The sequence below is a fragment of the Protopterus annectens genome, chromosome 11.part0 (genome assembly GCF_019279795.1).
Source record: "Protopterus annectens isolate FY-2018-M chromosome 11.part0, PAN1.0, whole genome shotgun sequence".
In the NCBI taxonomy this organism is placed as follows: domain Eukaryota; kingdom Metazoa; phylum Chordata; order Ceratodontiformes; family Protopteridae; genus Protopterus; species Protopterus annectens.
In genome coordinates this window covers 1,265,044,052-1,265,116,140 of record NC_056745.1, presented here as the reverse complement: position 1 = coordinate 1,265,116,140, position 72,089 = coordinate 1,265,044,052, and positions in this window count along the sequence as shown.

Sequence of the window (72,089 nt, the reverse complement as noted above, 5' to 3'; positions counted from 1 at the left end):
TTTACTAAAGTAAGTAACTGTAGGTAATGTTTTGCATTTGTAACCTGATCCTGACAAGAGTGTTTTAGACGTGAAGAGAGTGTCTGATAGAGTGATGTTTATGAAGCTTGAAATTGATGGTGTAATGATGAATGTTGTTAGTGCATATGCTCCACAAGTTGGGTATGTGATGGATGAGAAAGAGAAATTTTGGAGTGAGTTGGATGAAGTTGTGGTGAGTGTACCCAAGGGTGAGAGACTAGTGATTGGAGCGGACTTTAATGGGCATGTTGGTGAAGTGAACAGAGGGGATGAGGAAGTGATGGGTAGGTATGGTGTTAAGGAGAGGAATGCAGAAGGTCAGATGATTGTGGATTTTGTGAAAAGGATGGACATGGCTGTGGTGAATACGTATTTTAAGAAGAGGGAGGAGCATAGGGTGACATGCAAGAGTGGAGGAAGATGCACACAGGTGGATTATATCCTATGTAGGAGGGCCAGTCTGAAGGAGATTGGAGACTGTAAAGTGGTGGCAGGGGAAAGTGTAGTTAAGCAGTATAAAATGGTGGTCTGTAGGATGATGTTGGTGATCAAGAAGAGGAGGAGGAGTGTGAAAGCAGTGCCAAGGATTAAATGGTGGAAGTTAAAAAAGGGTGATTGTGAAGTGGAGTTTAGGGAAGAGTTAAGACAGGCAATGGGAGGCAGTGGAGAGTTACCGAATAGCTGGGTAACTACAGCAGAACTAGTAAGGAAGACTGCTAGAAAGGTGCTTGGTGTGACATCTGGACAGAAGAAGGAGGACAAGGAGACCTGGTGGTGGAATGAAGAAGTACAGGAGAGTATACAGAGGAAGAGGCTGACGAAGAAGAAGTGGGATTGTCAAAGAGATGAGGAAAGTAGACATGAGTATAAGGAGATGAGGCACATGGCAAAGAGAGAGGTGGCGAAAGTAAAGGATAAGGCGTATGGAGAGTTGTATGAGAGATTGGACACTAAAGAGGGAGAAAAGGACCTGCACCGATTGGCTAGACAGAGGGACAGAGCTGGGAAAGATGTGCAGCAGGTAAGAGTGATAAAGGATAATGAGGGAAACATACTCACAAGTGAGGAGAGTGTGTTGAGCAGATGGAAAGAGTACTTTGAGGGGTTGATGAATAAAGAGAATGAGAGGGGAGAAGGTTGGATGATGTGCGGATAGTGAATCATGAAGTGCAGTGAATTAGCAAGGAGGAAGTAAGGATAACTATGAAGAGGATGAAGAATGGAAAGGCTGTTGGTCCAGAAGACATACTTGTGGAAGCATGGAGGTATTTAGGTGAAATGGCAGTGAAGCTTTTAACTAGATTGTTTAATGAAATCTTGGAAAGTGAGAGGATGCCTGAGGAATGGAGAAAAAGTGTTTTGGTACCAATTTTTAAGAATAAGGGTGATGTGCAGAGCTGTAGTAACTACAGAGGGATTAAACTGATCAGTCACAGCATGAAGTTATGAGAAAGAGTAGTGGAAGCTAGGTTAAGAAGGGAGGTGATAATTAGTGAGCAAAAGTATGGTTTCATGCCAGGAAAGAGCACTACAGATGCAATGTTTGCTCTGAGAGTGTTGATGGAGAAGTACAGAGAAGGTCAGAAGGAGTTGCATTGTGTCTTTGTGGATTTAGAGAAAGCATATGACAGAGTGCCTAGAGAGGAGTTGTGGTATTGTATGAGGAAGTCAGGAGTGTCAGAGAAGTATGTAAGAGACAGGTACAGGATATGTACGAGGGTAGTGTGACAGCGGTGAACTCTGCGGTGGGAGTGATGGATGCGTTTAAGGTGGAGGTGAGATTACATCAAGGATCAGCTCTGAGCCCTTTCTTATTTGCAATGGTATGGACAGGTTGACAGACGAGATCAGACAGGAGTCCCCGTGGACTATGATGTTTGCAGATGTCATTGTGATCTGTAGTGAGAGTAGGGAACAAGTGGAGGAGACCCTGAAGAGGTGGAGATATGCTCTAGAGAGAAGAGGAATGAAGGTCATCAGGACTAAGACAAATATATGTGTATGAATGAGAGGGAGGATAGAGGAATGTTGAGGGTGCAGGTAGTAGAGGTGGTGAAGGTGGATGAATTTAAGCACTTGGGATCAACAGTTCAGAGTAATGGTGAGTGTGGAAAAGAGGTGAAGAAGAGAGTACAGGCAGGATGGAGTGGGTGGAGAAGAGTGTCAGGAGTGATTTGTGACAGATGAGTACCAGTGAGAGTGAAAGGGAAGGTCTACAAGAGGGTAGTGAGACCAACTATGTTATATGGGTTGGAGACAGTGGCATGTAGGTGGTTGGTGTGACAGAGCAAGATGCAGAGGGCAGGAAGAAATGGAAACAGTTGATCTACTGTGGCGACCCCTAACGGGAGCAGCTGAAAGAACAAGAAGACTTTACACACACTTCAGTATAAATCATATACATTTTCACAAATGACATAGAATTATTTACAAAATTCCAGATAGCTGGACTGGCAGTATTTTCCTTTGTCACATTTCTTCCCCCTGAAAATTCAAGCTAGTTTTTCAAGTGACCCTTGAGAAACGTCCCATTTTTAACTGCATACCTCAGATGTCTGATAGTAATAAAAATAATCATTGAAGCAAAAATATATTTCAGTTTTGTGTCACACAGTAGGTTCATAGATTCATAGGAGGTTACTAGGCTAATGGCCCTAGGCCCTTAACATGCCTAGCCATATAATACCCTTGTTCTCTAGTTGACCATGGTTAGATGGTTGTTGTTAGCAGAGCAAAACAGTGATTACCATGAATACTACTGTTCTTGAGGGACATAAGTGCCACCCCTGTGGTGAATATGTGGTCTCCCATCCAATTGTCAAGGTTGCACGTAAATAGGGTGATTGATGATCTCTGCTTCACGTGAAGTGGGAGATTATTCCAGGGAAGTGGCAATCTATGGGAGACATATCTGTCTCTCCAACATTTGTTTATATCACAGGCTAGGTTGAGATCCCTGGAGCAAGTGACTCTTGCCCCATTTTATTTGCAGACATGCAACATTTCCATTTGGGCAGGGTCAGAGATTGCTCTGTAGGCCAGGCACAGGTCACCTCTCAGCAGTCTGTAGGATACAGAGTACAGAGAAAGGGCCTTCTGTCTTTCCATGTAGGTCATGTTTTGGAGGCACTCAATTTTCTTGGTTAGAAACCTCTGTAGCCTATCCAGTTCTAGCAGGTGTTTGGTGAGATACATGCAAAAGAGAGCACTGTACTCAATTAGTGGTCTGATGAAGGTTGAGTATAGAGGAGTTATAACATCCTTAGTCTTGGATGCAATGCTCATATTTATGAGATGCACAATGTAGAAGTCTTTCCTTACCACTGTGGAGATATGTTGATCAAAGTTTAAACTGCTGTCAACCTGCGTTCCCAAGTCTCTCACTACTGTGTTTGAGCTTATAATGTAATTTCAGAGGCCACTTCTTTGCCAAAGGGGATAATGGTGCATTTTTTTGCATTTAGTTTTAGACTGTGACTCTGGCACCAATGATTAGTCTGCATTAGCCCTTTTGAAATGTATTAACATAGTTGGGGGACTCAATGATTGCACCTAGTTTGCACTCATCTGTGAACTTGGTAAGTCACTGGCCATCTACTATCTCCTGGACATCCAAGAAGTAGATTAAAAATAGTAGAGAGTTCAGCAAGGATCCCTGTGGTATACCACTGGTAACTGGTCTGCTGATGGAGGTGGAATCCCCATCTTTGACAGTAAGTGTTCTGTCAGTGAGCCAGTTTGCTACCCATCTAGTGATGTACAGGTTAATCCCCAGCTGGAAGAGTTTCTCAATGATACCTGAGTGGGGAATTGTGTTGAGGGCCTTGGCTAAGTCAAGATAGGTGGTATGTACTGCTTTGTCCTTATCCAGGGCTTTGGTGACATTCTCAAAGAAGTCCACTAGCTTTAATAAGGAAGATCTGCTCTTAACAAAGACAAACTGGGTCAGGTCAAGAGTTTGGAGGTTTCCTATGTCCTTGTTGATAAGGTCCATGATGATTCTTTCCATGACCTTACATACAAGTCTGGTGGGGTCTATAGTTCCCAGGATTATGAACCTATGAACCTATGATTAGTTGATGCACCCCTTTGTGTAAGGGGATTACTGTTGCTGTTCTCCACTCTGCTGGAACAAAGTTATTGCTCAGTCTATGGTTGAAAAGAGTACAAGTGGGTCTGCTATGTCTTGTTTTAGATTGCTTAGTAAGCAGCCTGGGATGTTATCTGGTCCCATGGAATCTGTGTATTTGACCTTGGAGAGGACGGATATGACCTGGTCTTTGGAGATACTAGGTAGTGGACTGGTAACAGGGATGCTTTGGGGTATGTCTGGTTGGGACAGGGGGTGAAATTTGCACCAAATCTGTCCACCAGCAGGTTAGCAATATATTTGGGTTTAGTGTGAGTAGTACAGTCCACAATCAGTTTGGTACATAGCTGAGCATTCCCTTTAAGATTTCATACATATCTAAAAAAAGCCTTATGATTGTCTTGAGCTAGGGATGCAAATTTAGTCATGTAATTGGCTTTAGAGGACTTTACAAGATATCTGATTTGCTTGTTCAAGCTGTGGAGGGTATTCTTCCTCTGGTGAGTAAGTTTCCTCTTGATCTTGGATAACGATTTCTTCTTTTTGTTATATAACCTATTTATACTTGTGGTCCACCAGGGTGGCCTGTTTCTTCAGGAGGACCTGGTTTTGATCCTGACAGGTACAGCTGAGTCTATACAGTTTTTTTAAATGTCTGTACAGGGCATTTGTGTACTCCTCTGCATAGGAGTCATTGTTGGTTGTGCTAGCAGGGCAGTTGAAACTTTTTATACCCTCGCTTAGTAGGCTAACGTTTGCTTTGGATAAATTTTTCAGTTTGTTTTCTCCTGTGAGGTGTCTAGTCTAATCTTTACTTCAAATGAGACAGATTTATGATCTGACATCACCAGAGAGGGCAACACACAGGGGGTAGTGAAGTGACTGCCCATGTTGGTGAGTACCAGGTCCAGGACATTCAAGCCCCTTGCAAGGGTGCAGACTAGATGTTTCAGAGCATTTGAATTAACAAAGTCCAAAAACCTTAGGGCAATCATGTTTCTGCTCATGTATGTTGTCCAATCTATGGAAGGATAGTTGAAATCTCCCATGACCAAAGTATTTGGCTGTATAGGAAGTGATTCTAGCAAGTTCAGGTAGTCTGTGTGTTTCTCTTGCTTCATGGTGGGGGACGTGCAGCTAGTGATGATGTGGTAGGGTGTTTTACCTATATTTAATTGTACCTGTAGTAGCTCTAGAGAGACATACTGTTTAACCAGCCTCGAGGTGTATTTGGATTTAATGAAGATGGCTACACCACCACCTTTGGGTCTTTCTTGCTCATTTTGGGATCTGGATGTGTGGAAGATGGGTTGCAAACTGGCTAAGTGACAGAACCCACAGGGTCAGAGTTGCTGGAGCCATGTCAGACTCAAAGCCTGTCACAAGTGGTGTCCCACAGGGCTCAGTCCTGGGTCCACTCTTGTTCGGCATCTACTTTTCTGAAGTACAAGCAAACACAGGAGGGTTATGGCTGACAAAGTTTGCAGATGACTGCAAACTGGGCACCATAGTCGAAAACACATCTGACAAAGATATCCTTCAGAAGGGCCTCACAGAAACGGATAACTGGTGCCAGAGCCATGGCCTAAAGTTAAACGCCAAGAAATGCATAGTCATACCCTTCGGGAAAAACAAGGTTACCCCTAGCTACCATATAGGTGGCAATCCACTGAGCACAGAAGAAGACATCAGGGATCTGGGGACCCAGGTTGACAGTAACCTTTCGTTTGACACTCATGTTGCTAAAGTAGTTAGGAAAACCTTCTATATTGCCCACCTGATCATGAAGGGATTCACATCTAGATCAAGGGAGGTCATCGTCCCCCTGTACTCATCACTCATTAGACCTATGATTGAGTACAATGCCCCGTTTGGAATGTATCTGACCCGACACCTGCTGCAGCTTGAAAGGCCCCAAAAGTTCCTCATCAAAAGGATAAAGGGTCTCAAAAATATGTCTTATGCTGCCCGACTAAAAAAACTCCATCTCTACTCAGTCTCATACCGCTTGCTCAGAGGTGACCTGTGCCTGACATATGAGGCCATGTCAAACCCAGATTTGATGAATATGCTTCACCTCAAAAAATCTAGATCCCTCAGAACCACAAGGGCGGGAGACTTAAACCTTGACACGGTTATTAATAGAACGTGCTGGAGGGACAGATTCATCACCCAGAGACTCCCTATGCTGTGGAACAAAATACCGGTACATGTGAGGCAGAGCACCTCGCTGGCCTTGTTCAAGAGGAATCTTGACCAATGGATGGGAGATCGCAGATATACCCCAGGGATTACTTCAGTGTCACTGCTTGACAGAGGCACAGAAAAATAATAGGCATAGTTTTATTCAAACTAAAGCCACATAACTATGGGCTAGGCTTATAAATGCCCTTGGGCAGATAGCCTAGTATGAACCTATGAACCTATGAAGACATTGTAGCCTTGTATGACCGGGATACTGTCTGCAGCCTTGAACCAAGTCTTAGTGGCTGCACAGATGTCAGCATCTTCCAAGGGAGGAGTGCTTCCAGGGAGTGCAGTTTTCTGTTGCAGCACAACCTTGAGTTTGTTTCAAATGGATTTCTTTATGTCGAGAATTTTTTGTTTTGACATTGCCTACAAAAGGCAGTATGGGGAGGCAAGTGTCTTTGCCAGTATCTGAAAACGTAGGGGAGACAGGTGAAGACCATCTCTGGCAAAGCAGCATGGTCTATCGACCATGTTTTCCCAGGTTGGCAGATACTGGATCCCCTTGGATTAACACCAGTAGCTAAGCCAATTGTTGAAGTCAATAATGTTGTGTCTGTACTGTGGCATCATCCTGGGTGAAGGTAAAATGCTACTTAGTGCTAGCATCATACCTGCCTGGGACTCATAATCTGAGAGTTTAGTCATGTCTGTCTTCATATAGTCCAGAGAAGTACGTCTCAAGTCATTCACTCCAACATGTACTATGACAGAGTCATAACGGTAATTGTGACTTGATTGCATGCATAATTTGATGGATCCTGGCATCTGACAGCCAGTAATTGTGACTTTCTCCTTGTCCACCCTGGTGAGGGGGACATCTGTGTGTTTCACTATGGAATTGCATATGACCAAGATGTTAGGTTTTGAGGTGTTTTGCCTTAGGGGCTTATTTGTTGACACACTTGTATATGTGTTGCTATGTGAAGTGGGGTCTGTTCTTGCTCCAGTATGTGTGTGTGATCTGTTTGCACCTGGGAGGTCTCTGGTCCTTTAGTAGGCTCTTAGTGAGTACCTCCACTTAGGTGGGTTTATGTGACTTGATCTTGTTTTGTGTGATAGGAGAACTGTGTGTGTGCTGATAACCTGCTTGATGTCTTGTTTATTGTTACATGATAGGACTGATTCCAGCTTCATAGTATAGTTACATCTCTCACATACTGTATTTGTTTGTTTTAGCAGCAAGTGATGGTCAGTGTACATGAGGCAATTACTACATTACCCTAAGATGCCCATGTCAATCAGGCTAGCTGACATTGTAGCAGGTTAAACTGTAAGCACTAGTTGGGGAGTGGGCAAGTTGGATTAGCTTTTGCTCTAGGACTAATTTGACTAAGCAAGAGGGCTTATTCTTTTGAGGATTGGGGTGAAGGAGTGTGGTGATGCTGTTCAGTGCTCAGCTGAGCTGCCCACAGTGCAGCAGTGCACAGCTGAGTTGCACTCAGTACAGCAGGGAATCTTGGGAGGGTTCAACTGACAAACTTCTATGGAAAAAATAGTTTCTGGGAGTTTGCCACTATACAAGGCACCGCTAACCCCAGTTGTGCATTGTGCAGCTACATGCAAACATAAAGTTCATATACAGACAAAATTAAAACTAGTCTGCCAATAGAAAATCACACAATGATCCTTCCTCAAGCAATCCCCAGCTCAGACAGGGCTATATCCACACTCTTTTGCCACAAGGGTGCAGGGGAGCCCTTCTTAATGTAAAATGGCTGGATTTGGGTTCAAGTGTATAAAACACAGGCTAGATTCAGCAATTGTAGATCTAGTCTATGCTATCTAAGCAATATTACAGTGCAATACAAGTGCAGGTAATAAAGCAAGCACAGACAAATAAAAAGCAGTCAAAAAGGCACCAACTGGTGCAGTAAAACAGTTAAATACAGTTGAAAAAGTGCAGATAAAGCTCAAAATTAACTTAATTTCTTGTTCTTAGCTTTGGATGATTTGGTTTCAAACCTATACCTCTGGCAAAGGACGTCAAATACAGAGCAGCTCTGGTTAATTGAGCCTGAACCCACGCAAATGCAAGGCTTACATACAGGCGAAATTAAACCATTTTAAACTAGTCTGCCAATAGAAAATCACATAGTGATCCTTTCTTCAGCAATCCCCAGCTCAGACAAGGCTATATCCACACTCTTCTGCTGTAAGGGTGCAGGGGAGCCCTTCTTAATGTAAATTGGCTGGATATGAGTTCAAGTGTATCAAAACCAGGCTAGATTCAGCAAGTCTGGATCTAGTCTATGTTATCTAAGCAATATTACAGAATAAAGGAAGTGCAGATAATGAAGTAGGTACAGACAGAAAAAAAACAGTTAAAAAAAAGCTCCAATAAATGCAGTAAAACAGTTAAATGCAGTAGATTAGCACATGTCTGCCACAAGGGTGCAGCAAAACACCTTCTTAATGTTGAGTATCTGGTTTGGAGCCCAAGTGTAGCATGACCACACAAACTACCTACAACAGCCCTACAAATGACAGATACAAGGTAATACAGTATAATTAACTACTTAAAGCAGCAACAGACAGTACATTTTTTTGAAACTGAAGTACAGTTGCAGTATATAAGAGGAGTGCAAAAAAAAAGGTTAGTGTCCTTTTGAGTGTTTCCCAGCTCAGACAGACCAGGCAAACACCTACCACCACCAGATGAGCAATCCCAGTCCTTCCAGTACAAAAACACAGTAAAGGGGTGTCTGGAGTGAAAGGATACCATAAACAAACTTAGAAGATATGAAATGCTACCACAGACAAACTTAAAGATACAGATACAGCAGTGTACTTTAAACAGCTTATAAAAGTGTGATTATTCAATAAAGGTACTTTGCTTTATATAAATAAGCCAAGAACTACTCAATTGTATGGAATTTATAAAGGCACTAAAAACAAGATAAGCTGATTAAAAACCGTTGAGCCAATAAAACTACATGCAGAAATCTGAAATGTTTCACCAATCGAAACAGACCAGACTACCTCTGAGTGCACTAGATGGAAAATCCACTGACCTCCTTGATGTAAAAACAACTGCTTGCTAAAGTGTAAAAATACACTACTTTATCCAAAAGCTTTGCAGATAATAAATTCAGATAAAATAAATCAGTAAAACAGACACTGAGAGGCAAAATACACTTTTTCAATATAAGCAAAAGGAAAAGCAAATAAATAATCCAATGCATCAACAGCAGTATAGAAAGGGAGGCGCTTATTAAGCTGAATTTACAGTAGGGGTGGGCAGATTAAAAATCACCAGATTTAAAAAGCAAATCAACAAAGGTGGAAGTGAGTGGGAAACATAAGCAGGGAATCCCCAGCAGTGATTTAGTTTCTGCAAGCTTGAAATCTTTTCAGCAAAAGACAAAGGGCCAGAAATTAATTGTGTCTTTAAGTATCACTCAAGAAAATGAACTAATGAAAAAACATGTGAAATGTGCAGCCTAAATAACTTAAGTCTATCTCCAACACAGGACAAAAACACCAGGCCAAGCAGATTTCTTAATACAGAAAAGAAAATGGAGGAGGTAAAACAGAAAGCAGCTCTATCACAGCCAAAAAATATAGGTTTACTTTCCTCAGCCATCAGGGAATCCCCAGCAGTGCTTTAGTTTCTGCAAGCTTGAGACATTTTCAGCAAAATACAAAGAGCCAGAAATTCACAGTGTCTTTAAATATCATTCAAGAGACGATTAATGTGTAAAAACATGTGAAATGTGTAGCCTAAATAATTTAAGTTTATCTCCAGCACAGAACAAAAACACCAGGCCAAGCAGATTTCTTAAAACAGAAAACAAAATGGAGGAGGTAAAACAGAAACTGGCTCTATCATGGAGAAAAAGATATAGGTTTACTTTCCTCAGCCAGCAGGGAATCCCCAACAGAGCTTTAGTTTCTGCAAGATTGAAATCTTTTCAGCAAAACCCCACAGTAATCATAGTAATTCAAGTTATTTCACACAAATGCTCACTAGTTCTTTAAAGCCACACTGTTTAAACTGAGCAAACAAGAAGCTAAGTAATTTTCATTCACAGACAGCCCCCACCCTCACCCAGCAGTCATAGTCATTTTACAGTGTGCACTTTAACAGACTCTGATAAAATATAATACATTTTATCCTCTTAGTGCACAAAACAGGGATAAAAACCAAAAATAATGAGTGACAAAGACCCATAATCACAGATATATTTCTTTAGGAAGTTAATGGAATAACATTTTTGCACTAGCATGAATTTTTCTAATGGATATGAAGTCTGAAACTCAAACATCTGTTATTATTTAGTGAATACAGTTGTCAATGATTTGCCATAGTCCACAAATTTTATGAGGAGCAGACATAAGATATATGCAAAATCAATGGCATTCTGCAAAAGCAAGCTCAGATAAGATAAACATTAGCCACAAGTATTCCAGATTATTTCACACACATGCACATTAGTCCTGCTAAACCAGATGGTTAACAGAGCAGATATCAAGTGGGTAAGTTACTTTCATCTAAAAATTGCCCTCGCCCTACTCAGCACAGTTACAGCCAGTTTGTCATGTAAGCATCATCTGATTGTGATAAAAAAATTCTCTCTCAATAAAGGTCCACAATCAAAGATACAGTTTAAATATTGTTCTTATATATTTTAAAAGTTGTTATATTTACAGTTTTGCATTGACATGTTTTCTGAAAGATATGAAATCTGAAAATTGAAATGACTGTCATTATTTGTGAGTGCAGTCCTCAATAATTTGCCAGAAAACCAGAAATTTTCTGAGGCACAGACCAAATATATGAGGCAAAGTTAGGGACATTCTGTGAAACTAATGACGGTTTCATCTATGTTTCATAAAAACATTTGCCAGGGAGTAAATGATCCAACTTATTTCACACAAATGTACACTAATCTTTAAAGACAAACTTTAAACTGGGCAAATGACAAAAGGATAACATATATGTGTCCTTTCTGCTCTTTGCAGTCCTGATGAATTGTGGAATGGCAACAGACACAAAACTGTTGTGCTTTAGATATGGTCACAATGGGTAGTTTATATAATTTTGTATATCTTATTTATTATAAAGAAAGGACAATTTCCTTTCTTAAAAATAAATAAATTTCTCATATGCCCCTAACTGAACAAGTGCCACTGGCCTCTGCTGCCCATGTACAAATTGCAGGCACCACAAGCACACAGAGATAAATAATTGAAGTGTCTGTCATATGCTGGTTTTCAAATTAAAACTAAAAATACATATTTTTTTTAGCAATTGTTATGTTTAGCACATAAGATAACTAAAATGAGTTAGCAGTGACCACAACAAAACTTTTTCAAATAAAATGAATTTGTTGGCTGGCTATGGGTGCCCCAAAAGCTGTGAATCCCATATGGCCACCTTAATCACTGTATTACAATTTGCCATTACCCCAAGGCTTTTAGTTGGTATAACAGTTCATTTGAACCCTTGTTCAGTGGGCATACTGATGCAGTTTCTCTTTTCACTCTATCTGGTTACTTTCATGTATTGTGTGGATGGGAAGAATGTTCTGTACCTTGTGGGAAGTGAAGTGTTGATTCACCTGCTGTGCTCTCCTTGTCTGTCTATACACACACACACACACACACACACACACACGAACATAAACATGCATGTGAGTGTGTGCGTCTGTGTGAGTGTGTGGGTGTGTATATGTGAGTGCATGTATGTACGTGTGGTATTTACGTGGGAAATGGTCTATGTCATTTGGTAGAACAGTATTTGGTTGTATCTAAAACATCTAAACCATATTGCTGAAAATTAACTTCAAAGAAAACTCATTTTGGCATATTATAAGTAGTAGAAAATTACAGTTAGTAGAAACAATTATACAGTGAAAAGTACTTTAAAGAGGTTTTTTTTTTTTTGTAGAGAGGCAAGCCCCCTGACATCCCCACACCTCCCTTATTTAAATGCACAAACTTTACAGCAGCACAACCAGACAGAAATGGGAAAACTCCATGCACTGTGAATATTTACCAGTGCACAAACAGAAAACATGCTATCTACCTTAAGGTATAATCAGAAGAAATATGATCAACTAACGTGACTCAGTGAAATTTTCAGTCAGAACTAGGATGTGTTAAAGAGACAGCTGCCTGGGCAAAAGCTGTTAACAGGCATGTTCTGCAGGTGCTGATGGTGTATGAGTAAAGTATAGGCTTTGATTTATGAAGCTGCAAGGATATTATGGCTTCATAAATCAATGCTGGTACTATATTTGTGCTAATGACTAAAGTGCTAAGGATATAAGCATGGTGTAGTAACCGTAGCAAGATGAGATATCTACAATTGTATTAAAATCAATAGCAAATCCTACTTTAATAACAAAAAAATAAATAAAGATTAAAAAAAAAAATGGATATGTTGAATATGTGAGGCTCAGGTTTGTGTGATAATTAAAAGATATTTAAATAATTAAAACATCACTACTCATAAAAAATGTTATTCCGTAATCATTAATCCAACAGTACAATATTGATGTATTCATATTACATATTAGCACCATCATTTAATTCCTTTATTCCTTCATTTGCTGTTATTTTCAAACAGTTGTAGAGTTATATCTTTGGAGGCATGTTATCTATTATGGTTAAATGAGTATTTTTATGGCTGGTAGTAGCATACATTTGTCGATTAGTACTAGGGTAACAAACCCTTGACAGCAGTTTTAAGCCTAGTCAGTTATCTCATGTGAGAATCAAACTTTGCACCTTGTTCTTGTAAGGTAAACTATTTAACCATTATGCTAAACCTCACCTTTCTTTTTCTGCCTCTCAGACTTATCTTATTTCTGCCACTCAAATGTTACAGAAGTAGAGTCTAATCTCCGCGGTACCAATGACCTGGACTCATATAGTTTATATAGTACTGTGTGGGTTTGTCTAGAGAATGGGTTTAATCAGCAGGAAGTCAGAGTCATAGTTTCTTACTAGGGTATTGACCCTGGGGGATCTTTAGAAGCCTTAGCCCTTGTCATTTAAGTATAGCCCAGAGCGGGCAGAACATTTACATGTTACCACTTTCCATAAGAGACAAGGGTAGTAATCTAAGGATAAATTTGTGATTTTCCATCCATTCATTCAGATTACATTTGAATAAAGTTAAGATAAGTACTTTGCTTTATGTGGAGAGGAAGAAGATTACAAGAAGTAGAATTCTCTGTGGTACATTTCTATCCCACCGACATGTTCCATTTATGATGCAGAAGAGATTAAGATCTCTTGAGAGGATGCCTATGCCACCATTGGGCTTGCAGATGTGCATTATGTCTAAGAGGACAGTATCTACTGAGGCTCTGCATGGGATGCAGAGGTCAACCCTCAGCGATCTTTATGATGTCAAGAATAGGGACAAGGCTTTGAAATGATCAGTGTACTTACAATTTATACTCTTGATTTTCTGGTGAGAAAACACTGTGAGTATTAAAGTTGTGTTAAGTGTTTGGAAAGGAGCACATCAAAAGGGGCGTTATATTGAATAATCAGTCTAACAAGTGCTGAATACAGTGTAGTGATCACATCTCTGCACCTGCTGTCTTTTAATAAGAAGCTGCACAATGAAAAAGGACTTTTTACAATAGGTGATGCATGAAGATCAAAGGACAGTTTGCTGGCTGCATAGGTTCCCAGGTTTCTAACTACTAGATCATTTTTCAGGGGTGTGTTATCAATATGAAAGTTGCAGGGGAAGTTGTGCTTGCTGAAGGATACTATTACACATTTTTGGAATTTACATTTAGGCCATGGTTTTGATACTGGCTATTTATATGGGAAAGGCCCTATTGGAAGATCTTGTTGTCCTCTAGAGAGTTAATAATGTTACCTAGTTTACAGTCATCAGCAGAGTTGGTAAGCCATAAGCCCTTAACATTGGTTTTGACCTCCAGGGAGTAAATGACAAAGAAGAGTGGCCTAAGGACAAAGCTCTGGGGTACACTGCTGTTGACAGATCTTTTGGAGGAGATAGTCATCCATCCTAATATCCTTGGTTCTATTTGAGAGTAAGTTTGCTATATATTAAGTTACACAGGGATTGGCATTTAGCTGGGGAGGTTTTTTGTTATTTGATACAGTAATGAATGCCTTAACAAGATCTAAATATACCAAGTGTACTGATTTTCTCTCATCTGTTGCTTCAGTAGCCTTCGTGAAGAAGTCAACCAGGCTGAGTAGGCAGGAACTGCCCTTGACAAATCCAAATTAACTTGGGTCATGGGTACCCTACATCCTTGTTTATTAAGTCAGTAATGATTCCTTCCATAACCTTACAGATAAGATTTGTCAGACTTATGGGCCTATAATTACCAGGGTCAGTTGATGTCCCACTGTTGTGCAGAAGAATGACTGTTTCTGTCCTCCATTTATTTTATTTTATTTATTTTGCATTTGTTTACCGGGTTGGTCCAACTGGGACAGTGCCCATTTTCAGGGGAGGCCCGGGGAGAAAAGCTCCACTCTAAGCTTATGTACAAATTATCACAATAAGTAATAGAAATTATAAACAAAACTGACAAAAAATGAGTGTTAACACATTTACAGGATAAAAATGTAAAAACAAAAATATATACATAGTATCAGACAGAACAAGACTTTAAACACTTGAATATATGCAAATATATGGTTGAATTTATATATGTGGAGAAATGTAACCTTAGTTAGGAAATTAAGTAGGGAGAATCACTTAGACAAAGTGGTGCATAGTTAGTAATACTTCTGTGGTGAGAGTTGCAGCTAGGAATATAACTACTTATAGAGAAGTAGTGTTGTTAGAAGGGATATGTTAACAGAGTTAGTACGTACAGCTAAATTGTATAAGTAGTGCTATGTTAATAATTAACCTGGAGTGTTACCTGTGCAAAGCCAGGATTCCAATAAGTGTCTTTTGAGAGATATTTTGAAATTATTAAGATTGCTTATGGATCTATGTGGAAGGGTATTACAATTTTTAGCAACAAAGTTAGAGTAAAGAGAGTTGCCTGATGTACTGGATACTTTGGTTACTTGGAGTAAGTCTTTGTTAGATGATTACGAATGTTAGAATAGGGTTGTAGAAGATTTTTAAGGGAAGGTATGTTGTCAGGATTGTCCATTATTTTGTGAGCCATTATTGACTGGTTATAGTTCATAATATGAGGTAGTTCCAACCAAGAAAGATTTTTTAGGGATTAACAGTGATGGGTTGAATGTGTGGAATCTCTTGCAAATTTGTCAGTCTTATTATAACATGATTCTAATTTACTTAGTTATGACTTTTTGAGATTGGTAAATATTGGGGATGCATATAAGAGTGAGGAGAGAAGGTGGGTTCTAGCTATAGATATTCTTGCAGCGTCTGTTAAGAATTTTTTGTTTCTATACATTGTTCCCATTTTCTTGTGAACCTTTTTGATTGTGTTAGAAATGTGTATGTCAAATTTTAGTCTGTTGTCGATTATGACGCCTAATAGTTTAATTTGGGAATCTGGGAAAATCCTAGTATTATTAACGGCAGTGATATAAAAGTTAACTGAGAGGTTAGTAGGTTTAGATGGATGAAAGATCATAAGTTTAGTTTTATTAGGGTTGAGAATGAGTTGTGAGTTTGCTAGCCATGTTTCAATATCAGAGAAGGCTTTTTGTGTGAATCTAAGTAGTTGAGTTATTCTGGATGCTGCACATATGAGGGTTGAATCATCTGCGTATTGTATGATAGATGCTTGAGAGGAGGCAGTATTAAGATCATTTATGAATATGCTGAAGAGGAGGGGCCCTAGGATTGAACCCTGAGGGACTCCAAGTGTAACAGGAAGGAGTGGGGGATAAATCTTGCTTCCATTTCACAGGTTGTTGGCAGCTAAATAGATAACTTTGAAACCAGTTAACAGCATCAGGGTTGATATTAAGATTTTTCAGAGTGGACAGTAACTTAGGATGGGAAACTGTATCAAATGCTTTAGACATGTACAAAAAGACTGAAGACACTATTTTGCCATTGTCTCTGTATTTTTTATAATATTAGTGAAACTTAGAAGCGCTGTAGTAGTGCTATGTGGTCACAATCCATGCTGTGATAATGAGAAGAGATTATTGTTTAGGTGTTTAAGAAGTTGAAAGTGAATACATCTTTTCAGAATTTTAGAAAGTGGTGAAAGTATAGCAATAGGTCAGTAGTTTAGTTAGTTCTGTTGAATTGCCTCCTTTGTGTAATGGTGTAATATATGCAATTTTCCAAATAGCTGGGACATACTGTTCTGTTACAGAGTGGTTTATAAGTATTGGCACAGGGAACGCAATAACATCTGCTGTTAATTTTAGATATTCTACACGCAAGTCATCTGCTGCCAGTGAAGTGGGTTTCAACTTCTTTAATAGTTTTGCAATAGTTTGTTTTGGGACTGTCTGAAATGAGAATGCAGCTACAACTATTGCTTGGATTGTTGGGTGTTGGCATTGTGGGAGACTTGCTATTCTTAGTCAGTGCTAAAACAGTTTCAGTGAAGAACATATCTCTCAACCTCTTGGAGCAAAAAATCCTGACAAAGCATGACAGAATGGGGGTACAAAAGCCCAAAAATAGGGATAGATTTTAAATATTGCTCTTATAAACTTAGAAAGTTGCTAGAATAACAGGATTTGTCTTGGCATACATTTTTCTGAAGGGTATGAAGTCTGAAACACAAATGTATATCATTATTTAGTGATTTAAATCCTCAGATCATCCCAGTGATTTTCCAGAAAATCGTAAATTTTATGAGGAATAAATCAAAAATATGAGGCAAAAGCATGGACATTCTGTGAAAATGCATACTGCTGAGAGGTATGGTGAAGAATATGTTAAATTATTCATCAATATTGTTTGTGCTATCAGGTAAGTTGGGGGGGAGTTGTGGTTTGGCCAGGATGAAGTATGTTATTGATTGTGTTCCAGAATTTTTGTGGATTCATTCTGTATTTCCATTGTAAATTAGAATAGTAGTGTTGTTTGTCTAGTTTAATTTGGTGTTTGGCATTATTTCTAAGTTGGTGGTCAATTAAATGGTTTTGGATGGATTTATTTTTAGCCCAAGTTTGCCATGCTGTGTCCCTTTGTTTTAGAAGGGTATGAGTCTCATGGGTTAACCATGGTGTGTAGCTGGCTTTGACACGCACTGTTCTTGGAGGTGCAAGTCTGTTTTTAGTAATAAGGAAGGTGTCATTGAAGTGCTGCACAGCAGCATGTAAGGGCAGTTGCTTAAGAGGAGTCCAGTCTGTTTAGGATAGTAAGGAAGGTATCATTGAAGTGCTGCACAGCAGCAGCATCTGAGGGCAGTTACTTAAGAGAAGTCCAGTCTGTTTAGAATAGTAAGGAAGGGGTCATTGAAGTGTTGCACAGCAGCATCTAAAGGCAGTTGCTTAAGAGGAGTCCAGTCTGTTTAGAATAGTAAAGAAGGTGTCATTGAAGTGCTGCACAGCAGCATCTAAGGGCAGTTACTTAACTCATTAACCCCGAGTGCCTTCTCATGGTGCCTGTACCTTTAAGCCCAAGCGCGTCATGAGAAGATACAGTTTTCAAGCCATTACCCCCGAGTGCTTCCACAAGCGAGAGAAAGTGTACTGCTAATTTTTAGTGCAACTTAATGTAAAACACTCTGAAATCGTAACTAAATATGTAATTTATCATATCTAGTTACGATTCAGTGTGTTTTATCATTAAGGTCACATTGAAGTTTTTGCAGAAAAAGCGTTTGAAAAAGTTCTTGCTAAGCAAGTGGTGGCAGCCAATCGGATTCTTGCATTCCGAGCCACCACTTGCATAACACCTCCACCCCATACCTAAGCTTCTTTTGTTCTCCCCTAATAAATAGTGGGTCCAGCAGCAGGTATTTCCTTCTTTCTGCGAAGAACTGGAGATTTTACCTGCTACTGAATCCTCTATTTTACAGTAAAGGATTTCACAGACCGCCATATAGGCACTACGAGGAGTTCCCGTTCAGCCACTACAGTTTCGAGTTCCCGGTCAGCTCAGCACAACAACTACCTTCTCTTCCTGACGTTCCTTACCTAATTGGTGAGGTACTGTACTTGTTTTTTCCTGTAATACCACTGGTTTATTTTTTAGTGTAAAGCTGCAGACATTCCTCACATTCCTGTAGATATTTGCACTAGGCTGTTATTCTCTTGTATGCATTAAGCATAAAAGTAAATGGAACAGTATGGTACAGACCCCAATAAATGTGATGTGTTTGATTATATATAAAATTATATATAAAATATGCGGTAGCGTTGTCGCCTCACAGTCAGACACTGATAGTTTGATTAGTCATTCATGTGGATATTTGCACTAGGCTGTTATGAAGTTAAGTTCTCTTCTCTGCGAAGTAAATGGAACAGTATGGTGGTTAATGCATACAAGAGAATAACAGCCTAGTGCAAATCTACTGCCAATCATTAGCGGACCGGAGTTCCGCTGTGACATACCTCTCAACCATACCAAATTCTTCGGTATTTACCAGTTTTGAGGGTAAAATAATGGGGTGCCACGAATTCTGAGTGGTCCCATTTAATTCCCGATTTTTTTCAAAACTTTTTTTTTTTTTTTTTTTTTATCTATAACTTTAAATTTATGGCTGATGCATGCATGTGACATCAGCTTTGGCCTTATGCAGAAGGCAGTCGGAAATTTGATTGTAATTGAAGGGAAAGGGAATACAGCAGCAGCAAGCAGCAGTGAGTGGAGCGAATGTGTGCATACAAGTTAAGTTCTGCAAATCTGCAGAGTTCGTCCAGCAGTCACCCTTGTTTGCAGGCAGGATGATGAAAATTTCATTTCTCCATCTCCGAGTCTCGCAGCTCAGCCACTGGGTAAGCAAAGGGATAAAAAAATGCAGTTGTACTTAAGCGAGCAGAGTGCTGTCATGTCTTCACCGTCTAATCTGAAAACATTTTATTGTATCCGCCTATTCACTTATTTTATAAGGTTGTAAAAGTCTTAGAAGTAGGCAGCAGCGGTTGTAACTAGGGTGGTGTGAAGGGGGCAGCAGTTGCCCTAAGTGGTGTTAGGGGGTGCAATCTGGAGTTGTTGATCTGATCGATCAGTTGTGCAGTACTTTATTCACTTCTGTACTGGAATTTCTGGATGCCGGTACCCGGGACTGAAATTAATATTGATGATACTGCTTTTGTAGTCTGGAGTCAGGACTGAAGCTGGTATATGTTGCAAGCTGCTTTCTACACTGCAGGTGATTTTTTACATTTTTTAAAATTATAACGATGATTTTTTTTTGCTCCTCGGCTTAGTGTTGAGGTGTGTGAAAAGGACCTGACTTGCTCTTGAGTCGTAAGGTGAGGGCTGTGAGGAGTGCCAGAAAAAAGCCTTGGTTTGGAGTGTTAGCATTCTAGAGAGTTTCAGAAGAAAGGGATCTTTTTTTGTGTGCATGTGTGTGTGTGTCTGTGCATGCGAGTGCTTTTGTGCTCTTCAACGTAAGAGTTCAGGAGGAGTGTGGAGTGCTAGACCATGGACTGGGATGAACCGTGCAGTTAAACACACAGCCATTTAGTTTTAGCAGTGGGACTGTGAAGCTGTTCTAACCCATCCTCTTTATTTGTTTACAGCCATAAAAAGCTAATCCTGGATTGTGGAAATGAATCCTATTTTTTTTCAGAGCAGATGCCTTTCAGCACTGACAGCAGATCACTTCAAATGAGCAAATCAGGGACTTGCCAAGATGTAAGCCCAGCCTGGGGCCTTTATTAATGTCTCAGAATTACTGCTATGGGGTATATACAGAATGCATCCATAGACTATGAAAAGTTTCAGATACAAATTAAGCTTGAGGTGTGGAAAAATCCAGATAGGGACAGCTAAGCCATAATATCCTGACTGATGCAGAAGGGAAGGTGGAATAAAATTACATTTTAGGGCCCTCAATAAAGTACACTGTGACATAAAACAGTGTAATCCAACAAATGTGGAAGGTAAGGTTATGTTACAGAGACAGACAAAAATGAATAGATAGTATTCTTGCATTTTTGACATTAGGCATACATATGTAGCTAAAGAGAAAATGAGAAATGCCCAATTTTTTAAAACTAACAAACTGCAAGCCTTTGCACTGCAGCCTTCTATATCAAGTTACAGCAAACCAAGCAAGAGGTGACAGGGCCAGGGGAAAAAAAGATCGAGGAAAGGCTTATTCAACCTGCTCCTCCCCCCTTCAGCTTTCTCCTTGCTCGGCTGAAGAATTAAATATCTCACCTGGTTAATTGAGTGGAATAATCAGTAACCACAATGCAAATATGCTTCAAAGTACAAGGGAATTGCAAATGTCTTCTGTAAATTATAAATAAAATGGTTCTGGTTCTAACTCCATCATTTAATAAAATAAATCAACAGGCAATCTTCTTAACTAAGTTGGAATAGTAAAAGCAAACATCGCCTTGACAGGACAGGTAAGAAGTAGGGGGGGGGGGGATCAAGCAACAACAAGGCTATTCTTCTTGTACCACTGGGGAACAAAATGCTGGTGAAGATCTTATTGTTGAGAGTACAGACTATCCTCCCCACAAAAATCCAGTGGGCTTCGTGCAAGACAGACAATGCGGACTATCTACATACAGTAGTGGGTGGGCAGGTAAATTACTGATCCAGTAGTAGCAGTCCTTTTAGATGTCTGAATGGCTTTTGATAGTCTAGAATGGCCATACCTATAGATGGTCCTTAAAACTTTTGGTGTAGCTCACCCATACTATTAAAGTCCAGTACCATAATGCATAACAGTGCGGCTCAGTTAATGTTAGGCAGTCACATTCATACCTCTCAACCTCTTAGTGCAAGGAATCTGGACAAAGCCTCATAAAATGGGGGAACAAAGGCCCAAAAAATAGGAACATATTTTAAATATTGCTCCTATAAACTTAGAACATTGTTAGAGTAACAGGGTTTGTTTTAACATACAGTCTAAAGGGTATGAAGTCTGAAAGAATGAAACTCAAATGTATGTATGACTTCCTTCCTCTACTTTAAGCTGATTTATGATTTTTTATTTGCATATGTGTATGATGTGGCTTTCATAGTCTAAAAGGTGCTGCTTGCATTGTATAAGGAAATACAGTTTTAGATACTTGAGAGTAGTGTGTGTGTCTTTTTTTTTGTAAATAGTATGGCATAAAATCACAGTTGTTGATTAACTACGGTCTGAAAAATTATTTATGAACATCAATAGTTGTTACAGCAGCATTGTAGATGCCTCATTTTAACATTTACAAGTCTGGTCATTATATGAACTGTTTGTATGCTACTTCACTTCTCCGAATTGTGTGGCCTTGGCTTGGAGGCAGTTTATTTTTGTAAAAGAAGATTATATTTTAGTATTGCACAAGTTCAAAGTTTAAAACAAGTGCAAATATCAATATAAATAAAACACTATTGTTCTTCTGTTTATTTTATGTTTCATATTTTGTCTGTTCTTCAGTTTGCATTTAAAAGTTGGTATCCCACAATTCCATTGGAGTGGATGGGATTACAATAATTATGTATGCAAATGTTATGTTAATCGGCATACAGATTTGTACCTATTTTTCATGGGCCTTTGTCTAGATTTTTGATGTTTTCAGGTTGAGAGGTATGGCTGTGGCGACCCCTTACCAGGAAAAGGCCGAAAGACAAACAACAGATAACAGTTAGGTCTCTACATTTCACTTGGAATTCTTTGTACAGAACTTCCTGATTCTGAAATCTTACAAACTGTTGATGATTTTTTTCTCCTTCATGTAATTAAGGAAGTTCATCATCATCTTTGAATTTAGTCATAAGGGGATGCCACTTTATGAAGCACCTACATTATATTCCCTTTGGTTACAAACAGAGCACTTAACTGCACAGATCTGGGCCTCCTCATTCAGGGCAGCCAACAGCTTATTCTATTTTGTGCTCTGTTACAAAACAGTAACATCTAAATAACAAACATTTTTATGGGTAGTAATAACGGTGGTTAGGAACAGTAGAACCACAAAATGGGAATTCGTCTTCTGCATGGAGACATGCGTGAATCGGCGAACAGTAACCCCAAAAAGACACAACAACTAAACTGTAAGTGCATGCTTATTAGATTCCCTTTGCAATGAGGATATTTTTTATTTCCTGAATGTGCCATACTAATTACACCATCGTAAGGTGCAGTCACAGCAAAGCATAATGAAACAAGATGATGACACATGCACAACATATGAGTGCAAGCTATTTTTGTAAGTGGAATAAGGGGAAAAAAAAAGGTTTGCATCCGTTTGTGTATATTCACCTGCTGCACTTTTAAACAACTGTCAAAGTGAGGTCTTTGTGCTGAGCTCCGATTTTTTCAGTATTGTATTCCTGCCTGGGTTTGTTATTCGTATTTCTTCTTGCTCTCACAGTATAATTTGTTGTCTGTGTGCCATTGTTTATGTTTTGGTTTGGAGTGAATTACATAGCTGCAGCTGAAACTGTTCAGCCTAACTTGCGGTTTATATCACCTATATATGCATTTATCCTGGGTTACTATTGCAAGAGTAACACTAGCTGTAACATTACATTTATGAGCTGTAAAAATAAGTATTTAACCTTATTTACACTGAAAGCTATATCATTGTTTCCTGTCCAAAATGACTTTTTGATGCAGAAATGTGTAAGCATTTTTTTAGATCTTATTGGTGGTATTTTGCATTTATGGTGCATAAATTTTGAATTGCTAAAGTTAAGAAAAAATGTTCAGGTTAAAAACAGACTTATAACTGCAGCAGTTAGTAATATTCTATGCCAGTTATTATTATTCTTTGCCAATCTGATAATCTACAGCATGAAAGTCTTCTAAAATTGTCTAAACATTTTTGAACTTTACTAAAGTTGCAAGGCTGATTTATATAAGCTAAGTAATGGGCTGCAGGTGCTGGATTGTGAGACTAGAGTAGGAGGGTTGGGAGGATGTGTGGACTGTGATTATGGACCATTTCCTTTACTTAGGAAAAATGTGGATGACTGGATTAATTACTGCTACATGGCATAATGGTATTTGGTGGGCAGTAAACACATGCATTTAGAGTGTTCTTTTTCCATTCAGCAAACTTTATATTGGAACTTCAGCTGTTGTCTGGAACAGTATGGCTTAGCACCAAGTACTGTCAGCCTAATCTAAAATCTAACAACACTTTATGTTAGAATCAGATAGATACAGTTTGTAGCAGGTATGGCTTATCAGTCTGCAGTCTGCACCATTTGCTTGCTCTGAAAATTATACAGCTGACGTGGCAGATTGGGCATCATCGGTATCATGTTTAGTAAAGATTATTGGTTGGGGTGTTGAATAGCAGCGTCGGGTAGAGATTGTTTTTTTATTCATGAATCATGGTAGATACTGAGAAGCATGTATAGTTCAGTTATCCTGAAAATGTCCTCATGTTCTCATGTTGCACCTTGTTTTAGAATAACAGCTATGAGCTGGAGCATATTGGATTGGTATTATGTACTGTATTACGTCAGTGTTGTAGTTTAGAGTGGGAGAAGGCAGAAGCATTTATTTTTCTATCACCCTAGATTCTCCATTAGGAGGATGCTCAGTCGAATACTTTTTCTAAGACAAGGATAGTTCATGAAATTAGTATTGTTTCAGTGTTTGATGGTAACCAAAACTGCAAATAGCACCTGCGATATTCTCAGAACTGAATTCATACAGGGTTCCAAGTATTGGTAGCATATGACTGCAAATTATTTTTACTAGACCTGTTGCTCCTACCACTACTGGATCTGTGTAGGTATAATAACAAATTGTTGTCATTTCTGCCTGCAAATCCTGGTATATGACACTACAATGATCAACACTACTTTTGTCTTTTTTCCTGGACTAATATATTTGGTATTCTCCCATCTATTTTTTTAACTGTTGGTGATGAGTGATCCCATGTGATACAAACACCATCATTCTCTACAATGCTCTGGGGTTCATATTTCTACTGTTTCTCAACTACTACATTATTGTAGTGTTTGCACAATCCCCAATACAACAGTCTTGTCACACTATTATTTCTTTTAGTATACAGTCCCATGGCAATTAGTGTATCACCCCTAACAACAAGAAGTGAGACTGTTTCCAGGGCTTTGACCATGGCACAATATTTATACCATTTTTCTTCTTCATATCTGATCCTTCCCATATGCTTTCATTTTTTGGCACATTCAGTTGCCGTCTGATTTTTGTTTACTTCTGTTTTGATTTCCTTTCCCACTTGACACCAATATGTTTCTGCTAATCTAAGCAGAGAAGACATTCTCTGACTCCTTCCCCTTGTGTGTTAAAGAAGATATCCCCTTTGTTAGGATGTCCGTAATGGCACAAGCAATACCTTATCTTATATATGCATGGGATTTGACATTTTAGGCTTGAGCAGTCATTCACCATGTCCTTTAATTCTTTTATATGTACAACCTACATGGAAAGAAATGTCATGTGGCAATATGCTGATCATCCAAGGCCAGTTTTGGGCACATGTGTTCAGACAGGTAGGAGTGCATTGGTCAAGATCAGGGAAGAGAGATATTCCAGCAGATATTTTGTAATATTTGACAAACACCAGGCAAGATTTTAGCCAGATCGAAATTTTAACAGTTTACAGATACCATTTGAAGCATCTCTGATAGTTATTAATGCTAGAAGCATAGTATATTTTTTCTAATTGGAAAACTAGCTACATTCACACAAGATTCATGGTGTTACTGTTTGTAACAATGACTGCAAGCAAGTTCTGCCAGGGTATAAATGTGTGTGTGTGTGTGTGTGTGTGTGTGTGTGTGTGTGTGTGTGTGTGTGTGTGTGTGTGTGTCTCTGTTGCGTGGACATTATATGATTGACTTCAATACTTGGCTTAGTTTCTGGTATATTTCCAGGGGGATTCAATATTGGTCAGCATGGGAGTACAAGGCTATCAGACCATATTACTTGGCAAATGATGGTCTGCACCTGTGTTCGTGTATTTATTTAATTTTTATTCCACAGGATTTTCTGATGTAGACAAACAATGGTTATATGACTCATTCCTCATTGCTTGGTATGTTGCTAACAAATAGATGGGAGGATGGGCTCAATAATAACTTTTATACTGTTTTTGCTGTGTAAGTGAATTGCAGAAGACAAGCTATCTAGTTTGACATTTCTGCGTGTCTTATTATTATTAATATGATTGTAGTACGTAGTTGCCCGAGTGAGATAAATGTCTTTACAGACTGACTACTGACAGCATGGAGCTACCATATTTTTATGCATTTCTCCTGGCTTTGTCAGTCGTGTGGAATGTAGGTGGGAGGAAGGGTACAGCAATATGCAAGTGTTGTACTATTTGACTGACTATGGCCTTATAACAGATTGCGACTGTTACATAACACCTGCAGAAGGTAATGTAATGAATGCCAGCAATTATCACTTGTGTCTGGGCATGCATAACTTTGCAAGTCATTAGCACAGTGCAGCATGCATAACTTTGCAAGTCATTAGCACAGTGCAGTTACAATATAGCACTGAGTCATTGTCACTTTTCAGGTAAAACTGTCAGCAGCTGTCACTGTTATTCACATAAGCAGAAGTTGTTATCACATTGATGAATGCACGAGTAACATTTGGCTCTTTCTCCACTTGCAGTGACTGCAATACACCCCCACCCCCTCCACACTACTTTCATATGTCATGTATACAATTTCAAGAAATGTCAGCAGTCTAGGAGGAAAAATGTAGACATTACATCTTCAATTGCTGTTTTTCTTGAGAAAGTGGCTGGAATAAAAGGATTTGTGGTGTACTTTATGAATAATTTGAGTATATATTATTATTGCATCCTCTCATTTGACAGAAAATCATAAATTGTTTTTAACTATAAGGCAATGACAATATCCAAACCCATGTGTTGTATTTATTTGACACTATTCTGCACTGCTGTGGTAAATTATTTCCTTTGCTTTTGAACTATGAAGTCATTCTGTTGAGTTATTTATTATAGTCTTGCTCTATTATTTATCATTAAATATATACCTCCCTTTGTGAGTGAGATCTGTTTGGTGAGCTAAGCAGGGTGTAAAGTAGCTGGGGATATACATACATATATATATATATATATATATATATATATATATATATATATATATACACACACACACTCATTTATATGTGTATGTATATATATATATATATATATATATATACATATATATATATATATATATAGCGATAGGTGCATTGCTTTTCACGTGCCTCTGTGCAGGTATATTACATCAGAATGTTGTATTGCATTGCGTTTTTCAGGTGTGATTTCAAGTGTAAAGCAACACAGCCACCACCAAAGATGCCATCTGTTGAGGAGAAAGCAAGCAGCATTTACCTGTTCGGTGAGGAAACTGACTGTGATGGTTGTAGCAGTGGTTCAGACAAAGGTATGCACCTTGATGTACCACATAATGCCAACCAGAGTGAGGATGATGATTATGACTCAGATGATGACATTCCACTCGCACGTCTGCATGAAAAGGCCATTGCCTGTGATACGGATGATGCTCCTGTGCCCGCCATTCCTGAAAGGCCACTACCAGTTGCCAAAGCAGACCTGACCAGTAATTATGACAGTGACCAAGACAGTGAGGATGAGGTGCCACTTGCACACCTAAGGAAGGTGCCCACACACAATGGCCACCAAGGGCATTCAGAGTATGATGCAGACGATGACATGCCTTTATCTGTGTTCACGAAATCACCTGGTCTGACTGACACAACTATGCAGTCCTCCACAGTGCATGGCACTGCAAGTGCTGATAAGGGTGTGGATGTGCCTTTGACTGTGCATGATGTGGGAAGTAGACCACAGTATGGTGATTGTGATGGAGTTAATCCTCTAGATATGAGTCCAAGTAGCTCCTTGTCAGAGACTGATATGGGTGTGCCTCAGCAGGGAACATGTGTCAACAGTTCACTACCAACTGCAAGCAGTACAGTTGCTACTGGCATTGAGAGAGCATCATCTCTCAACCCTTCAGCCCTTCCCTTTTCCAACTGTTCCTTGCGACCCAGTCAGGTACGCCGAGCATGCCCACCACGTAAGATCACGTGGGAAAAACATCTTCAAACTTTACACATTGAGGAATTTGTGGGGCCAGTAGGACCAATAGATCACTTGGGCTCAGATAGCACAGAGATGGACTTCCTGAATTTGATGTTCCCAGAGGAGCTATACTCCCCTATTGCTAATGAAACAAATCGCTATGCTGCACAGAGGCAGACCGCAGCAGGCAAGGTTGATACGCAGTGGAGTCCTGTTTGTCCAGGAGACATACGCACATTTCTAGGTGTCAGAATATACATGTCTATTGTACATGTTCCTGAATTGAGGCAGTACTGGGAAACGCACCATGTATACGGTCGCTTCCCAATAGCAGAGTACATGACCAGAGATAGGTTTGAAAGAATTCAGCAGTACTTCCACTGCAACGATAACAGCCTGAGCCTACCACAGGGTGCTGTGGGTCATGACAAGCTACATCACGTACGGCCAATACTGGATGCAGTACTTCATGCATGCAGGACACGTTACAATGTGCATCGTGAGGTGGCTGTAGACGAAGCCATGGTTGGCTTCCATGGACGCTTGACATTTAGACAGTTTATGCCTGGTAAGCCTGAGAGGTATGGCATTAAGGTGTGGGTGTTGGCAGACTTGACCAATGGGTATGTATGTGAATTCCAGGTATACACTGGAAAAACGGAGCAGAATACAGAGGTCGGGCTGGCACACAGAGTTGTAGTTGACTTAACTAGGGGACTGATTGGCAAGAAGCATCACATTTACTTTGATAACTTCTTTACCTCTGTTCCACTAGCACAGCAATTGCTGAAAGATGATCTATACTGTTGTGGAACCATGCGCACCAATAGGTCAGGATGGCCTCTTACATTCAACAGACAGGCCATTGGAAAAGCAACTCGAGGCTACTACAAGCAATTGCAGAGTGGACCACTGCTAGCTACTGAATGGAAGGATAGCAAACCAGTATTCCTCCTGTCAACTAACTGTAACCCAACCTTGCCAGTCTCCAGCACATACAGGAGAAAGCGTGATGGAAGAAAGACATCAGTGCCATGTCCACCAGTTGTAAACATGTACAACAGTTACATGAATGGGGTGGACCGAGCAGATCAGCTCAGGACACAGTATCCCAGTGCCAGAAAGGCCCGCAAATGGTGGCTGTACTTGTTCTGGTTCTTATGGGATGTAGCCATTGTCAATGCTTTCATTATATTCCGTGAAAGTATCAGACATCAGCAACTATCACGCTCTGGATGTATTATTCCGGCAACACAGTTACAGTTCCGAAGGAACCTAGGCTTGCATCTACTTGCCAGTTACACAAAGAGGAAAAGATGCACTGAGATTACTGTCCCAGAGGCTGTGAGCTGATTTGAGCATGGCTCTCACTTTCCAGTGAAATGGCATAAATCAAGATGCAAAAACTGTGCCAGCAAGGGTAAACGTGCTGAGACATCATGGGGGTGCCCAACTTGCAAGGACAACCTGTGTGTTGAATGCTTTGGAGAGTACCATGGCCATAAATTTCTCCCATAGTGCTGTGGGCCTTGGGTGTGCCACTGTGATGTAATGGTTCCCTCCGCAAAGGACACATGCAAAAAGACACAGCCTGGGTCAGTCTAGGTCTTTTGACATGTTGACTTGATGTAGCTCTCCACTCAGTCTCCCTCCCTTCAGGTGTAGTCAGTGTATGTAGGTCAGGGCAACAGGGTTTACATTAGCTCCTCCCTTCTACTCTTAATGGCCATTGCAGAAAGGACACATGTAAATGGAAAAGGCAGAGGTAAAGCAGAGTGCCTCATCTGCTTTTTCAGTGTACATGTGCTCTTTCTATGCCCCCATGTCAGTTAGCAGCCAAGCCCTTCAGCACCAATGCCAGGAAGGTCCCTCTTCACTTTTGTTTTGCCAACTGCTCTTAGGTTGGTGGGTGCATCACAGGGGGCATACCCAGCCAGCATGGATCTTGTGATCCACCGGGATCGCACTTGGGAACCTGGAGACTCTACAGCACAGTCCCATAGTGCTGCTGTCCTTGGTAAGCATGGGCTTGGGTGTACCACTGTGATGTAATGCAAAAACATGCAAAAAGACACAGCCTGAGTCAGTCTTGGTCTTTTGACATGTTGCCTTGATGTAGCTCTCCACTCAGTCTCCCTGCCTTCAGGTGTAGTCAGCGTATGTAGGTGAGAGTAGCAAATGTATGAAGGTCAGGACAGCAATTAGTGAGTTACTTCAGTCCCTCATCCCTTAGGTCCATTGCTGAATGGGCACATGTAAAGAGAAAAGGCAGAGGTAAGGCAGACTGCTGACACTGAAGGAGGTCATGAGACCATAGTGGTATCAGCAGTCTGAATGGGCAGCCAGCACAGCTATGGGACACTACAGATAACCAACATCTGGAGCCCCATGCCTGTCCTTGGCATATTAGTAGAGCGGCGGTCCTTACCCTGCTTTTTCTCTTTACATGTGCCCTGGCTGTGCACCCTTGTCAGTGTCCACCCATGCTTTATTTCAGATAAGGTAAGACTGTCTTCTGCTGTTCAGACGTTTACAGAATGCATTCATGCATGGCTTGATGCACAGGGTCGGTGGATCGACAATATGCCATAACGGCATCACCGCCGAAGATGTTCACTGGTTCAGAAGGGATGGCATTCACCTGAGGAGGGCATTGCGTTGTTCTTGACCAACCTCCACAATGGCGTGAGGAGAGCCATGCATGATTGTGAGAAGAATGGAAAACACCCATGACCAAGTCAGACCAGTATAGTAAGTAAAACACTATTATGAAATGTGTTGTGTAAAATTAATTTCTCTGAGCTTGGCAAATAACTGTTATGGAAATTATGATTTTTTTTTTATATTTTGGTAAATAACTTTGCAAGGGAGCATCTGAATGTGCCAAGTAATATCTCATTTTGAAGACAGTATTGCTGGTTCTAATATGGTAAAAGAATTTTGCCTGTATGTTTGACACATGTGCAGATATCAAAGTTTGTTTGAGACTTATGGTTATGGAAATTATGATTTTTTTCATATTTTGGTAAATAACTTTGCAAGGGAGCATCTGAATGCGCCAAGTAATATCTCATTTTGAAGACAGTATTGCTGGTTCTAATATGGTAAAATAATTGTGCCAGTATGTTTGACACATGTGCAGATATCAAAGTTTGTTTGAGACTTATGGTTATGGAAATTATGATTTTTTCATATTTTGGTAAATAACTTTGCAAGGGAGCATCTGAATGTGCCAAGTAATATCTCATTTTGAAGACAGTATTGCTGGTTCTAACATGGTAAAAAATTGTGCCTGTATGTTTGACACATGTGCAGATATAAAAGTTTGTTTCGGACTTAGGTTATTAAAATATGATTTGTTTTCATATTTTGGTAAATAACTTTGCAAGGGAGCATCTGAATGTGCTAAGTAATACCTCATTTTGAAAAGATTATTTATAGTTCTAACATGGTAAAAGAATGGTACCTGTACGTTGTACTCATAGGCAGATATCAAAGTTTGTTTCCGACTTAGGTTATGGAAATTATGATTTTTTTTTCATATTTTGGTAAATAACTTTGCAAGGGAGCATCTGAATGCGCCAAGTAATATCTCATTTTGAAGACAGTATTGCTGGTTCTAATATGGTAAAATAATTGTGCCAGTATGTTTGACACGTGCAGATATCAAAGTTTGTTTGAGACTTATGGTTATGGAAATTATGATTTTTTTCATATTTTGGTAAATAACTTTGCAAGGGAGCATCTGAATGTGCCAAGTAATATCTCATTTTGAAGACAGTCTTGCTGGTTCTAACATGGTAAAAGAATTGTGCCTGTATGTTTGACACATGTGCAGATATCAAAGTTTGTTTCAGACTTAGGTTATGAAAATATGATTTGTTTTCATATTTTGGTAAATAACTTTGCAAGGGAGCATCTGAATGTGCTAAGTAATACCTCATTTTGAAAAGATTATTCATAGTTCTAACATGGTAAAAGAATGGTACCTGTATGTTGTACTCACAGGCAGATATCAAAGTTTGTTTCCGACTTAGGTTATGGAAATTATGATTTTTTTCATATTTTAGTAAATAACTTTGCAAGGGAGCATCTCATTGTGTGAAGTAATACATCATTTTGAAGACAGTGTTACTCCTTACAACATGGTAAAAGAACTGTGTCTAGGCACTGTACACACGTACCGATATCACAGTTTGTTTAGTCTTGTACAATTATGAAAATTATGCATTTCCAATACTTCTCATTATTATGCCCATATCTTTGCGAGGGAGCATGGTGATCACACAAATGATGCGTCATTTTGAAGCTGACATTCAGATGCACAACTTCTACACTGATATGTAGGCTCTGTCTGTTACAGGTGATGAGATATTATGCTTTGTTTATTTATCAATTATGAGAAATAATATACTAATCATATTTCTGTGAATATCTCATGAAAGGAGCGTCACACAGTTATGGTTAAAGTATCATTTTAAAGCTGACATTCATACTAACAAATTAAATTCAAATTGCATGGGTCTGCATGGTACATAGACCAAGATATTGTGCTTTGCTTTTCCAAAAAGTTAAAAAAATTGCACAATATCAACATTCCTTGCCAAATATTTAATTATGACGTTGATATGCACTATCAACATTTACACTGTTGGAAAGGTCAGTGTCTGCTGAACAACTTTCGCATTTACATTTTTAGTCTAGTTCTTATAGTTAAAGAGTTATGAACATTTGTTTTCTGTATAGTATTACAAATGGATTTTCTGAAAATGAGCTCAGGCTGCACTGTTGTTCCTATGGTGGAATTAAGCAAGCAGCTTTTCCTGAGCTGCTCCGGAGTGAATGAGTTAAGAGGAGTCCAGTCTGTTTAGAATAGTAAGGAAGGTGCCATTGAAGTGTTGCACAGCAGCATCTAAGGGCAGTTTCTTAAGAGGAGTCCAGTCTGTTTAGAATAGTAAGGAAGGTGTCATTGAAGTGCTGCACAGCAGCATCTAAGGGCAGTTACTTAAGAGGAGTTCAGTCTGTTTAGAATAGTAAGGAAGGGGTCACTGAAGTGTTGCACAGCAGCATCTGAGGGCAGTTACTTAAGAGAAGTCCAATCTGTTTAGAATAGTAAGGAAGGGGTCATTGAAGTGTTGCACAGCAGCATCTAAGGGCAGTTGCTTAAGAGGAGTCCAGTCTGTTTAGAATAGTAAGGAAGGGGTCACTGAAGTGTTGCACAGCAGCATATAAGGGCAGTTGCTTAAGAGGAGTCCAGTCTGTTTAGAATAGTAAGGAAGGGGTCATTGAAGTGTTGCACAGCAGCATCTAAAGGCAGTTGCTTAAGAGGAGTCCAGTCTGTTTAGAATAGTAAGGAAGGGGTCATTGAAGTGTTGCACAGCAGCATCTGAGGGCAGTTACTTAAGAGGAGTCCATTCTGTTTAGAATAGTAAGGAAGGGGTCATTGAAGTGTTGCACAGCAGCATCTAAAGGCAGTTGCTTAAGATGAGTCCAGTCTGTTTAGAATAGTAAGGAAGGGGTCATTGAAGCGTTGCACAGAAGCATCTAAGGACAGTTGCTTAAGAGGAGTCCAGTCTGTTTAGAATAGTAAGGAAGGGGTCATTGAAGTGTTGCACAGCAGCATCTGAGGGCAGTTACTTAAGAGGAGTCCAGTCTGTTTAGAATAGTAAGGAAGGTGTCACTGAAGTGCTGCACAGCAGCATCTAAGGGCAGTTGCTTAAGAGGAGTCCAGTCTATTTAGAATAGTAAGGAAGGTGTCACTGAAGTGTTGCACAGCAGCATCTAAGGGCAGTTGCTTAAGAGGAGTCCAGTCTGTTTAGAATAGTAAGGAAGGTGTCACTGAAGTGTTGCACAGCAGCATCTAAGGGCAGTTGCTTAAGAGGAGTCCAGCCTATTTTTTCAAGAATATTAAGTATAATCTGTAAGTAGAGATTTTTCTTATTACAAATTTGGTGGAAGTTGATTAGTTTAGTAGAGTTACTGTGATTTCTCAGTAAGTAGCTTCCAAAGGGGTCACTTAAGTGATCTGAGAAACACCCTGCTATTTGGTAATACTGGGGTTTATTAGTTAAGAACCAGTCCAAATAGATTGTTTATCTGTTTTCTTGTCAATTCTAGTTGGGTGAGAAATTATTTGAGTGAAACTATGGAGGTTTATGTAGTTATGAGGATTGTCAGAGTTACATGCCATCCAGTATGTCTTAAGGTCTCCTGCAATAATTGTTTCCGGTGATATGGCTTTTGTGATATTTTAGAGAATGATTTTGATTGTACTAGAATTGTTTCCTGGAGGGATGTAGATGGCTATTTTATATATACATCTTCTTCTTCTTCTTCTTTTAGCTGCTCCTATTAGGGGTCGCCACAGCAGATCAACTGTTTCCATTTATATATATATATATATATATATATATATATATATATATATATATATATATATATATGTTTGTTCTGGCATTTGTCTGACACATACATAGCCTGTTTGGAGGCTGACACTGAAAAACCTCTGGGGGGGGGGGGTTGATAGGTCCTGTTCCAGGCTAGCTAGTAGGATACTGGTATGTTATTTGGCCCCAAAGAAGTGCTCTTAGCTTTGGATAGTGCCTTGAGGACTCTTTGGGAGATTTGTAGTGGTGTCATAGATATGGGTATAAGATTTTGGAATGTTAGGGGAAACAGGGTAATATTTGAGCTAAATGTATCCACAGGTACATTAGCTATATCCTCTGGGTCTGAGTAGCTGATATAATTTACTGTTATCTCTGTGCAGTGCTATGCATTGCTTTTGAGCTCCTTAACATAGTTATAGAACACTCTAGTTGTCTTTAGTCTGGGTGGCTATTTTTACCTCATATCTGGATGTTGTTGATTTGATCAGGGACCAGAGTCCCCTGCTAAGTTTAGCAAGAGATTTTTGGCATGCCGGGAATTTTATTTCTATGTGCAATGAGTTTTTTTTTCTCCTGTTGCAGAGACTGTTTATACTTGGGTTTCACCACAGGGGTTTATTTTTAAATTAGGCATTGTATTTACTTTGTGGGGGCTGATGACTTTACGCAGCTATTTACATGAATGTAGAATTTGACAGTAAAGGCTTCAGCATATGCAGTGGGGCCATCAGATTAGGAGGGGATTTTGAATTTAGCTAGGTCACCATTCAATTTAAAATTAGCCTTAGCATAATCTCTGAACACTGGGTTATTGGACAGTACTTTTGGCTTAAGCTTTACAATGAATATGATTTTTTTTATGGTCAGATTTGACTAAGGAGGACATTACATATGGTATGGAATAAACCTGTCCCAGATAAATCTAGGATTTTGTTGCCCCTAGTTGGGTTCCCCGAATGGATAGGGATTTTCTGCTGTTTGATTGCTTAGTGGTATAGACCATGAGGATAGAAATCAAGGCTGTAAGCAGTGGGAATGTGGACAATTATCCAGACATTGTAGGCATAGGAGGCGGGTGGGCAAGCAGATGCCATGTTTGTATCCTGTGATATTAGAGGTGAGCAAAAGGATTTTGTAAGTCAACTAAATGAAACTGCTCCAGAACTCTCTGGTCTCTTCTGTCTATGAAATCCACAGTGATGGACTAATTATCTAATAATACAACAGGAAATGTGCATCGCCTCAACCGAAGAGTAGTGCTGGTCAGGCTTGATGGGTGGCCAAAAAAGAGTAACAATAACCACACAGTTGAATAAAAAAAAAAAGGAAAAAACCCTAAGAAAATTCCAAGCTGCTGTTTTCCTCACTTCAAGAAAGTGAACTGTTTTCTTAGACTGGATTGTGTTTTTTCCTGCTCATTGTGCATTCACTTTGAAAAGTTAATTTGGGGGTACATTATTAAACATCAGACTGTACTGTGCTGCTATGAAACACTGATTTCCTGAAAATTGATGTTCCAAACAAAAAAAAAAAATCCTGAAATTCGAAAGGGTGAAAAACTTTTTTTCTTGTTTTCTGCTAGAGGGTTCAAGCCCCACTGCACCCTCCCAATGTGGGGGTCAAACTCCTCCCCCATGAACTTATACATACTAACTCCACAGTTGCACCAACTCAAAGAAGGGAGACATCTCACCAGTTTTCCTATGGGAAACAGGATTTGGCTTTATGCCATTTGTCTTTTTTTTTTCTGCAGGCTACTGAAGCTCAAGCAATTTCACCTCAAGCATATGTAAGGTAGTCTGTATCTGTCCATGAGAAGGATAATGACAAAAGCAGTGCATTGAATACCTGGGACAAAAATAATGACAAACACTAAAGTTGTTAACCTACTGCACACAGTCCTTCAGTGTATTTTGGAAATATCACATCTGTTTCCTAAATATATAGATTAAAAATGTTAGTGTCTTTACAAAAGGATTCTTCCTTGAAATGTTAAATGGCAGTACAATAGCAAATAGTATCACTGTTATTTTTTCATTTTGGACTATTTTCAATTATTTTGAACCAAAAAGAAAAGTATCCTGAATGAAATGCAACACATGCCATCTTGCCTGATTGATCTGTACAGCTGTAAACTACACCACTTCACAGAAGAATAAATGATTACTCACATTCTTTTCATACAACAATAACAAATGAATTCCTTTCAACGAGGGTTGTCACCTTTCCAATGTGCCATTTCCTGAACAACAAGCCCTGGCTCTGTATGATCTGACTGCATCTCTTCATGGTGGTAACTCCACCCCATTTATCAAACCACACCCAGAATCAACAATCTTGACTTCCACAATCCACATGCAGTTCTTGCATGCAGCAGCAGCAAATGTACAACTAATCAAGGAAAGCATCTAAAGAGAACAGCATTTTTTATTACGTTGGATGGAATAGAGGCTCATAGAATTACATTACCTGCTGTATGGTATGTTATGGGAGGGAGGGAGGGTGGCTTAATGGCTAAGATGTTTGCCTTACAAACACAAGGTGCAGGGTTTGAGTCTCACAAGGGATAATTGGCTAAGCTTAAAATGGCTTGCAAGGGCAGTTAGCTTAGTACTAAACTATGAACTATGTGAAATGAGTAGCTCTCCAAGTTTATACTTAATTTTGTACACTTTAGAAGCATAAGTGACAATAAAAGACAGATATAAAAGTGTAATTTCCATATTTCATTTTCTAGTGGTGATATCCTGGCAAAAAGAGCACTTGATGCACCATATGCTTCGCAATTAACTAATTATGACCACAAATCACCATTGATTACTTCCACCCATTGCTGATTACCACAAATCACTTCTGATTATTACCACTCATTGCTGATTATTACCACACATCACTGTTGATTAGTACCATGCATTGCTGATTATTACCACACGTCACTTCTGATTATTACCACTCATTGTTGATTATTATCACACATCACTGCTGATTATTACCACTCATTGCTGATTATTACCACACATCACTGCAGATTATTACCAGTCATTGCTGATTGTTATCACTCATCACTGCTGATTGTTATCACACATCACTGCTGATTATTACCACTCATTGCTGATTATTACCACACATCACTGCAGATTATTACCAGTCATTGCTGATTATTACCACTCATCACTGCTGATTATTAGCACACATCACTGCTGATTATTACCACTCATTGCTGATTATTACCACACATCACTGATAAATTTTACCACTCGTTGCTGATTATTACCACACATCACTGCTTATTACCACTCATTGCTGATTATTACCACACATCACTGCTGATTATTACCACTCATCGCTGATTATTACCACAAATCACTGCTGATTATTACCACACATCACTTCTGATTATTACCACTCATTGCTGATTATTATCACACATCACTGCTGATTATTACCACATATCACTGCTGATTATTACCATGCATTGCTGATTGTTACCACACAACCAATATGACTCTTTTGTTACAGAAGTACATACCCCACCACCATAGCTCTCAACCAATCACAGACAAAAGACAATCAAGCACAAAACCTAGAAATAATCAGGGACAATCACAGACACTTTTAAAATATTAGTGCTATCAACTAATATCTCTTTAGAATGTACTTTTATGGTAATTTTCTCTAATGACTTTGTGGCTTGTAGTGAAGTCATTTTCACTACACACAGACAATCATGTTCAACATTTACTTCATATTTTAATCTGTATTTGAGTATTTGTATATGCCAAATACTGCTAAGAAAGCCACAGGTGTAATTTTCTGACAATATATGTCATCAGGTCTTAATCATAGGGTTCATAACTGATTACTAGGTTACCAACCCAAAGGGGCCTTTTTAAGTGCAAAAATGAGTATCAAACCCTATACCTTGTGTCTGTAAGGTAAACACCTTAACCATTATGCCAATTCCCTTCCTTAGTTATTTCACCTATCTTTGGGCTACACAAATAGCTTATATCAAATGTTGTTGCATTTCTCCAGTTGTGGACACTGACAGGCAAAATAACTTCCAAATCGGGCTTCTGCTGTTTGGACGTTGAGGAGTTGATACCGGCTACTCAGTACTATTTCTTGTGTGTCTCAGGGGTCAAGATCTTTCCTTCACAACTCCAGGGTACAATCCTTTGGACTCCAAGTGTGGAGTTTGCATGTTCCCTTGATATCTGCATGCATTTCTCCAATTATTTCAATGTTCCACACATTTCAAAACACATTCTACTTGATTGGTTATTTCAAAATTGCAATATACATTGCATTTATACTTAGTGTTGTCATCGGAGTCATAACTAAAAGGATATGAGGCACACTAGCTTATTTGCTGATTACCAAACTTGTCAACTGATGGAAAGTTTACCACTCATTTTTTATCGTAATAATAAACAACAAAGAAAGTGTACATTTTTATTAGTCTTCCAGGAGATGCCATGTTAAGGGTACGGTTTAGAAGCAGAAGAACACATGACTGCTACAACACCAAGAGTTGAATTGGTCAGATAACGTGTGTATATGTAAATTACACTATATAATTTGGTTTTAGTATAGTTGCTATTTGGCTTAGAATGGTATATAGAGCCAAAACATTCACACTGACACAATTTCATGCCTATATGCACAGCTTGAGATATTGTGCTCACCCTGTTCAAAAATAGCAGTGAAAAAATTTAAGCACTGTGAGAAAATATGAAATGTATTTCAGCATCATAGAGTCAACAAGCATAAGCTAAAGTTATACGTTTAGCCAGTACAAGTTATTATGTCAATGTTCAGGAAGTCAAGGTTGTATTAATATGGATAACCACCAGTAAGGATACCATCCATAAGCAGCTAGTGCTAGGTTTAAACCCCATCTTCTGAGTTATGCACAGGTAAAGTTAATGGGAAGATGTGCCACATATAAAGGATCTTATCTTCTTGTTCTTTCGGCTGCTCCCGTCAGGAGTCACCACAGCAGATCAACTGTTTCCATTTCTTCCTGTCCTCTGCATCTTGCTCTGTCACACCAACCACCTGCATGTCCTCTCTCACCACATCCATAAACCTTATCTTTGGCCTTCCTCTTTTCCTGTTACCTGGTAGCTTCATCCTTAGCATCTTTTTCCCAATATACCCAGCATCCCTCCTCAGCACATGTCCAAACCAACGTAATCTTGCCTCTCTGGCTTTGTCTCCAAACCTTCCAACCTGGGCTGACCCTCTAATATACTTATTTCTAATTCTGTCCATCCTCGTCATACCCAGTGCAAATCTTAACATCTTCAACTCTGCCATGCCAAGCTCTGACTCCTGCCTTTTTGTCAATGCCACTGTCTCCAACCCATATAACATAGCTGGTCTCACTACCCTCTTGTAGATCTTCCCTTTCACTCTTACTGGTACTGTCACAAATCATTCCTGACACTCTTCTCCACCCACTCCATCCTGCCTGTACTCTCTTCTTCACCTCTCTTCCACACTCACCATTACTCTGAAATGTTGACCCCAAGTACTTAAACTCATCCACCTTCGCCACCTCTACTCCCTGCAACCTCACCATTCCTCTATCCTCCCTCTCATTCACACACATATAGTCTGTCTTAGTCCTGCTGACCTTCATTCCTCTTCTCTCTAGAGCATATTTCCACCTCTCCAGGGTCTCCTCACCTGTTCCCTACTCTCACTACAGATGACAATGTCATCTGCAAACATCATAGTCCACGGGGACTCCTGTCTGATCTCATCTGACAACCTGTCCATCACCATTGCAAATAATAAAGGGCTCAGAGCTGATCCTTGATGTAATCCCACCTCCACCTTAAACGCATCCGTCACTCCCACCGCAGACCTCACCACTGTCACACTACCCTTGTACATATCCTGTACCACTCTTACATACTTCTCTGACACTCCCAACTTCCTCATACAATACCACAACTCCTCTCTAGGCACCCTGTCATATGCTTTCTCAAAATACACAAAGACACAATGCAACTCCTTCTGACCTTCTCTGTACTTCTCCATCAACACTCTCAGAGCAAACATCGCATCTGTAGTGCTCTTTCCTGGCATGAAACCATACTGCTGATCACTAATCATCACCTCCCTTCTTAACTTAGCTTCCACTACTCTTTCCCATAACTTCATGCTGTGACTGATCAGTTTAATCCCTCTGTAGTTACTACAGCTCTGCACATCACCCTTATTCTTAAAAATCGGTGTCAAAACGCTTTTTCTCCATTCCTCAGGCATCCTCTCACTTTCCAAGATTTCATTAAACAATCTAGTTAAAAACTCCACTGCATTTCACCTAAACACCTTCATGCTTCCACAGGTATGTCATCTGGACCAACAGCCTTTCTGTTCTTCATCCTCTTCATAGCTATCCTTACTTCTCCTTGCTAATCCACTGCACTTCATGATTCGCTATCTGCACATCATCCAACTTTCTCTCCCTCTCATTCTCTTCATTCATCAACCCCTCAAAGTACTATTTCCATCTGCTCAACACACTCTCCTTGCTTCTGAGTATGTTTCCCTCATTATCCTTTATCACCCTTACCTGCTGCACATCTTTACTAACTCGGTCCCTCTGTCTAGCCAATCAGTACAAGTCCTTTTCTCCCTCCTTAGTGTCCAACCTTTTATACAACTCTTCATACGTCTTATCCTTAGCCTTCACCACCTCTCTCTTTGCCATGCACCTCATCTCCTTATGCTCTTGTCTACTTTCTTCATCTCTTTGACAATTCCACTTCTTCTTCACCAACCACTTTCTCTGTATACTCTCCTGTACTTCTTCATTCCACCACCAGGTCTCCTTGTCCTCCTTCCTCTTTCCAGATGTCACACCAAACACCTTTCTAGCCATCTCTCTTACTAGCTCTGCTGTAGTTACCCAGCTATTCAGTAACTCTTCACTGCCATCCAGTGCCTGTCTTAACTCTTCCCTGAACATCACATCATGATTACCCTTTTTTAATTTCCATCATTTGATCCTTGGTGCTGCCCTCACACTCATCCTCCTCTTCTTGATCACCAATGTCATCCTACAAACCACCATCCTATGCTGCCTAACTACACTTTCCCCTGCCACCACTTTACAGTTTCCAATCTCCTTCAGACTGGCCCTTCTATAAAAGATATAATCCACCTGTGTGCATCTTCCTCCACTCTTGCATGTCACCCTATGCTCCTCCCTCTTGTTAAAATAAGTATTCAGCACAGCCATGTCCATCCTTTTCGCAAAATCCACTACCATCTGACCTTCTGCATTCCTTTGCTTAACACCATACCTACCCATCACTTCCTCATCCCCTTCACCAACATGCCCATTAAAATCTGCTCCAATCACCAGTCTCTCACCATTGGGTACAGTCATCACCACTTCATCCAACTCACTGCAAAATTTTTCTTTCTCATCCATCGCACATCCAACTTGTGGAGCATATGCACTAACAACATTCATCATTACACCATCAATTTCCAGCTTCATAAACATCACTCTATCCAACACTCTTTTCACCTCCAAAACACTCTTAGCATACTGTTTCTTCAGGATAATGCCTACGCCATTTCTCCTCCCATCCACACCATGATAAAACAATTTGAAACCGCCTCCGATACACCTAGCCTTGCTCCCCTTCCATCTGGTCTCTTGCAAAGACAATATACCAACCTTCCTTCAGTCCATCATATCAGCTAGCTCTCTCCCTATACCAGTCATACCGCCAACATTCAAAGTTCTGACCCTCACTATCACAGTCCTAGCCTTTACCTGCCTTCGGACATGCCTTCCCCCCTCTTATCCTCCTTTGACAAACAGTAGCCCAATTTCCGCAAGCACCCTGTTGGCTAACGGTACTGGTGTCGGTCATTGTTAACCCGGGCCTCGACCAATCCGGTATGTATTTCTGTACTGTTGTCTGCATGTATGATTTGACAACATTTTATGCCAGTTACCCTTCATGACGCAACCCTCCCCATTTATGCGGGCTTGGGACCGGCACAAAGAAATGCACTGGCTTGTGCATCCCCAGTGGCTGGGTATATAGGGTATAATGGGTCTAAAGGATCTTATAATAAATATTTTTCATACTTACTGCTCAATACTAACATTTATCTTGCAGAGACATGACAGTTGGAATACTTAAACATTTCTGAAACTGTGCTGTATGCCTTTTCTAAGCAACAATTAATAAAAAGCCTGCCTCTGCTAAGAAACATCTGGTAATATAATGGTATTCTGTTTATTACTTTGTGTAATGTGGTTTGTTTGCAGGGAATCATTATTACACTTCATAGCCTGTGGTGACTAAAACATTTCTGAAGGACATCTAACAGATAGTGCTCAGCTCAGTGAGATTACAAGGTAGCAAAAGTCACTGCAAATATTACTTCTCAACACAGTTACCATTTTCTGATGATTCTTTCGCAAAGTATTTTATTTCCACTCTGACATAAACACAGGATCCCAGCTGCAGTTAATCAACAATTTGATCTCATCTTGGCAGTTGGCAACCATACATCCCAAGGTTAACAACACCTTGTATACCTTTAAAGATTACAGTTTCAATTCATCTACTAATAGTTTCTGTTTAATTTCCCCACTTCATATTTCCACAGACCTAAGACCACAATCCTGCTTTAAAGAAAAAAATTGCAGATAGTAAGAAAAGTGAGAGATAATTTATTGCTGGTCATCTTCATCTCTCTCAAAAAGTAATTAAAATAATATGAATAGTAATAATAATAATACTGGGGATGGGAACCACTGATCAGTGCATCAGTGCATCACTGGGGCACATCCATCACTGCCACCCTAAACAGCAGTAAAAGAGCAGCTGACAGCACTCACAGATGTTTAAACTATATATGCTCCTAAAGGCAATTAGGATACATATGAAGAGATTTGACATGTGCCTGCCTTATTAACTGTGAGTCTCTGTCCATTCTCTGACTTATTATTATAAAGCAGTATTTCCCCCTACTTTTTCCCATTCATTTAATTGTTTCCCTCACAGTAAAGGAGTCGAATGGTTTTCCAAGAAATTTGAATTTCTCTGATTTGTAATATAAAAAAGATAGCTCATAGCATCCTGTTATAAATATTGCTATACGTCTTGCTGTTATTCTCAGATTCAGTTCATGTAACTGTCAGATAAACCAGAAACGCTTCCCTTAATGTAAATATAAATGTAAAGCTATAAGGATGCAGTTCTACTATCAGCAAGGAAACAACTGTAATGCATTTCTGAACAGTGTATAATTATCCTCATATGTGTTTTGTGTGTGTGTGTGTGTGTGTGTGTGTGTGTGTGTGTGTGTGTGTATGAATTTCAGAGCCATAGCTAGCAATTATGGCACCCTGTGCCATTCCCAAGTCTGGTGTCCCCCCTCATCTTCAAGTTGAGGAACAAAACAAAGTCTGGAGTGTTTCTCCCCGGGCCTCCGCTGAAAACAGGCTCTGTGGAACCTAGTCGGACATTCACGGTCAAACAACAAATAAAATAAATAAAATAAATAAATTGTTTTGCACTTTGGTTTATAGTGGAATGAATACTAGGCTAACTGCCCTTGTGAGCCATTTTACACATAGCCAGTTTTCTTCAAAGGTGAGAATTGAACCCCGTACCTTGTATTTGTAAGATAAAACCTTAATTATTATGACAATTCCAGCCTCTACACTTGAGGACCAAAAAATGCTCCTTTTCTTTTAAAATGCATTAAACTAATTGGTAACAGCTTAGCACAGTTTAAACCGCATGGAAATGCTAAAGCACTTCAATCCTGGCTGTAAATGCAATACTGGCATTCATCTCTAATGGCAGTAATGCACCCTAACACATTGCACCAGGAGTGGCTGTCATTTTCATCCCACAATAGCTACACCTCTGGTGTGTATACAATAGTAATAAAATGAGCAATATTCAGTTATTTTGTTTTAGTTTAGTTTTAGCCCCTGGTGAAGTTATTCAGTTGAAGGTAGAAACAATGTTTGTGATATCGTAGAAACACTGATTAAATACAGCTTCGGCAACAAAAAGATTTTTTCTTGTGATATGGCATGGTTTATGAGCAGGATGACTATGTTAATGCATAGCTACACAATCTGTTTTGTCCAATAAGAAATGCTTTGTTTAGTTGTCCATTTTCTAATAAATACATAAAGCATGGATTATGTATTACTGCTTACTTCAGCAGCTATAACCCACATCCTTGTTTGATTATGTATATATATATATATCTACATATAGGGTCTACTTCATATGATCGAAAGTTCATTTGATAGAAACTCATTTGAATGAGACCATAACACCGAACTTTCAAAACACTGAAAACCCATTTGACTGAAAACTCTTAACACCTAAACATTACAGCTAAAGATATATGCCCTTTTCCCCACAGTAGTGTGATCATGGAGTTAAAATATATAGTTAGGGTGTGTGTGTGGTGCACAGCCCACCACATTGGGGGGTGTGGGGGGCATAGCCCCTCACATAGTTTAGGTAAATACTGTTTTTTGCAAAGAGTTATTCATTGCATTTATAAGTATCGATGTGTATGGTTTAAAATGCTCCCCACACCCTTCTAACTATATATTCTAACTCCAGGATCGCACTACAGTGGGGAAAAGGACATAATCCTTGAAATTTCATGTTTAGGTGTTATGGGTTTTCAGTCAAATGGGTTTTCAGTGTTTTGAAATTTTGGTGTTATGGTCTCAGAACTTTTGATCATATGAAGTAGACCCATATATATATATATATATATATATATATATATATATATATATATATATATATATATATATATATATATATATATATATACACAGACACACACAAACGTGTGTGTGTGTGTGTGTGTGTGTGTGTGTGTGTGTGTGTGTGTGTGTGTGCGGGTGTGAGTGCAGGTGTGAGTGTGTGCTTTTTCTAAAGGAAATGAAACCTCAGTCTTTAATAATTAGCCAGAAAGCCATGAATTTTATGAGGAACAAACAAGAAGGAAAAAAAAATCAAGGCAAAACTCTGGTCAGTTGATAGGTATGCACTAATTACAATTATATACTTCTGCTTTAGAAAATGCATGTTAATTCACATTCTTTTATTCTGCTAATTTCCCCTGCTAACAGTACTGACATGTTACAAAATGCCTCTGTCTGATTATTTCTGGACAATTTGGGGAAAAAAAACAGACAGGTGGCAGCATAACTTTCTGCATTGAACAATGCACACATCTACTTTCTTGTGGCTGCCTGTTCATGTAGAACAACCTATCTCTAAAGCATGTTAAAGATTTTGCCTTTAGATGGCAGTGTAGTCTTAAAAATGCCTGCAATAGCTGTAATGGTGAACTAAATGGTTTAAATGAAGTCCTTCTCTCTGACAGTAAAATAGAGATTTTTTTCCCTTTGTACAAAATACATTATGTTTATGGCTTACCACTTGTGATTATTAAAGTGTGTGTGTGTGTGTGTGTGTGTATGTGTGGGTGTTTGTGTGTAGGAAAATACTGGAAATAATGTGAGGTATAAGCAATGTATTCAACTGTTTATGTGTATGTGTGTGTGTGTGTGTGTGTGTGTGTGTGTGTGTGTGTGTGTGTGTATGTGTGTGTGTGTGTGTGTGTGTGTGTGTGTGTATATATATATATATATATATATATATATATATATATATATTATGTGTATATATATATATAATATATGTATATATATATATATATATATATATATATATATATTTATATACGTTCATTGGTGTGTACTAGGCCAATGGCCCTGGAGCCTTTACAAGCCTAGCCCATAGAAGTGGCCTGGCATTATGCTGCCATTAGTTCCCCGTGCCTCTATCAAGTAGAGCCACTGGAGTGATCCCTGGGGTGAACTTTCTATTTCCCATCCACTCATCAAGATTTATTTTGAAAAGGGCCAGTGAGGTGCTCTGCTTGACATGTATAGGAAGTCTATTCCAGAGCATAGGCAGTCTCTGGGTTATGAACCTGTCCCTCCCCTCCAGCATGTTCTGTTGATTGTGGTAATTAGGTTGAAGTCCCTGGAGCTTGTGGTGCAGAGGGATTGGGATTTTTCTTTAGGTGTAACATTTCTAACAGGACTGGGTCAGACATGGCTTTGAAAGTCAAGCAGAGATCGCCTCTTAACAGATAAAAGACAAGGAAAAGCTGCAGTTTTTTGTCTGTCCATGTAGGGCATGTGTTTAAGGTGTAGGAGCCTCTTTGTGAGGTAGTTTTGTGACTTTTCCAGCTGTAGCAGGTGTTTAGTGAGGTACATGCCAAATGGGGCATTATCTTATAACACCTTCAATGTTCAGTGGGCTGCCATCAATGTGGTAATTAGTGGGAAATAGGTTTTTCCCAAAGGGAATGACAATGCATTTTTTGACATTACGCTTAAGGCCATGGTTTCAACACCAGCTGTGGGTCTCAGTTAGGCCTTTCTGTAGGATGTCTACATCACTTGAGGAGTTAATAATGGCTCCCAGCTTGCAATTGTCGGTGACCTTGGTCAGCCAGAGTCCTTCCATGTTTGCCTGGACTTCTGAGAAGTATATGCCAAACAGGAGAGGACCCAGGACCGATCCCTGTGGGACTCCACTCTTGACTGGTCGGCAGTCTGACTTGGAGTCTGCTACTTTCATACTGAGGGTTCTATCTGTGAGCCAATTTGCAACCCACCTAGTGATACAGGGGTTGATACCTAGTTTGGTGAGTCTGTTAATAATTCCTGAGTGGGGAATGGTATCAAAGGCCTTGGCCAATTTGAGGTAGGCTGTATGAACTGCCTTGCCCTCATCCACAGCTCTGATGACTGACTCAAAGAAGTCAACCAGGTTGAGCAGGCATGATCTACCCTTCATAAAACCAAATTGCATGAGATCCAGAGTTTGGAGATTCCCTATATCCTTGTTAATTAGGTCCATGATGATGCGCTCCATAGCTTTACATATCAGACTTGTCAGGCTAATGGGGAGATAATTTCCAGGGTCTGTAGTTGCTCCCCCTTTATGGAGAGGGATGACTGTAGCAGTGCGGCATTCAGCAGGGACAAAGCCTGAGGTGAGGCTGTGATTGAACAGGGCACACAGGTGTGGTGCTAGTTTACTTTGTAGTTCATGTTGAACATAGCCAGGGATATTGTTGGGTCCCATCTAAGCTGTATTCTTGGCCTTGGACAATGCAGGTTTAACCTGTGCTGCAGTAATGCTGGGTGCCTGGCATTCTACCGGTATTGAAATTAGTCCTTTGGGGGGAGTGATAAAGTTGGCACTGAATCTGTCTTCCGGTATTGAAATTAGTCCTTTGGGGGGAGTGATAAAGTTGGCACTGAATCTGTCAGCCAGTATGTTGGCAATATCTGTTTGATCAGTATAGGAGGTACCATTGTGCAGTAACTCAGAGCAAATCTAGGTATTGCCGTGGAGATTCTTGATATAATTGTAGAAAGCTTTGTGGTTGATTTTAGTTATATATATATACACACACACACACACACACACACACACACACACACACACACACACACACACACACACACTCACACTCACACTCACACTCACACTCACACTCACACTCACACTCACACTCACACACTCACACTCACACTCACACTCACACACTCACACACTCACACTCACACACTCTTTAACTTGCCTGAAAAGCATGGCTTATACAGCCAGCATCATCTATAATTGTCTAAACTAAGGTCTACAACATATAAGGATTTTTTGTGGCTCAACAGAATGACAACAGAAAATGATATGTACATTTCCTCGATACATAGCAGTATAATTTGTAAGGATGTATACATATTTTAAAATATTAGGTTGGTGTGCCTGTGTTTTTAACAAACTGGCATCTTATTTATTTATTTTTTGGCTAGTGTATTATAGCCTTATTGGTTTTTGTAATCATGAAACATTCTGTGTGCTAGCTCTGTGAGCAATCCTACATGGTATAGTTTTTATACAGAAAGAATACATCCTTAAATGCCTGTGGCTAACAGAACTGAGATTCCTCTAGAGCTGCATGCTATTATATTCATATTCACCTGATATGTTTTAGATCAGCATGCTTGTATAAATAATCAAGTCTTAAACAACATTGCACAACTACAGATTCAACAATATATATATCTACGAATGGCTGATTTAAAAATAAGTTGTAAAACAACAGGCACTGGTATGAAAATTCACTTTGACAGTGTGGATCTGCAGCATTTTGGGCATAGCATTCTTTTGTACAAAAGATACTGTAAAATGATGAAGTATATCAACTTATTATTCAAGCCAACAGACATGCAATTTATCTAAACAAATAAATGACTACTCTGTTATGTGATATTCAAGATTTACTTCTGGCTGACCCTTATTATTAATTAATAAATAACTAGTATTCTTTAACAGCAATCCTAGATGTAACTAAAATAATGTAAAATATTATGAAGATCCCAAAACTCAGTTATTTGTATATTTTACAGAACATGATCAAATAACTTAGATATATGATCTGCATTGTTTATTGTACAGCTGTTGTATAGCTGTTGTAAAAGGTATCTGTCATACACCTTCACTTATCCTCACCATCTTGAAATAAACTCTCAGTGCTTAGTCCATGCAATAAACTATTTTATCACCTCATTGGGAGTAAACAGTGACTTGGCACCTTGTAAGGATCCTTGAGACAGGTTACACTGAGTGGGAGAGATAGATGGTAACTTAGTAGCGGCAACAATTAAACTCTATCCCCAACACACATGCACGTGCACTCTCATAAGAAAGAAAAATTCCAGTAAACATGCAAGGAGAGAGTCTGATAAGACTCCAGAGTACAGACATTTGCAGAGGGATGGAAGGCCCCCAGCATCTTAAGGCATACTGCATATTTCACATTTTAGAAAGAAATATATTTAATTCCCAAAACATTTCCCATACTGGGTATATGCCTGTTCTGCAAGCGCACAAGTGTACAACAGATGGCATAAGATAAACTGTTTAGTTTAAAAAAAGATGGTGCATTATGGAGGTGGATTGTCTTTTGTCACTGAATTAATGTATTTCAGAAACTGCCATCTAATTATTTATTTATTTATTGCTGTTTGTTGACCAGATTAGTGAGCTGGTCTATTAAACCTTTTCAGCCATGACCCAGGCTCACAAAGCAATTTCACAGTGCAAAGTAAAGTACAAATCTTGCTTATACTGAGTTCACGTACCCTATATATACATGAAATAATTTTTGCAATGTTAATATCTCAAATGAGATAGTATGCTATATACAATATATTCACAAGAATGCAAACTTCAGAATTACTTAAGTGTTTTATTACAGAAGGAGAATTTAATATTTGGTTAGTATTAGCCATTGTCTGTGGTGCTGCGGTAGCATTGTCGCCTCACAGTAAGACACTGTCCAGTTCGATTCTCAGCTAGAGCGTCTTCTGCATGGAGACATGCGTGAATGGGGCGCACCTTTGTTGAAGGTTGAGTTCCGCTGTGGCGACCCCTAACCGGAAAAATGCGAAAGACACAACAACATTAGCCATTGTCTTTAAAGCAATTGTACCTGGCTTCATTCTATGTTTTTGTAGCGCCTTTTTGAATTCATGCAGTCTTTCTAAGGACCTGATTTCTATCATTCTTTCAGTGGGTTTCCAGTTCTCCTGGTATAGATACTGTGCTTTGCTGGATATTCAAGAATAGAGAGTAAAATATAATTAGATGTACCTGCTAAATTCCTTTTAGTTCATTAAGACAGACGGGCAGACCATGGCAGTGTTTTGTCACAGTATCATGGACACATATTTGCATTTTTTTAGTCTATGAAATGAAACACAAAACATTGCAGTTTTGGTAAGGGTATTCCATATGTCCTGTAAGATAAAAGGTAGCACTATCAGAGGGTAATGGTCCCAACTCTAAACATTCATCATGGGTCCAGATAGCTAAATAAAATTATACTGTGTTTTATGATCTTTTATTCCTACATACTTTTTTCCTCTATGCCTGCAGACCTTCATCCCTCCTCAAGTAGGTCTTGACCACAGGTTCAGGCTCCTAGGTGGTGATACATTTCCTTGCAGCACATTTAGTTGGGGGAACATGGCTGACGTGACATTCAGCATCAGAAATATATGGCTGCAGCAAATTCTCTGTGAGCAAAGAGAAGCATGCAGTACCATGCACCCATCTTCAATAACCAAATGCACAGGGAATAAATAATGTCCGTGGCCCCATGTCTCCAAGAGACAGCGGACAGTATTGCAAGCATTAGCAGCAGGCTGCCCAGTGGACATATCAATGGCAGTAAAAATTCAGTGGACAATGGGCAGTGTCTTTATCATTGGTGTGTCTAGTGGAATATTACTTAAAATAGATACTAGAGCATAAGAGCGACAACAGTAGCATGCAGAATTTTTCCCAGGCTGTAGCACACTTCTACATCTTGTAGTTACATAGGCAAGTACTGTACACCAATCACAACACACATTATTTCCTCTGCCTATACGCACTTGTTTGTTGAAGCTGTGAGCATGATGCTATGTGCTTCTCTGTGCCTGCGAGAAATTTTCAAACAGCCATATGTCTCTGCAACTGTATTCCCCTTCAGCCATGTGTTTCCAGACAAATGTACCACAAGGAAATGGCAAAGCCTGAACCTCTTGAGCACATTTGTTCTTGTTGCAGATGATCTTACATGCACTAAGGAAGAAACATCCAGAAAAGTTTGTTATCCAGGCAGCCTTGAAGGAGTGTGTACCTTATCCATGCTTGATCATCTGCCTGGCTGCTGGAGGAGAACTTCTATTTCCCACTTGCCTGAAGATCTAGCTTCATTCCCTCCAGACCAGGACCATCTGCCCATCTGTGATTCAGTAAAGACTATGATTTTCCCAAGCCAGGAAGCTAATTATCACCACACTCTCCTCTTCAGCCCTACATCATGTAGGCCACAGGCTGTACTGCATTTCTGTTGGTCCCTAATCCGCGGATGTGTTAAATGAGTACAACATCACCACAGGGAATGCAGTACCTTCACTAAGGTATATGTACACCCACATACATAGTTACAAAACCTACCATCTCTTGGAATTACCTAGCTCAATCCCCCACATTTTGGCTACTTGTAACCTACACACCTCTACTTGCATGGCAGCAAGTGCACCACTGGAAACCACCTCCCCCATGGACTAATGAGCTGGTGTAAGGCAGTGATTTTAGATTGCCTGGAACTCAGTTAGGGCATATGTGTGACCTTTTATGCTAAACATTATTCATGCATAGTAGATTGCATGATCCAGTATCACTGATGTGATTTTAAAACAATCAAACATACAGCACAAATAAATTTGTTCAGGATTCTAAATGGACGGTGTGTTAGGCATCTGAGACTCAACACTGGTGTTCCCAATAATCCTGAGCCCACTTCTGTTTTAGGCATTCTAAATATACCTTGCGGTATGACACCTTGCATTTTATTTTTATCTATTTATTCATTGACATTTGATTTTTTATTTGAATATTTGAATATTTGATTTTTTTAGTTGACATTTTAAATTTATTTGAATTTTTAATGGTATACAACACCGATCCAAGTGTACTGATTTCAGGCCCATCATGTACACTTACACTCAACAACAGTACAACAAGGTCCGACAATTTCAATATATACTTTAAAACTCACTAAAAGGGTTAATGCTTTTTCAAAACAGCAATGCATTGTGAATATTTAGGCTCCGTTAGATTTACAGATCAAACAGAAGCCCTAGCGTATTGAGTGTACATGCACACAGTAGAATAGTCATGAACATTAAAAAAGCGCATAGAAATACAATAAGCAGTCAAAGTCTTGGCTTTATTTAAGGCACATTCTAGCATAAAACCTAATGAAAGCCAATTCCTTTGTACTGGATGACTTCAGTGAACATTAGGATCACAGCTTAACAAATTATCCTTCATATTGCAAAACACCATCTAAAGACCCAACCACTTTAACTTCTAGTCCATCTCTTTTAAATTGATTCCTAACTATGTTACCATCTCAGTTCTCAGCATCATCAGTTCTGCCCCCTTTTCTGTAATAAGTTATCTTATTGTATTTATTGGACAAAAGTTCAAAAGATGGCAACAATTTTATCATGCACAGATCATTCAGAAAAAATGATGAGGTGTTGCTACTCAGCACACGCACCTTTATTAATCGGGATCCAGTCATGTCTCAAATGACTACTGATCTGCTGTATTTACTTACCATTCTTCTATTATTAAAAGAGAAATATTTTCTTAATGTGACTTAAAAAAGTAGTCAGAGACCAGCCATATGGTTAATTTCTGTGGGTAAATCCAGATAGATACACAAGATTAAGGGGTAATAACAAATAGCATCCCAGTGATGTACTACAGCCTTAGAGGAAACAGGTACTTATACTAATAATAAATAAGTAAACATACACTGCTAGGAGAGACAGAAGAAAATAAAACTCTTTGATGTTCTAGCGGTTCCTTGTTGACGTCCATGGGGCTCAGGCTCTTTCTCTGTGTAAACTGACACTCACAGAGCTGTAGGTGGAAGCAGTACAACACACTTTTGAAACTGCAAGGAGCGACAGTAGAAATAGAGCTAATATTTGTTTAGCTGTTCCTTGCCAAAGTGCTCGGGGCAAAGGATCTCACTGAATTAAATGTTTCTTCAGGGCTGCAGGTGGGAGCAGTAATAGAAAACTTTTGACCTGTTGAGAGGGAGAGAGATGGAAGATTAGTTTAAATCAGGAGAGCAGGAGTATGTCCTACAGACAAGACAGATAAATGTGAAGGAGTGGAAAAATAATCCAGAAAAGTGGAACAGAGATGAAAGATATGCGTATGAGTCCAGAAGCAGTGGACAAGATGATGGAAAGAGAAAAAGTAGGTAAAGGAAAGTGGAAAAAAAAAGAATACCTGAAGGGCACTATTAGGACATTGCTATTGATAAGCTAATAGTCAATGTGACCAGGGCCATAGGAATAGAGTACAGATCACAGAAGAGAAGATGAATTAAAAGCTGCAAAATGTAGGAAAGAGGTACACTAAGGCAGCTGGATAGAAGATGTAAAATATAATAAAATAAACATCTAAATGGGTATGAGACATATTAAAATCCATTTGCTTTCAGAATTATTGCAGATTGGTATTCCTGGAAGACAGCTGAATCACTTGGGTTCATATTACGTTGTCGAGCTCTTACAAGTTCGAACACCATATGGTCGAACCCATATGTTCGAACTTGTAAAAGTTAGAAAACATAAAAAAAAAAAATAAAAAACAGAAAAAACGTACCTGATGGTTGGTAGCAGGGGGGGGGGGTGCAAGGCCCCCTGTAGCCCCCATCTGGGGGGCTGTGCCCCCCAACCCCTGCTCTTTAAATATACCAACTCCGAGATCGCACTACAGTGCAGTAAAGGGAAATCTTCCCTTTCCACACTGTACTGCATTGTAGCGCGATTTCTGCGTTGGTATATTTAAAGAGAGGGGGGGTTTGGGGGGTGCAGGGGGGCTTACAACTGTCAGGTAAGTTTTTTTCTGTTTTTTATTTATTTTTTTTACAGATTCAAACTTTTGCAAGTTCGAACATATGCGTTCGACCATATGGCGTTTGAACTTGCAACAGTTCGACAATGTAATAGGTACCCGAATCACTTATAGTCTTGGGCATGATGTACTTGCTATTATTGGAAATTAACAATTAGACATTTCTAAATACCCTTGTTTGAAGCGCAGTTCTAACATGTATGAAGTAAATCAGCTGATAAATTGTTTTTACGTACATTGAAAAAAAGGTTGTGTATTTTGACCATTGCTGATAATTTTTGGGAAACAGCATTGTAAAGCAACACGTGTTGCTGGTGCATGAATTTGTGAAATGGAAGCATTTTGTATGCATTTTGCCAAACAATATCACAGTTTGGAAACGTACTTATATATTTAAAAAAAAAAAATAGTTGGGGGTATGTATATCAGAATATATTTAGGGCTTATTAATGTATTATTTAAAAAGGAAAGAAAACATTTTTCTTGGTGCGCTACATCCAGTGTGAAAGAAAGTCAACGTTTCTCTATTATATATGAACAAGGGGGAGACCTTAGCATATTAACCTTAATTTAAGTTTAGTGAAAGAGAGGAATAAAGACCCCATTTTGTTAACATAAATTGATTCATATAATACAGTATCAGTCAAGTAGAATAGGTACACCTTTTGTAGCACAGGAAATTTAGAGAGCTATAAAGGTTTTGAGTCAGTGGAAATATCTGGGCTGTCAAGTAATGGTTGCCATAATAAAACACAATGAATACCTGAAACCATATTAGATACTCTTGTGTGTGTGTGTGTGTGTGTGTGTGTGTGTGTGTGTATATATATATATATATATATATATATATATATATATATATATATATATAAATGTATGGTGTATCTCCCAGTTAAAATGCCCATGTTAATGAAAATATTGTAAATAGTGCTGTATTTGTGTGTAACGTGTACATAGAATTGCTACTATAAATAACAAAGTATTTTATTTCAGCCTTTAAGGTAAATTCAAAATGTTTTCTTTAAGAACAGAGAAGAATTTCTGTCATATTATCAAAAAAAGTGTGGCTATCACTTTGTATGACAGTGTTGCTTTAAGAACAGAGAAAATTTTTGATGTGTTAGGTGGAGCAGTTCGACATAATGAAACAATTAATGCTGTATAAAAAGACTATCATTGTCATGATAGTAGGTGTCATTCTAAGGGGATCCAGTATCTGTCTGCCTGGGATGACATGATCGACAAACCACGATGGCCTGCACCCGTCGCCCCTGGGATTCCGGATGCTGGCTAAGGCTCTAGCCACCCCTATAGTGCCTTTTTTAGGCAAGGTTCAAATGACAAATTCACCACCGTAACAGATACAAGCAAGAAGAATCTGAGGGTATTGCTACTCAATGCTAGATGTCTAAACCTCAAAATGCACTCACTCGAGGCACTCCTTAAAATGGAGAACATCGACATCTGTGCAGTGACAGAGACCTGGTTCAAGGCTCCAGAGAGTACCCCTGCATTACCAGGCTATAATTCATACCACACCTTTCGGCCACCCAACCTGGACCGAAACACTAAAGGTGGAGGCGGGTCCATATTCATTAAGGATATCCACACCTCCATGCTAGGTGCTCAGCATAATGCATCCGAGATTATCCAAGTGCAACTAACTCTGGGCAAGGCCGCAATCCAAATTTTAGCTTGCTACAGATCCCCACCATGCCCCAGGATTCCCACTCCTCATTTCTTGATACACTGGAAAATATTAGGGTACAACCTAACACCCTAATAATGGGCGAATTTAACTACCCCACCATTAACTGGGTAAACTACTTGTGTACCAACTCTTGTGCTCAACGTTTTCTGGAATTCATAAATTCCAATGCCTTGGATCAACTTATCCACACCCCCACCAGGGGCAGCAATATCCTAGCCCTGGTTATTACCAACATGGGCAACTGATGCTCCACACCAGAGGTCAATTCCTCGTTGGTCAGATCCGACCACGAGCTAATCACCCTCGACATCCACATCCCTCTCCCACCCCCTATTAGGGAAACCACAGTAAAAAATGTCTCCAAAGCCAACTTCACGCTTCTTAAGACAGAAGTGGCAAACTTCATGACACCCATGCTGATGGACAATAGAGGTATGATTGCTGAATCCTACACAAATGTACTTTATAAGCACTTACACAAGTGAATGGATCATGCAATCCCTAACAGAACCAAGATGCTATCCTCCAAAAAAAGGAAGCCAATCTGGTGGTCCCCTGCCATAAACAAACTCTACAACAGAAGAAAGAAACTGTTACAAAAAAAGAGTAAAATCCCATGATTGGAGAAACTCCCTGGTCCACCTCCGTAAGAAGCTGAGATCCCTCATAAAATCCTCCAAAGCTAGTTATGAAAATAAAATCACCACTGACTCTAAAGACAACCACAAAGCATTCTATAGCTATGTCAAGAATCTCAATGGCAACACTCAGATCTGCTCTGAGTTGCAGCACAATGGCACTAAATATACAGAACCAACTGATATTGCCAACATCCTGGCAGATAGGTTCAGTGATAACTTTACCCCCCTGTCATCCCCTAAAGGGCCCATCTCTATACCAGAAGAATGCAAAGTTCCTGTAATCATGGCTGCACAGGTAAAAACATACTATCCAAAGCCAAGAACACAGCATCCATGGGACCTGACAGCATCCCAGGCTGTGCTCTACATGAACTACAGAACGAACTGGCACCCCACCTAAGTACCATGTTCAATCATAGCCTCACCTCAGGCTATGTGCCCACTGAATGGCGCACAGTGACGATTATCCCACTCCACAAAGGGGGAGCCACCATAGACCCTGGAAACTACCACCCCATTAGCCTAACGATCCTGGTCTGCAAGGCTATGGAATGTATCATCATGGAACTTATAAACAATGACATTGGTAATCTCCAAACTCAGGACCCCACCCAGTTCGGGTTTGTAAAAGGCAGATCATATCTCCTAAACCTGACAGACTTCTTTGAAGCAGTCACCAAAGCCGTAGATGAGGGTAAGGTGGTTCATACAGCCGATCTAGATCTCGCCAAGGCTTTTGACACCATCCCCCACTCTGGAATTATAGATAAACTCAGTAAACTAGGTATAAATCCCTATGTCACAAGATGGGTTGCCAACTGGCTCACTGACAGAACCCACACTGTGAAAGTAGCAGACTCCAAATCCAACTTCAGACCAGTGACAAGTGGAGTACCATAGGGTTCAGTCTTGGGTCCTCTCCTGTTTGGCATCTACTTCTCTGAAGTACAGTCTAACACAGAAGGTCTTTGGCTAATGAAGTTCACAGATGACTGAAAACTAGGAGCCATAATCAAAACTCCAAAAGATGTGGACATCCTACAAAAGGTCCTCGCTGAGACAGATGCCTGGTGTCAAAGCCATGGTCTCAAGCTCAATGCCAAAAAGTGCACTGTCATCCCTTTTGGTAAAAACTCTGTACCCATGAGCTACCACATAGGCGGTAGTCTACTTAACACCAAAAGTGTGATAAGAGACCTTGGGACACAGGTGGACAGTAGTCTCTCCTTTGATAATCACATCGCCACATTAGTCAGGAAATCCTTCTACATGGCACACCTTATCACAAAAGATTTCTCATCCAGGAAAAAAGAGGTCATTGTTCCTCTCTACTTGTCACTCATTAGATCCATTCTAGAGTACAATGCCCCTTTTGGTATGTACCTCACAAGACATCTACAACAACTGGAAAGGCCACAGAAATACCTCACAAAGAGGATTACCTGCCTCAAACAGATGCCCTACGCAGACTGTCTCAAAAAACTGCAGCTTTACTCAGTCACATATCACCTAGTCAGAGCCGATCTCTGCCTAACACACAAAGCTATGTCAAACCCAGAGCTTTTAGACAATCCCTACAAGCTACATGCTCTAGGGACCTAAACCTTGTCACCACAATAAACAGAACATGCTGGAGGGATAGATTCCTGTCCCAGAGACTTCCCATACTCTGGAGCAAACTACCTATCTATATCAAACAGAGCTCCCCATTAGCACTCTTCAAGAAAAATCTTGATGATTGGATGGGAGATAGGAAATTCACCCCGGGGATCACTTCTGTGGCTCTGCTCGACAGGGGCACAGGAAAATAATTTTCTTGGGTGGAGAAAGCCGGGGTACCTTTTGGCTAGGCTTATATAGGCCCTAGGGCCAATAGCCTAGTACCTACCTATGAATCATATGCCCATTCAGACAGTGTTGTTTGCCCCTTTTTGGATGTGGATTTGCTGTCTGGACCACTTGCTCTGAAGAGGTACAGCAGAGTGAATGAAGAAATGGAAAAGACAGTAGGAAGAAGTTGGAGATTGTTTGTGTTATAGGAGTCTTGAAGAGAGAGATACTCAGAGTCTTGGAGACAGAGGCAGAGAGAGGGAGAGATGAGAAAGATGATACCTGAAATAAACTGTATCCCAGTAGTGTGGGACTGAACCAAAGATACTTGTTATGAATTTTTGTTAAGTTATAATACATTTGTTTTGGGAAAAATTGCATCTTTATATTTTTTTCTAAGCCTGGTGTCTCTGCTTTCTTTAATATTCCACATTACACACACGAACACACAGACACACACTCACATAGTCTTTTTTTTTCAAAGTAGAGTTGTTTTTTACTTTTAGATTTCTTTAATCGTGACATTCAGTCAACCTATCATATTTTCTATATGCTGTTTACTTTTGCTGAATTTAAAATTTTTTTGGCATTCTGGTGACATGCTTTTCTACTTTGATAGGTTCATAGGTTCATAGGTAGGTACTAGGCTATCTGCCCGAGAGCATTTATAAGCCTAACCAGAGTGTGCCGGCTTTCGCCGCCCCATTGATTAATTAACTGATCCTCTGTCAGGCAGAACCAATGAAGTGATCCCAGTGGTGTATTTTCTGTTACCCATCCACTCATCAAGGTTTCTCTTGGTGTTAGTGAGGGGCTCTGCCTAATGTAGTTTGGAATTTTGTTCAAAGCATGGGGAGTCTCTGTGACAGGAATCTATCCCTCCAGCATGTTCTATTTATTGTTGTGGCGAGGTTTAGCTCACTAGAGCACGTGGCTTGTAGTGACTTGGATTTCTTTAGGTGGAGCATGTCCATTAATTCTGAGTTGGACATGGCTTTGTAAGTCAGGCAGAGATCACCTCTGAGTAAGCGATATGCCACTGAGTACAGCCAGAGTTTTTTTAGTCTGGCTGCATAGGACATATGTTTGAGGCCAGTAATCCTCTTGGTGAGGTATTTTTGTGGTCTCTCCAGCTGTTGGAAGTGTCTTGTGAGGTACATCCCAAATGGGGCATTGTACTCTATGATGGGTCTGATGAGTGACGAGTACAGGGGACTTTAACTTCTTTATTTCTAGATGTGAACCCTTAAATAATTAGATGGGCCACATAGAAGGATTTCCTAACTACTTTGGCAATATGATTGCCAAAGGAGAGATTACTATCTATCTGGGTCCCCAGATCTCTTATTACCTCTTCTGTATTAAGGGGGCTGCCACCTATGTGGTAATTCGTGGGTGTTTTGTTTTTCCCAAATGGGATGACTATGCATTTTTTGGCATTTAGCTTGAAGCCATGACTTTGACACCAGGTGTCCGTCTCGGTGAGGCCCTTTTGGAGGATGTCCATGTCAGTCGGAGAGTCAATTATGGCTCCCAGTTTGCAGTCATCAGCGAACTTGGTTAGCCATATTCCTCCTGTGTTTGCCTGCACTTCTGAGAAGTATATGCCGAACAGTAGGGGTCCCAGGACCGAGCCTTGTGGAACACCAATTATGACTGGTTTAGAGTCGGACCTGGAGCCCGCTATTCTTACCGTGTGAGTTCTGTCTGTAAGTCAGTTGGCAACCCATCTCATGACGTAGGGGTTTATGTTCAGACTGGTGAGTTTTTTTGTAATACCCGAGTGGGGAATGGTGTTGAAAGCCTTGGCTAGGTCAAGGTAGGCTGTGTGAACAACCCTTCCCTCGTCTATGGCCTTGGTGACTGTCTCGAAGAAGTCAACCAGGTTTAGTAGGCATGATCTGCCCTTAACAAAGCCAAAGTGGGTCGGGCCAAGTGTTTGGAGGTTTCCAATGTCTTTGTTAATGAGTTCCATGATGATGCGCTCCATAGCCTTGCAGACCAGGCTAGTCAGGCTTATGGGATGATAGTTACCAGGGTCAGTTGTGGCCCCTCCTTTGTGGAGTAGAATAACTGTTGCTGTGTGCCATTCTATGGGCACATAGCCTGTGGAGAGGCTGAGGATGAACAGCGTGTTTAGGTGGGGGGGTTAGTTCGTTCTGTAGTTCGTGCAAGATGCAGCCTGGGACACCATCTGGCCCCATTGATGCTGTGTTTTTGTCTTTTGAAAGGGCTATTTTCACCTGTGCATTTGTGATTTCTGGGACACTACACTTTTTCAGTAATGTTGTGGGCCCTTTTGGGGGTGAGAGGGGGGTGAAGTTTGCACTGAATCTGTTTGCAAGGATGTTGGCAATACCAGTAGGTTCAGTATATTTTGTGCTATTTTGCACTAGTTCAGTGCATATTTGTGAGTTGCCACTTAGATTCTTAACATAGCTAAAGAAGGCTTTGTGGTTATCTTTTGAATCCTTGGCTATTTTTCTTTCGAAGTTAGCCTTGGATGATTTTATGAGGGACCTTAGTTTCTTACCGATACTGATCGGGGATGTATTTCCTTCTTGGCATTTGCTTTTTTTCTGAACTAGTTTCCTCCTTCTGTTGTATAGCTTGTTTATGGCAGGGGTCCACCAGATTGGTTTCCTTCTCTTAGAGGAGTGAGTCTTGGTTTTGCTAGGGATGACACGATCCATGCATCCTTGTAGGTGCTCATAGAGTGCATTTGTAAAGGTTTCTGCATCTTGGGCAGCGTTATCCTTTAGCATGGGGGCTGTGAAACTTACCGCCTTTGTCTTAAGTAAAGTGAGGTTTGCTTTAGAAAAGTTTTTTACTGTGGTTTCCTTAGTTGGGGGTGGTGGTGGGGTGTGGACATCCAGAGTGATTAGTTTATGGTCTGATCTAACCAGTGACAGGTTGACCTCCGGTTTGGAACACCTGTCATCCATGTTTGTGATGACCAAGTCCAATATGTTTTCACCTCTGGTAGGGGAGTTTACTAGCCCATCCAGGGCATTTGAGTTGATGAATTCCAGGAAGCACTGGGCCTGGGAGTTTGTACTCGAGTAGTTTTTCCAGTTAATGGTAGGGTAATTGAAATCGCCCAATATCAGAGTGTTCGGTAGGACCTTCATGTTTTCCAGTGCCTCCAGAAAGGTGGAGTGGTGGTCCTGGGTCATGGAGGGTAATCTGTAGCAGACCACAATTTGCATTGCAGATTTGCCCATTGTTAGTTGCATGTGGATGATCTCAGAGGTATCATGCTGCACCACTAACCACTAATTTTATACTACATGGCAAAATTATTAGACAATTTAATTGTTTAATAAATAAAATCAAAATGTACTGTGCACTCAGTCTTTTGATTCTCAGCTAGAGCGTCTTCTCTGTGGAGACATGCGTGAATGGGCGTACCTTCGTTGAAGGTTGTGCATCAGGGCTGGCAACTCGGCATGTAAAAATCAACTGCTAATCATTAGCGGACCGGAGTTCCGCTGTGGCGACCCCTAACCGAGAAAAGCCGAAAGACACAACAACTGTGCACTCAGCCTGTTAGCACCCTAGGAGCAGGTGTGGACTCCACCAATGGTGAACATTCATACTGTTCTCTTGTAGTATGAATCATTAGTCACTGAAATTTTCAACACAATGCTGCAAATATCTCTGCTATTGTCTTCTGTCTCAGTTCATATAAATCCTACTTTGTGCCATAGTATAGTCATTCTGGCTGTCTTTTGGACTGAAATGGAATAAAGTGCAGATTCACTGTGCTATCAGACATGAGCTTCATCCACTTCAGCTTTTTATCCACATAGGGATTTTTCAGCTTTATTAAACATCATTGCTCAGTCAGACATTAATACTTCTTTTGAGCAAGAGACAGTAAGTCACTAGCATCTTTCTCTCTTTCATGAATCACCTTATTAGCTTGATTAGGAGCAGCACAGTTGTTTAGAAGAGAAAGGTCCTTTAAGAGGGCATGCAAACTGCCAGTGTGTCCTGCTAATGAGGCCTGTTTGTTTTTGTCTTTTTTCTTCTACCTGTTTTAAGACATGGAAAAGAAACAAGTACTCATCACTGAAGACTGTTTTATTAGTGAAGCATTTCACTGGAAAATGTCACCCGTCATGAACTAAACAGGCATTTCGATTAAGATTAGTTATAACATCCACATGGAACGTTCTTAAAGTATGCTAAATATATAAAATAAGTGCATTAAGGCAACCACTAAATGCATGAAGCAGCAAATTCATCATATTGGCTAGTGATTTCAGGTTGATTATATGCCTGGAAGTATTAACTGTCTGAGGCTTATGCAAATATTAGAGACAGGTGTTGAAAGACACTTTGGTTAGACCTCTGCTGAACCACACCTTTGAAGAAAGAGGAATCAGTGGCAGTGTCTAAAACCCAATATATAAATACTTCCCATTACAAGTAATCTATTTTTAAAACCACTGGGGAATTCTACTTTTTAAGAGCAAGATTCAGGCAGCATTGTGTGTCAGACAAACAGCTTGGGTGGAGACAGATTAAATGACTGAGGACTAGGTCTTTTTTTGGGAAGAGGATGGTTAGGGTTTAAGTACTGCATGTTTTATTTCTGACAGAGGATAGAAACTGTGGCATTGGTAGTTCATACATGTCTATTTCAGAAGACAAATACAGGATGAAAGACTCTGAGAAAAGTTATCTCCTTTGCATATTATAAGTACTTAAAGTATTTTATTAGCATGCTAGCACTGTGTCCTTCTGCTCTTCTTCTTCTTCCTTCAGTTTTTGGTTTGCTTGTATCTTTTTTCATTACAATAATATATAATGTAGTTTCCCTCTGTCAGTACAAAAATACTTATCACAAACATTGTTAATGAAATGGTACAAATGCAGTAAGCTACCTGATAATGTGGCACTGAAGGTAGCTTAGTTCTTAGTTTTGAAAGCTAGACTCATTGACGATTATAACTCCTTATGATGTAGAGTGACTCTTTTGTCAGACATACGGACAAAACAGGGTTAGAGTCAGCTGTCTTTTTAGAGCCAGGCTATAGAACATTAAGTGCTCTTAGAATTTCCATCCTGACAAATACGATTATGACCGATAACTGTCCTCGTGGGTGTGAATGACCATAAACAGTGTACCCAGAGTGACATGCACATGTATATGACTGAGCTTGATAATACACTTCTGATGTAAGAAAGACACTGATCTTGAGGGCTATTTTGCCATCACTCAGAATGATGCTGAGATTCAAAAACAAGACAATTGTCTTTAATGATTGGTTATATAGCTGGTGTGATTCTAGGGCGATCCAGTATGTGTCAGCTTGGGATGAGATGGCTGTTAAGCCTTCCTGCTTTACCAAGGATGATTTGCAACTTTCTTACCAAGGTTTTCACATTCTGGGTAAAGCCTTTGCTGCCTCCATAGTGCCTTTTTTCGATAGAGTTCATCTGATGGGTATTCCAAACTAGTTAATTGTATTATTGGAATACATTAATGTGGTTCTACTGAATACCAGGAGTCTTAACAAATAGATGCCTGAATTTGGGGCTTTCCTGTAATTTGAACACATTCATGTATGTGTAGTTACAGAGGCATAGTTTCAGAGCAATGAATGCACTCCCAGTATTACTGGGTTTAAATGTCTATCATGCCTACTGGCAATTGTGGGGAACTATCAGTATTTGTCAAGGATATCATCACGTCATGACATATTACTTGGGTCACCAAATTTAAACTTCTACATGTTCAAATCGCTATAAGTAAGACTAAGTACCACTTCATAGCTAGTTATAGAGCACCCTCTCTGAGCACAATGGCTATTTTAACACATTAGCTGAAATCCCATTAAAGCCAACACCTTTCTACTGGAGGACTTCAACTTTCCATAAATAAACTGGCTGACTGTTTTTAACAAATAGTTAACCATCCTACTAGGTGCCCCAATATTCTGAATCTAGTCCTCTCAAATATGGCCACTTCTTGCACAGCTCCGTATGTATCACCATACCTTGTTAAATCGGACCATAAATTAGTGACCTTTTCCTTTAAAACTGGTGGTACTTTCTCTGTGTTTAAAGACTTGTGAGAAGCAGGCCTTCTTCAGTTTCTTAATGACCAAAATAAATTTCTCTGTAATCTTCCTGTGATGGATCCCATTGTCAAAGCTGCTGCCTTTCCCTCTGACGTTTACTTTCACTTTCACTTAAATAGTTGTATTGATAAGGCAGTCCCTATCCACACCAAATACAACGAGAAATTTAGAAAAAATACCCATATAAATTTAGATAGAATACCCATATAAATAATATAACAAGAGAAAGAAATTGCTTAATGCGTAAAATAGGTCTTGTTCTACCTAACTTAAGAACACTGTTACGCAAACTAGTAAAGAGCTTAAGGGAACCATTTGGATGCTCAAAGCCAAGTTTGATATTAAAATTACCACAAGCCAAAATTAACTACAAAAATCTTTATTTAACTCTGTCAGGAAATTTCAGACTAATATACAACAATATTCTGAACTAGTCTGTAAGAAAACGTGAGCACTCTGACACAAAGAAAATAGAGAATATCCTAGCTGAGAAATTTAGTATAGATTTTACTCCACTTATAGTTATAGCTATTCCACATATTCCAAAATCCCAGCCATCCCCTTTAGTTACTATGGAACAAGATCTATCAGCTCTCTCAAGAGCTAAGAACACCTTATTCATGGATCCTGACAATATACCAAATTGCCAGATTATCAGTACCAAATATGGGCTGTCTGAAACCCTTCGTTGAGCTAATCCTTTCCTCTAGTTACATTCCTGAAGCCTGGAAAACAGCCATTGTAATGACATTACACAAGGGTAACAAGCCATGGATCCTGGTAACTATAGACCTTTTAGTCCCATTATCCTCATATGTAAAGCTCAGGAGCATATTATCTCAGACCTCATTAATCTGGACATTAAAAATCTGTTAATCCTGAATCATCACCAATTCAGCCTAGTAAATTGAAGATTCTGACTCTTTAAACTCATTAAATTTTGAAAAAGTAACCAAAGCAGTGGGTAGTGGTTTTGTAGTACATACAGTAGTATATCTGGACATGACCAAGGCCTTTCACTATTCCCCATGCAGGCATTATTGACATACTTGTAAACCTGAGTATAAATCCTTATATTGTACAGTGGATAGGTAACTGGTTGTTTTATAGAATCCATGTGCTTAGAGCCATTGGTGCCACTTCTAAAAGCAAAATACTTACCAATGGTGTACCTCAGGGTTTAGTGTTGGGCCTTCTCCTATTTGGCATCTATTTTTCAGATCTTCAGGTTAACATACCAGGCCTATGGTTATCTATGGCTGCAGACAACTGTAAATTAGGTGTTGTTATTCAATTTTACACTTTCTCACAATTTTCCAACATAGGTTAGACAATGTTAACAACTGGTGGAAAGACAATGGCCTCAAATAAATGTAAAAAAGTAACATAGTTAATTTTGGTAAACAAATCATATTTGCATACCATATTGATGACACACGGATCCAATAGACAGTGTCATTAGGAATCTAGGAATCCTTGTTGATAATTCCTTATCATTAGACCATCATTGATAATTCCTTATCAATAGACCATTATGTCTTCACAGTAGTTCAGAAAGCCTTCTATCTAGCTCATCTAATTTCCATAGGCATCTCCGCCAGTTCCAAAGAAGTCTTGATACCCCATTACACTTATCTAATCAGACCTATTATTTAATATAATGTTCCTTTTGGCATGTATTTGTCTAAACATATCATTCAGCTTGAGAGATCTCAGAGATTCATAACTAAATGATTTGTGGCCTCAAAAATCTTAGTTATCAGGATAGACTGGCAGCCCTTTCTCTTTACTCAGTCTCTTATAGATTTCTCAATGGAGATCTGTGTCTTGCCTTTTGAGCCATGAAAGATCCAACCTTTTTTGACCTTCTATTCTTTCACAAAACAAATGGCACCTCAAATATCTGATTAAAGGAGCTACACTTTCATCAACAGATAAATAAGCCATGTTGATGTGTATAGATTATATCCTAATATATCACCTACTTCTGGAACAAACTTCTAGCGCATGTCAAACAGAGCAGCACCCTTACCACCTTCAAGGTAAATCTAGATAATTGGATGGGCAGCTTTAATTTCTCCCCTGGTCTATCTTGTCTTGCCCTCCTGGAGGCTGGAGGGAAGTTTAATTACTTCTGGTGCTGTCTCCTGATATGGCACCCCTACTCCCAAAAAAGCTCTTCTGTATAAGCAAAGTGGAAAAAAAAGCTCTTCTTCATATATGAAGAGCAAAAATAAAAGAAAAAAAGGTCTTTTTTACTTTTAAACTGTGGCAAACTGCTTGGTATGTAGCAAGAAGCTGCTACTGTTAATACCGCACACAGAGCACCACAGTGCTTAGTTTTGACCATAAATGCAGAACTGGCATGTTAATGCTGGTATGCACTGAAAACTGATCAAAATAATGATCATGCCCTCTATCACCTCCTGTCCAGAGCTGCTGCCTTCTTTGCCCCATCGTAGCTATTCTACTGCTTTTACATGGATTTTTTGGCTAGGCTTGTAATGGTCTGCTGACTGAGTGCCTAGTACTTACCTATGAACCTGTAAACCTAAGATTATCACATAGCCAGTCTGCATGAGGAAGACATCATGTGATGAAAGTTAGCTGGTCAGCTTGACACAAACAGCTTTGGTAAATATATGCCTAGTCACTGAAACTGAGGCATAGAGACATCATCCACCAAACGTAGACTGACAGGAGAACACTTAAAGAGAGACAGGGCATGCTCACATTTCCAGTGTTTATTACTGTGTAGCTGTTGAATTGCTGATGTCCACATATGGGGTGAACAGGACACAAGAGGGAAAACATATGCTTGGAGGACAGATCTCATTGTTACACTGTTAAACAGGATCAGCATAACTTTTCTATCACCTTGTAGAGTTACATTTAAAAGAACCTCAGGACACCACCAGGCAACTTAAGAGTGATATGGTATACAAATGTCACATACTTAAGTATTGTTTTGCATAGTTTGTTCATAAAATACAGATATATTTTAGACTACTGAATAAGTAACACTTTCTTATTGAATTTATTGTTGCTGGAACATTACTGGAAAAAATCCAAAATAGTAATGTCTTTCGGCTTTTCCTGGTTAGGGGTTGCCACCGTGGAATGCTGCTCTGCTTATGATTGTCAGTAGATTTTTATGGTGTCAGCCTGATGCCCAACCTTCAATGAAGGCACACCCATTCATGCACGCACCTACCTGCATGTCTTTAAGTATCACTCGTCTGCAGGGAGGACATGCAGACTCCACACAGAAGGCGTTCCAGCCAAGAATCAAACCGGAGAACCTCTTGCTGTGAGGCGACAACACTAACCGCTGCACCACTGCGGCCTCACTGGAAAAAATCCAAAATAAATGTCCACAATTCTAAAGTGCTAGGTGTTGTATACAAATTTAGGTATCCAATATGTTAAAGACTATCTTTTAGAATATATACTGAATATACCCAAGAGTATATAAATACATTGTGCCTTTTACTGAGATTGGCATTGACTAACAATGGGTTTTCATTTCAAAATAAATTATATAGACAGTTAAGTGGTGTGGCGATGGGTACTCCCGTCATTGATAGTATGCAAATATAGTTATGCACATATGGGAGAGTAGGTTTATTTTATCAGGTGAAAATCCTTATCTTTCTAATGTGGCATTCTACTGACGATTTGGAGATGATTTGATTTTCATTTGATATGGCTCTAATGACCAGTTTGAAGGATTTTATCAGTATATTTCAAATGCAACTGTGTTTCTTAGTTTTAAGAAGCATGTTTCTGTGAACAGAATTGATTTTTTGGATGTTACAATCTTTAAAGTAGCTGATGGTACACTAAGTAACACCTTGTACTATAAACTCACTAAACATAATTTCCATCTTCACAGAACTAGTATGCATCCACAGCACACTTTTAGAAGTGTAGTGAAAAGTCAGATGATGCAAGTTACTACGTTGAATACTTCTGATAGTTTGATGAGAGCACAGTTGGATGATATGGTTGTGAATTTTACTGATAGAGGTTACTCACTGGATGAGGTTGAGAGTATACATCAACAGATATCACAGCAGAGGTTGATTTAGAGTGAAATTTGTCCAAATAGATCCAATAACTTTGTTAGATGTATATTGACACACAGCAAGGATACACATCAGGTGAAGCAAGTTGTTGGTAAATATTGGCACATTTTGCATGATGTACCTGAACTTAAGGGTGTTATTTTACATAAACCGAGTTTTGGCCACAAGAAATATCCTAATTTAAAACAGCTGTTGTGCTATAAAGAGCTTCCTAAGTTTCATTTGCAGTTCAAGAGTAGAAGAAAAGGTACTTTTAGATGTGGTAAATGTACCTATTGTCAATATATTTATACCGATAAAACTTTTATCCATCCAGTTTTTGTACAGAATATTAATTAAGGGCTACAGGCAATTGTGATACTAAAAATCTGGTATACTTAACAATGTGTAAGTTATGTGATACCTACTATGTGGGAAAAACAAATCAGAAATTAAAACAAAGGATTGGTAACCATATTGTCTAAATGTAAAAGGAAGTTAGTTACTAATGCCATTTAAAAGCACCAACTTGAGAAAGGACCTCAACAATGTTTTAAATTTTGTATTTTACATGTGTTATATGATAAAATTCACGGAGGAAATTTTATACATGAAACTGAATTAGAGGAGTTTCACTGGATTTTGCACCTTAGGGCACACTTATTCCTTGGGCTAAATGGGTATACTTCTTTAAAGCCTCTACTGAATGACATCCACATGAAAGTTTGAATTTTAGGATTTTTTTTATGATTCTAGATTTTTATTATTTTAGATAATTATGTGGTTTTTAATCTTATTTTATAAAAATTTATATCTTGAAACAACTTCATTTCTTAGTCATGTGACATTCTTTAGTCATGTGATTTTTTAGCCATATGATTTTTTTAGTCATGTGGCCTTTTAGAGCGTACTAAACTGTTGCACTTAATGTAGCTGCTAGATTTGCCTTAGGAAGCCGTGTATGGTGAAAGTTTACTGGTAGTTAAACTTGCAGCAACAATAAATTTGCATCGACTTCAGCAATTGCAGTGTGATTCAAGTCCTTTTTGTTTATATATCTGTTTGCTTCTGTTACCAATTGATTTACCGCGAGTTCAACCATTTTATTTTTACTTTTACTTTGTACTGCATACATCCTTGTACATGAGATCTACTATAAAAGGTTAGACTGGCATAGCTTTATCCTGTGGTCCTGGGTTTGAGTCTTCAATTTCCACTTGCAGTCTGTGGGACTCTGAGCATCTTGGAATCTATTCTTGGTTTGTTTCAGCGAGTCTTGGAAAAAAAGTGCTAAAGGATATCAGTAATGATATCATTGTAATAGTCAAAGTGAGTATGATGAGGTCAAAAGACAAGCGGTAGATAGAATGCAGGAAAATGGGTTTACTTTAAGGAATGAAAAGTGTATTTCTGACAACATCATGCCAGAATTCTATGACTTTATCTTTCTGATAAGGGCACATGCCATGGTCTTACAAATGCAGTGTCAGATTTGTCATGGATTTTAGTGCAATACCAGATCCTTGAGAGATCTAGTTAAAAAGTTGGTCCTTTGTTTTATTTGTTCGAAGAACATCAGCAAGTAGAAGAGCTACTTAAGGAAGGCCTCAGTTACGAAGCAGGAATATCCCATTTCAACCCACAGAGCACAGGAATACTGGAGGTGGTCTGGGAGCAATGCTAATCCACTCCAAAGAGGGACAGTATAGTGTTATCATTTTGTCAGCAGAGTATTGCCAAGTGCTGAAAAAAAGATATGTTTCAACAGAGAAGGAGTCAGTTGCAATTGGTTGGCCATGTGAACATGTTAGTATTTACATCCTAGGAGAAAAGAATTTCCTCTGATTACATAGCATAATCTGCTAATGCAATGTTCAATGATTTAAAGTCCAAACCATAGCCAGTAATATTTCAGCCATACAAACGTATGAGAATGTATTATTATACAAAAAGGGGAATTGCAGTCTCGCAGATTACTAGACAAGATACCTTTTAAATTATGCAGGACGAAGGACAGTAGAATATAAAGATGCCAGTGATAGGAGAGTATGAAGCATCTAGAACATTAACTTTGAAAGATGTTGATAAAGCTGAAAGAGAGGGTCTATGCTAGATAAAGTTAAAGACTGTTATTGACAACATGTGGAGCAAGCTAGACAGCATTATTCAGACGTTAACGTTAATTTAATGGTGATATGACTATCAGAAAATGAAAATAACCTACTTACTAGAACAGGGCTAAACTAATCACACCACAATTACTTCATATAAAGTGCATAGAAACTGCACTTAAGGCCCATCTGTGACTAGTTGGATAAAATCCATAGTAAGAGAGAAAACCTGGTTCCAAAAAGATTGAGACAGTTAAAAACATGCTGAAAGTTTATATTTTGTGTCTGGCCAATACAAAATTTTGCAAATTATTATCTACATAAATCTTTAATTTTCCTGAAGAAGCTTGGCCTAGACTAAGCCTTAATGGGTAGGTATTTGTAAACAAAAATGAATATTTCCTGGTTATCACAGATGATTCTAGCACATCTGTAACAGGAAATTAATTCAGGTACAACAGCTGGTACTATTATTCGAGTGCTAGACAGACTTTCTCAAAAGTATGCTCGCATTACCTACTGGATGAAAATGAAATGAGTGTTTCATTTTAGAAAACTGTCACAATTCTGAAAGACAAAGTTCTTTATAAACAGCTTGCTTTTCATAGTGAAGCGTGGAGTCATGCTAATAAAAGTATTCTTTTAGTAAACAATACACGTTTTGCCTAAATATACCTGTCTGACATGTCTAGACAGCAATAAAAAAATACATCTATCTGTCCAGTGCAAGTTCCATAGACATTAATGTTAAAATAATGTTATTTACGTTCTCTGATTACTGTCGTTGGAAGAGAGTTAATCTGTTATGACAAAATTGTGAATTGCCTTTAGAATTTGATGGTGCATTTTGACACTTCTGCATTTCCTGCATAGCTTTAGTTATCTGGATGATGCTTTTGCTGGAGGGCATTACAATCACAGTCATCTTGCCATTTTGTGGAAATATGTTGTTAAATATTGTAGCTTGGGAGTTGTTAAACATTTTCTGGCATTTATTAAAGTCATTTCATGTTGTGTTGTCTTCTGCAGCCATGAAAAATCACTTTCATAATTTAAAATGCCAAGAATTTGGTCAGAAACTCAAAAACTACAGTTTTAGAATGTCTGAACCATGTCTAGGGGTACATAATGTTTTGACTTTGCGAGATATAAGAACAGAATGCTTAGATAAATATCCTTACAAAATCTTAATGGAAACATGGCCAACTTGATCTATACTCCTGCAAGGAGAAATAAATGGTACTGAAGCGGGTCACATCAAGGGATAAACCAGTGAAACTTGCAAACACAGTTAAACTTAAGGATCATATTATAGGATTTTCCAAGATCTTACCCATAATGTATTGTCCCCCTTTAATGGGAAGAACAGTCAGAGATAGTTTATTTTTATATTTGGCAGCTTTTTGAATAACTTATTAAAAGTAATGTGTGACAGGCAAGGAACTTACTTTGCTGAGCACTGTGAAAAATTCACGAATCCTACTTACCTTACATTTATATAAACCCAGAAGAAACTCAAACTGGTTTTAAACATTCAGAACAAGTTATTATGTGGAACCTTATTCTGTGAGTATCCAAAGAAAGGTATAGTGTATTGTACCAATGTAAGAAGAAGCTCCAAGAAGAAGAGTGTTACACTATAAATGGACCTAAATTTGATAAATATGTCAATATATATAATAAGATTGACATAAGATACTATGCCATCTCAATTTAGTTATTCATTTTTCATCTGTAAAATGCTTTGTTGTTTGGGAAGTAGATCTATTATTCTCCTAATCAAGCTCTTTGAAGCTCACAGCAACACCTTCTAGAGGTATATATGCCAAATAAAAACAGTGACAGACTCCTCCTGTACAGACACTCCTTAGCCAACACCAATTACCTCTACACTTACATTTTATTACTAACACTAAATTCATCAAAAAAGAACCAAAAGCCCATTTGTTAAACTCATGGTCATGTTTATGGCATGATTCAAGTTAAACCTCCTACTAATACCAACTTCCTACATCTCTTCCTATTTACTAATCTAGTATTGTCTCCCACTTTTCTTAAGATCAGTTCCTTTGCTTTCTACTCCTATACTGTAGAACATCGAATCTTAATATTTTTATATAGTATATTAGTTCACCTAACTTATTTTACTATAAATGGTAATCTATGACTAACACTGTACATGTACTTGCTCAT